We start from the raw sequence: 72,089 nt of genomic DNA on the forward strand, positions 1-72,089 counted from the left end.
CTGGTGAATTGTCCAGAATGGCATAAAGAAAACGAAAGGTTGCTACCTTAGTTTTGTGGTAGGCAGACCTCTTCTGCAGCCCAGCTTGTCGGCCATTTTACCAAACCCCAAAGCCTCTCAGAGATGTACCCCCAGTTTGCATCCCCGTGCTACGCGCTCCATAGTATAGCATAGTCAACTGCGCTCTAGCATGTAACTACGTTAGATGAGATTACTTGCTCATACTAAGCCTCCTTCTAAATAAGCCAGGCTTCAGAAAATGAGAAACCACAAAAATACCTGAAGCAATTTATTTTTTATCGACGTGATGCTACCAACTACAAGTGCCAGTTTAAATTAAAACTCACTCCCAATGATCAAAAGATGCACAGCTAGCCCACTGCTTGCAAAGCTCCTCTCACATGTGATGTTTTGAAAATAGGAGTAGATGAAATCCAAGAGATTTCTTACAGCCTTCTGGCTGTATTTAAGGCTTCAGGGAACGGACCTTCATCACTGTTTCAAACTGCAGAGTAAACAACAGTCCTTGTTACTGAGAGAAATTACCGAGAGTTTTAAAAGATCGGGTGAAGGAATTAGATATAGAACTCTCTACCCTTCTGCAATTATTCAATATATTATAGCTTATATTTAGTCAGAAAAGAGCTCATGATGAACATACTTACAGCAAAGAGAAGTATAGAGCAGAAGAAGCAACAAAGTGGATTACTGATTTCTTTGCTTTTTGCATAATCAGTCTTGGTTATTTGCAAAACATTCCCTGGGGATGTCACTTAAAATACTTCTCTAACAGTGAACGTGATGATATTTTGGGGCTCTTTTCACAGAAATGCATCAGAAAGAATGGCTAATTCTATACAGAAGGGAGGGAAATTAAGCTGCGGTTACTGATAAACCGCTTTGCTTACATTTTTCTTCATTTTCTCCTGGCAGCACTCAGGGAATAAGGGCTGGCTTCCATTCCTGGACTACTGAACTCATTTTGGAGAAACAGGGTGTCCTGGACTGTACGTAACTCAGACTAACGTGAAAAATGATCTGGGCCAGTTGGGTTTCTTCTGCTGCAGCTGTTTTTGCATGCATCCTAAGGAAGAGCTTGGCCCCAGCTCTAAAAGGGTCTGTGTTCAGTGGAAATCTTGTTCCCTTTTCCAGCTCCACAAAGCTCAGCAGGACTCTGCAGAGTGGCTCAGCAGCCACCTGGCCATACCGAGAAACTTAACTGGAAGTTACCTGCAGCAAGTCAGCCTTGCTTCTAATTTCAGGGTGTAAACTGGGAGTAATCCAAACAAGGTGAACCACAGTAGATATACATACACTGATAAAAGCATCATTTTCAGAGGGTGATCCCTGCAGGCTCAGCGCTTTTGGCTTGACCCCTTCAAGATAGTCTGGCCACATCCTGCCCCACTTGGCACGTGTCTCCTCTGGGCCCCCTGTGATGCTCCTGCAGTTCCAGGACACCAGAATTATTTTGTGTGTAAACCTGCGGGGAGATAATTTGGTTCAAAGAGCCCAAAATAATATGAGGGCTGTGCTGTAGGATAGTGCATTTCAGCATGAAATTGAAAGTATGTGTTATTTGCCCTGGTTCGCATCCTCAGGGCATATGGAGGTGTCTGGGCTGTAAATCCTGGATACTGTTGGAGGGCTACGTGGGGCAAACAGAAATCAACCTGGGGGCATATCGTTCACACTGCCTTTTGCGAGCAAAACCTGGAGTAACTCCAGAAATGCACTGGGCTTCACTTCAGCCAGAACTAGTTGATAGGCTTCAAAAGAGAGACTAGGAGTGAACAAATGCTGTGGTACCATGGATGCTTTGGATGACCGTGTGGATGATCGGCACACAGGGACCTGGGACTGCTCTTGGGAGCTAAGCTGTTTGGCAGTGTACATTTGCGACCCATGCCCAGACCCATGGTAAACCAGATTAGATTCAAAACCTCCTGCCCCATGTATTTTGCCTATTTGCAGTGCTCTATAACCGGTAGCTGTCTTGGCAGAATCCAAAGAAACAGTTAAAATTCTGCACGTTTAAATGCTCTCTGGGCAAGACTCTCCTCCCAGATCAGTATACGCCAGCACTCAACATTGACTTTTTGCCTTTCCTACATGTGAAGATCTTTCATGGTTGACAGTACCAAAAAGCAGATATCAAAGCTCAGTGGTGCCTTGCGGATCCGAGAAAAGTACTTTGCCCCCTCACAGCAATTTACACAAGGTGCAAGGTATACTACATGGCATGGAAATGAAGCTGTCATTTTTGTAAGATTCCTTGTAATATTTCAAACCTCAAGAGCGAACGCTGAGCAACATGTTCATGTGACTGGAACCCCTTCGTGCATACAGTCTCTTGCTTTCACACATTTTGGGGCTCATTGGGTATTCCTCTTATCAGTGAATCTGGTATTTGAACATTAAACTTTACAGAAATGGCAGGTCTAAGTGCTCTTTCATTTCCCTAATTTTGAATTTTTTCCCCAGGCCTACTTGTTCCTCAGTGTTTTTCACACTGCTGTGCTGAAAACAAACACAAACTAGATAAGACTTTCTCTGTCTACTAAAAATTAAGTCTAACCTAACTGGAAGGCAGAAAAAAAAAAAAAAACCAGCATAAATACGCTTGCAGTCATACTTTAGGGCAAACTTCAAAGTAACTCCATGCAGGGTTCCTGGAGGTAGTTTGCTTGGGTACGACACATAGAGGCAGCAATTCTGTGCACAGCTGCACACATGAACATAAAAAAAAGTTAGGCTACTTCAGTAATTTATCTACAACTTTGATGTAGCTCTCGTATTGCTAACGATATGTGTGCCATGTCATTTGGGAACTGTATTTTACACTACTAGGCCAATATTCATTGGTATGTCTTCTGGCCCTTGGAAGAGGCATTTCCATGAGAGGCAAGCAAAGCAGAAAGGGACATTCATCTGAGTTCTTTGAAATGCTAATATCTCTGAACATGTCTTCTGACCTGTACTCACCTACTGAGAACCTGCTCCATAAATAATCTCTCTCACTCTGTAAAAATTCCTTCATTATCCAATTTGAGAGAAAAAAAAAATCTCAGGTAAAAATTCCTGTTCATTGCTCTCCCCAGTTTTTCCATAATAAGCCTCTGGAGAAAAAAAAAAGGGGGGAAAAAAGATTCCTTCCCAGACAACTCTCTTTTTCCAGGCACTCACATCACTGTAAACATATTGACCTTAATAGGAGAAGAATTAGCCCCGCTGGCTCTGCTCCCAAGGCCTTACAATCAAAAGACGAGTCGCTGTACAGATATTGCTTCTACTGTATCCTCAATGGACAGTTAAACACATCCTTGAAGGAGGAGTGAAAGAGAAGACTTAAAACATAAAGAAAGGGTAGAAGTGAGAAAAAGTATTCAGGAAATTCAGATGCAAGAATGGAGACAGCCATTTAAAGTAAGCATAACGTGAACAGGCACAAATGATGCCCAGGGCAATGATAGGCAATGGGAAGGGCTAATATTTTAGGACTTGAACTTGTTTTGGGGTGGTTTTACCAGAATCGTAAGCACAAGCTCAGTTACCATCAGCACGATGCCTTTCCCTTGTTGTTTGACTGTGCAAAACAGTTGCTGAGGTCTCTGTTGTAGGTCTATCTGAGCTCCTGCACTGACCTCTAATTAACTTCACATTTATTAGGCTTGGGAGGGATCTTCCCTGCAATGCAATTTGACAAAAGACGAATGGAAGGACAACATAACATCCTTTTCTAGTGATGGTTCTGCAATGTCAGGACTTACTGGTAAAATGTTAAATTCCAAACCCATCACTGTCCTCTCTCTTCCTCTGTCCTGCTCCAGTGGCAGAGGAATATGAAATCCTAAGTCTTCCCATAGGATCTGAGACTCAAGGGCCGTGGGTTCCCAAACTCCATGAGAAGCAGAGCGTGCAGGCATGTCTGGGGGAGGACTCCTTGGCAGATAGATGCATTTTGTCACACCAATAGAGGCAGAAATTGCTTTAATTTCATATGCACTTAACTATGCCAAACTGCCACAGCGGAGAGACCAGGTAATGCAGAAATCTGGACACCTTTTGTGTGTTAGAGCAAAAATCGGCAGATAAACAATTAAGCAAATGCATTGTATCAAGCTTGAGGTCTTGATGCTGCAAGAGAGAATTTGGTGAATGTAGTAAAAATACAAATTAGGCAAACTGGGATTTTTTGACTGTTGTAGTTGAACAGGTGATTGTTTACAAGACTGAGCAATAAAGATCTCAAAAATGCTTCAAACAAATCTTGACTAACAGAAGTTAGGGGAAAACTACTGTACTTATTTGTTGAGCAGAGATTTACCGTCTACAACAGCTAAATCTCTTCTGTCTTGAGGTGGCGGTAATCAAACTTCAAAGAAGAGATCAGGCAAGCAATGAAAAGGGATAGGAATTTCCTGGAGACACACAGTTAGATTTTTTGATTCTCATAAAGTTTTTATTCCTTTTCTTCTTTTTTTAAGTTGTTATTAAAGCAAAGCCTCCTTCTTTTGTGGCCTGTAGTAAACATAGTCCTGTCTGCACTGTCTCGTTTCCATTAAGCCGACTATGTATTGGATATACAGGAGTAATTTTGTTTTCCTGAATTTTAGCATTTAATATCTCTTCCTTCCAACAAACACTCATACATAAAACTTTCAACCAGTGCTGGGATTGGCAGTGAACTTCAAAGAGAGCAGCATCTGCCCCTTCCTTAGGCAGCGTTATCTTTAACCTTTGTCCTCTCACCTCCTTCCAAAATGGTGATGAGAAAGTACAATTCTGCCTGATGTACAGTACGATGTAAATGTTGTAAATAACTAAGTGTGAATAATGCAACTGAAGCCCCACTGTTGCCTTCTGCAAAGATTTGTGATGTTGGCAACTCTTCCAGTTAGGCAGAAACCAACTTAAACTTGCTCTGATTGGTAGGATTTGTGTATCACAAAATCACTTTCCCATCCATCCTCTTAGCGGGGTCCCTGAAGAGCTACCAATATGCTGTGGTCTAGAAAGAAAGAGAAGAAAGAGTAGGGAAGAGCAACCCCATCCTCCATCAGGAATTACTCCAAATGTCTGCAAGTGTAGTGGGAAGGAGGGGAGGTTGAAATATCAAGCAGAGGTAAACAACCATAGGTACAAAAAAGAAAACCAGGAGGGAAAACTGGAGTGACAGTCAATGGTCACAATACGTCAGCAAGAACTATCAGTTTTCCTCTGCTGAGAATTACGTGTTTTGCTGGGAAGGTAATACACACAGACATAATTAAAAAGAGCTGGATGAGATCTCCAGCAGTCAGGCATATCATCCACCCTGCCACACCAAGCAGCCTATGACTCAGACCTGTGACACAATTTAGTCTCCAAGTCCCATTCAGTAATATTAAAAACAATTTTGAGAACTATACCCTCACAACAAAATTTCCTTTCCTTTCCCAGCAGCAGATGCTCACCTGGAACTTACTGATACTTTCCTATTCTTCCCCTCCTCGGGTTTAATTTCGCAAGCTCTCTGCTTTCTCTTCATTATGCACTTACTTTCCAGCAGGTTTCATTTGGGGGAACAATGCCTGCACCATTCTCCTCAGAGAACAAATAATATGATATATTTCTGCCTATGATACGAGACCCAATTGCATTTTTGCTTCCTTAGCTGTCCAAGGGAACTCATTGAAGAGTGAGACAAAGACCTCGCTCTCCAACCAAATAAACTAGGTCAAGTTTAGCACAGACCAGTAACTAAAGTGTCGTATTCTGGCTCTGCTGCTCAGGCAGACAGTAAGGATATACCCAATAAAACAAACATAAACCATTAACATGGAGTTGTGAACTCTAATAGGCTCTGGCTTATTGCCTTTGCAGGAGCACACTGTGCCAGTGAAGTACAGAAATTACGCATTCAGGCAAATGGTCCGGGGGATGGTGGCAGAGTGCGATCTTTCAGACCTTTGGAGCTATTTAGCTGCTCTCAAAACACACACACAACAACCCTGATAATTACACTCACTGCAAAACCTAGGCATGGCGCACTGGAAACCTTTTAGGGGCTCTTTATCATTTCCTGCTTTTGCCAGAATAAGGCTAATTTACTCCTATTTCAGTGGGCTCGGGCAGAGTGAGAGAAGAGAGACTGGATTGTCAGCATTATTGAAAAGATTCATGATTAGTCACACGCACTTGAAGACAAGTTACTTGCCAGACACTACACCAGTCATTAAAAGACCTGCAAGCTGGCAGCCCTCCAGCAGCTGTGAAACAGCTCCAGGGCTGGCAGGCCCGAGAGGACCTCCGAAACCCCGCGCTCTCCTGGAGTGGCAAAGGCCAGTTCAAGCATGCCTGGGTGCGATTGGCACTCCAGGAGTTCAGCAAATCGGTCTCATGTTCTACAGTGGAAAAAAAAAAAGAAAATATTCGGGACCCCAGCTGGTGCTAACATCAAGGTAATGCTTTTTGAGGCTAGTCTGAAATTGTTGCCTTTGCATGGCTCCCATTTCTCTGCAAGGCTCACGCTTGGGTGGCCAGAAGATTCTTTCAGTGATCTGGGAACCTGAAGTGTTTCTTAACCTGCTTCAGCTTTGATCCGGTTCCTGCAGGAGACATCGAGGTGTGCTGGAAATGCCCTGCGAGCTCAGGCCCACAAGAGCTGGTTCCCCACTTGCAGTTTCATTTTCAGGCTCTTGACTTTGTCGTTGTTTTTATGTGAGGAGAAAGGGGAAACAACATCTCATTCCTCCCCCTCACACACTTGAGTGTGCATCTCTCTGGGTTTGCCCCTTCTCGTTCAGCCCAAGCCAAACTGCCCCAATTTTTCCAGCTCTCCCAGCACTTGATGAATGCTAAATTCCCACCTACTCTCCAGCAGCATCAGAAGAACCAGACGTTCACGTGTACCTTGCAGATTATTTCAAAACAGGGGATGTAAGAAGCAGCATTAGCAACCCATGTTTAGTTCACTTAACCCAGGCACTTCGTGGGGTGCACAGGGGTGAGGTTTGGTGAGATGGCTAAGCCAGTCCAGCAGCTCCGTGGCTTCCAACTGCACAGTCCTCTTCCTCCCCCTCCCTCTCATGTCACCATCACCCAGTTCAGCTCTCCCTATCCCCCTCCTAGCTCCAGCTTTTACGTTCATTTGATCCCTCAAATATTCAAAAAGCTAACCAACCCCACCAGCTCCTGCAGCAGTCCATGCAGGGAGAGAGGGGTGGCTCCAGGGGGCATGTCCACCACAGCAGAGGGAGATGGTCCCCTCGGCACCTCAGGGAAGCCCCTGCAGCCTGGTGGAGCAGCACAGACTTGTGCCAACACGTGCCTTATTCTAAGCTGAGGGCTGAGCCAGAAAAGACATCTAAAGGACTTATGTCCCAAACAAAGAGTAGCATGTGTGAGTGTGTATGGGGAACAATTACTTCTAACAATCTGAAGCAAAGTAGAGTTTCCATCGGAAAAAGTTCTTCTTAGTTAATCACGCTTGCTTTTCCCTATCCCTTTCTTGTAAACAAGCTTTTAAATAGAAAACTAGTGCACGGTGTGCTCCTATTGTGCTAGATTTGTATGTTGCATGTGAAGGGGGGATTCATCTTCATACTGAAGAAGTTAAACAGCAGTGTATGAATAGCAGTCCCCACAGACAAAAAATCCTCTTCTTCACCCATCAGTACCAAGTTTAAACCTTAAGTGGTTGCACTCAAGCTTTTTTCCTGTCTGCAGCAGCACTGTGTTGTAATATTTGCACTGCACAAACACCTCTGAGGAATCCTCACAGCATGGTGGGGATGGCAGGGCTGTTCTTGTCCCCTCCATCATTCTGCAGAGCTCAGCCCCAAGCCATTCCCCAGCAAAAGGTGAGGGAGGACCATTACCATTACTGAATCCTAGATGTCACCTCTCCCCGCTTTCCTGGCCGCATGGTAGCTCTGAAGGATTTCTTGTCAATTTTCATGTGATGGAGACTAAGTGTTATGAGTTCCAGCTTGAGTTTTTATGTACTCAGTGCTCGGTACATCCTCCGGGCCTGTGCAAGTTTAGGAGCCATGCTAGTCACACCTCATTTCTTCCAGCCATCTGCCACCATCCTCACTAGAAACAACCTGAGAGTGCTTCTAGGTCCAGCAAAAGGTTGCCTCTGCTTCCTGGAGACCTGGTGCACACCAGAAGTCACATCATAACTTTCTCCAGTGGTCCTCATTTCCAGTCCTCAGAATATAATTCCTTGTCCTTCCCTTCATCCTTACCTCCCAGAAATACTAATCATGGGACTGCCTCTGAAGTGACTCGGTGAAAAAATTTGAACTCAAAGGAAAAATAATCTATTTCCCTGTGTATTCATCTGTCTACCTATCTATTTATCTGCCTATCATCTCTTTGTAGGCAAATTAATTTTTTAGCCCCATCCTTCCACCGACACAGCTTACTGCCTATGATTGTTCTGGCACAACTGAGGAGGTGGTGAGCAATAGGGCTGGTGGGACACAGGAGCACTGGAACATTTTAAGGTGGATTAAACCACTGAGGTCGATATACTGTGTAAAGACCTTATCCCAGCCCAGCTGCATGACTCTCCTGGCAGTGTCTGCTACCCCATTTCTTGCCCTGTAATTGCACATTTTGACTTTCCATGACAAACCTGACTAAGATCTTCCTACACCTGCCCACTCCCAGCTGCTTGCTGCTGCATCCTTCCCAGCTGCCTCCCCAGCGTGCAGATTCAACTGTGCATGTGGCTACTATCTAAAAATGGATGGGTGTTGTTTCCTTTTTCTTCCTTTTCGGAAGGAAAGGAAGTGATTTGGGTCATTATAAGGAAATGCACTGAGCTGAGAAGTAGTAAAATTGGAACTGAGGGATAGGGTTTGGGGAGGCAGGACTGTGAGGCAGGACAGAAACATATGATTAAGATACAACATGGAAAAACACCTGGAGAGGCTTGGCCTTCTATATTCATGCAGAAACACAAAAGAAATAAGGAAAATCCTGATCTAAAGTATAACAATTTTTTTTCCATTACTGGAGGTTCCTTTGAGATATTTATTCCATTTGCTGACTCAAACCAAAGTTGTGAAGGTTTTGGATTGAGCACATATTCCTTGTAAAATGTTACCATATTTCAGGAAGTTCAAATTAGCTTCTTCTGTCTCTTGTTCCTAATCCATTCAAAACCCCCACAGGTGGTACACGTGAGATACAGCAGCCTGGACCCCGTCAGCTGAAAGCAGTCTGATTCACCTCCCGTACTTACACACAGCACTACCCTGGCCTTCCACCGCTCCAAGAAACAGCTTTTAAAAATAAAATAGTCTATACACTGGGGAAAAATAAGATTTAATACAGAAGCTTTCTCTGGCCAGAACCTACATTTGAAAGATTATATCCTCTTCCTTCAAGCATGCTATGCAACAGAATTCCCAGCTGCGGGGCTCAGGAGTGCGGTTGCGGGAGTCAGGGTGGTGGGTAGGACCCGTTCACATTTGCGGGAGCATATTCATGCACATGTCCAGCGAGTGCATATTCAGACATATTTTAGACAGCTGTTAATGTTGGTGCGACTTGAACAACATTTTAAAAGGCAGTTTCCCCCCCTCCTCACCACAGACGCATCCCACGCACTTACAGTGATAAAGTTTCTCACCATTTCCCTAAACAAGTGACCTTTATCATCCTTAAAAATCCCCTCTTCTACTCCATCCCCCTTTGCTGTCAGCACAGATGCCGGCCACCTGCCTGATCCCACACTGCCACTCTGGACTCCCCCCATTCAGCAAGGATGCTTTCATTCTCTCTAGAGGGTCTTACTGGCCAAAGCTGAACCTCTTGGTCACAGGTTCATGGCCAGGGCTTTCAGGAGACCTCTGGAAACACCACAAAGCCTGCCACAGAGCTGCCACGTCCTGCAGAGCAGAGAGGGAGCCTCCAGCCCGTGTCGGGCGAGCGCTGGTACGTTTTCAGGAAGCGGAGGTCAGGCAACGAGTGCGAGAGCATAGGATGTGTGAGCCGCGGCAGAAAGTTAGCGACGAATACCAAAGAATCCCAAAATTATGAGTTGCAACCCACAAGCGGTTCCGGGGGAGTTTCCATTCGGGGCTGTGACTCAGCAGACAATACTGTCACAGACAATAGCGTATCGGTCTCAAGTCACCACTAAAACCAACTTTGACAATTGGCCTCTTCTCAGATGAGTGATTGCCTTGCCCCCATGGTTTTTCATAACTACCATTTTGCTCTCACATAAAATGTTGACAAGGCAAGAAACCAGAAAACTCTAGGCTCTGGCAGAGTTGGTTTCAAAGTTAAAGCACAAAACCCATGGTAAAACACCTCGGCTTCTTCTGGAGCTGGACACATGAATTGTTGAGAAAACATCTGCTCAGGAGCAACCTGGCCTGGAAACTGGCTGCAAGGTAGATTAGCTCAGCATGCTGGAGCCGTGCAAGGTTCACCATGAGATGGCAGCCTTCCCCACTGCCTTTGCACACCCCGCATGCTGCAAAGAAGATGTGCCAACCCCAGCTTCAGCACAGAGCAGTTCTGTCTTCCCGGCAGAGATGGGCTGCCAAGAATTTAACAAAGGGCTCCCTCAAAAAAAAAAAGAAAAAAAAAAGAAAAATCGGCCTTGCTCTGCAATACATACAGTGATCCCTTGGTGAAATCCTTTTCCTTCCTTCAAATAAAACCCAAATTTAGTAATTACACATTTTCAGTGCATGTTGTCCCCACACAAATCTACCAGCTGCAGACTGTCCCCACAACTGAACTTGGCAGTCCTCAGCTACACCAAGCTCAGGATCAGCAGGGCACATCGCCGTCTCCCTGGTGCTGCTTTGCACTTGGTAAAAGCCCCTGCGCGCTGCCAGCCACGCCACGGCCATAGGGGCTTCTTCGTGGGTTGGGGGACAGCAGGAGGTGGGGTGGACAGGCACTATGACACTCAATGTTCCCATGGCTCCAGCGCCTTCTGGAAGCACATTCAACACGATGTCGATGGAAAGTGTTGGCATGAAGGGGTAGGAGTAGAGGGCTATTGGCCCCCTAGCAATCCAGCAAACTCAGCTTGTGTTGAGGAGCCCATCAGGACTTACACTGTGGAGGAACTTGTGTCACCCCTTCCTTTCAGGACACAGAGAGACCGGGCAGATCTCTACCTCATGCTGGTCACACCTGTATGTTATATCACAGAGAGGATCCAGACAGATTTGGAAATATCAGAATATCTTCCTACTTTCCTGGTAGTTGTGCAAGTAGGAGGTAACCCAGGGGACAGAGCTACCACAAACTTTTGGGGAAATAAAGGAAAAAAGCCAGCCACTGAGCTGTTACCTTAAATAAGTGGGGTCACCCCACATGTAGGGTTGTGTCAATTTAAGCCTGTTTCAGTAAATTTTGGTTTGAAAGCGCACTAATGTGAATCTGGAGAATCAGCATTGCCTTGAATGAGTTAGACAAACTCTCATGTGTCAGATGCTGACTTCAGTCACACCACTGAGAATCTGGGCTCACGCCTCTGCAGGCAGTAGTGTGATTTCAGTGATCAAAATCTGCCCCGCTCACCTCAAGGTGTTTTTCTGGTATTACTGACAGCAGCGTCTGACCTCTTGCAACTTCAGTCTTCACTGGGTTTACACGTGAACAGAGGTCGGCCGCTGAGCGCATCGCTGGCGACAGGAGGAGACAGAAGGATAAATGAGCAGGACTTGCCTCTAATATCAGCTTCACTTACACCCCTGTACGGCTATGTCAGCAGGGGTGTAGATGTGGCACAGCCTGCTCCCCTCTCCAGGATCTCCAACCTTCATTTTCAGAGCTAGATCCAGAGCAACTTCATTGCCTTCAACAAAGCAATTCCCAACTGGCCCTCGCATAAAGAGGGGCTGAATCTGTCCTTCTGGTTTTTCATTAACACCACACTTGATGGCTTTCTAATTGTGCTAGTGAGTCCCACTATGCCTTTCACAGCTTTGTTCAGGCTATAAATACAGCGGGCGACTTTAAAATCACGGGCAGCGGCCAAGCTTGTATACTGAAAACATTCAAATATAGATGACTTTTCACCTTTACTTGCCAGAGGCCAAATTCTTTCAAACAATGATAAACCTTATTTAACCAGGAAGTCTTCAAAATTCTGGAGTGGGCCTAAAGGTCATGAGGTCTGAGATGACCTTGAAAAGTGACTTTTATCTCGGTGGACATCCTGGTGACTCAAGGCTTAAACAAATACGTTCTGATATCTAATTCTCCCAAGAGCAGGTCTCTGGTGCCAAAGGTTATACACTTAGTGAAGTATTCTGTGCAGACATGCAGAGCTGGGAGCCATTGCATGTATTTCTTCATAATTAACAGGGATTACTCCTAATTAATAAATACAGGTCTTTAGTAGGAGGAGGATTTGGAACTTCAAGGATACACAGGCTTTCTGCAAAACGCATGGCACTTGGTGTGATGATTGCACAGGATCAGAAGATGCAAAGCCAGAGGCAGAAGGATGATCACAAATCTTTAGGTCCGAGCATAGAGATTTTGCTATTTTGGAGGAAAGCAAACAAATAACATGGATACAATTGCACCAAAGGCACTTATGCACGGAACAGAAGCTGGCAAGCTGCATGAAGCTGCAGCTATTCCTGTTCACGCTCATGGAAATAACACATAGGCCAAGCAAACAAGGTGGTAGAGGCAGAAGACAAACAAGGGAGCAGGGTGAGAAGAGGCCTGTGTTAGGGCTGGAGCTCCGAAACCACCTAAAAGGTGTGGAAAAGAGAGAAGGGGCAGCAGAGTTAGGAGGTTGCAAGCCTCCAGCATCTCAAAGCACTGCATGAGTAACAAGCTAAGCATGCAGGGCTGGGTGGAGCGCTGCTGGGCCATCACCCAGGCAGGGCAGCCCTGCTGCAATTCCATTCATCTGAGGGCACTTACTCCAGGGATTAATTGCGGCAAGAACCACAAAGGTGCTTTTGAGGCGCCTGAGTATTGCTGGGCAATCCAAAAAGGCTCTGTCTGACCCTGTAGGTACTCTGGCATTCAGAAGTGTCTACCCCTTTCTGACATGTGGAAGTGGTGTCCTTTTGCTTGTGACTAGAGCATCTTGCTCCATTTGCTTTGGCATCGCATTCTGAAACTCTGTGATACCTAACTGTGTATCTTCTCCTATATTCCTTGGCTTGTGTTGAGCCTGGCCAGATATGAGACCCCTGCAGTGCACCCAGCAGCTACTGTGTTCCATATGCGTAGGTTGTGGGTATCTATAAAACCCCTGGGATTTCTCACCAGCATGGATTATAAATATGTGCAGGTAACAAGCTGGCAAGTTAACTTCAAGGCTCCTTCTCTGCAACAATTTCTTTGCTTTCCTGCTCTTCCTTGCCTGCTTTCTTTCCTTCTGTTCAGGTCTCTTTGGCTCTAACTCTGGTCTTATCCTTATTATCTGTAGACATGTATGCAAGTCATATATGTGTACATTTGCATTTCTACTCCATAATAAACACCACTTCTATTGCAGCCAGAGTAGGAATTTAGAAGGTGCTTTGCTTAATCTTTCCTGTGTATGTTGCAAACAAAAGGACACATACCAGGAACCACAGACTGGTCTTCAAGAGCCTGATCATTACTACAGAAAGTAATGGAAAGACTTGCCTTAAGGCAGCTGTTCTGTTGCTGTAGATCAGTCCCACGTCATGAGTTCGATGCTGAGGGTGCCTGTGAAGTGAATGGGGGGAAAAGGCAATTGCTAGCAAGTTGCATGGGCAACCACTTTATCTCACTAATAGGATATGCCACATAGAAAGCTGGGTCTTAAATCCTGTCTCTGTCAAGGACTTGAGTGCTTTATTCTTGTCTGAAAAGGGACATTTCCTTCCACTTAGAAACCACAGCTCTAAATCTTTTTCCTGGAGTTGGTCATTTAAAACCTCTCCCAAAGAACATCTGAAAAAGAAGGTGGGGTTCACACCCACATCATCCTCCTGTCCATTAGCTCAACATTGAGAGCATAACTAAATCCCTCTCTTCCCCAGACAGTGGCCCATTCCCCCCAGACCAGCCCTGTCTGCTGCGGGACTGACTAGGAGAGGAGAGCCAGCACTCACCAAGCTGCCACCACCACTTGCTGTGCCGAGCCCACAACACTTCAGTAAATCCTGCTAATCCCACTGTCAAGCTGGGGTGGAAGTCAAACAACACAGGACGAGAGGACGAGCAAGGCAGACCCTGAGGTGATACCACTGCTGTCAAGACGGAGCCCTTTCTGAGTATAAGCAGGCAGAGCTGTGCTGGAGATAGGTTGGTCCCATTTGATTAAATAATGGCTGAAATCAGAGACAAAATCCAAACTGCCTGTTACAGCCTGCTTCAGTGCCCTCCTTTGTTGCTGCTCTTCTCCTTTTGACCATATCATTAGTCTTCCTCTCAGGAGGCAGCTCCTTTTGCTCTACACAGTCTCAGACTCAGATGTGGATGGCTCTGCCCCACCTCCTGCAGCTCCACTTCATGTCCCTTACCTCAGGTCCCTTCCCCAAGGCCTCTTGCTCCTCTTTCTGAACAAGGTGATCTTGAAAGGCTGAAGTGCTCCTGTAAACAGAAGTAGATCTTGAGGCATTTGGGGAACTTTACTGTTGAGCACAAAGGTCCCCAGGGGTGGCAGGTGCCACCAGGGTTCAGTGGCAGCACACCTGGGCGTTTGAGAGTCATAGCTTTGGATGCAGCACCTAAATCGTCCTGTGGCTCCATCCACAAACCTTAAAGCCTAACCCCCCAGACAGCAGAAACCTGGTTTGGAGGGATATTAGCAGTTGTGTCAGCTGTATGTTTCCAGGGGAATTGTGTGCTTTGTTGGTCCTCTGAAAAACGGGGACATCCGAAGTAAAAATTTCTCAACAAAGTACTGTCACTGACCTGGTGAAACAAAACCTGGCTATATTATTCTGTATAATCAGACAATACCACTCTGATACAGATTGATAACCTTATTCAAGGCACGCAAACGTCAGTGTGTTACTCATCTAGAAAAAGGGTATCACAGTTTGGTTGCAAGGCTGGGCTCGTTATTTTTTTGCTATACATCAGCAATTTACATAGCAAAGGCTTCACTCCATTTGACAGCAGAGCTCATTCAAAACAGGTCAGTGTAAGATACTTTATTTATAGGGCAACCAGCTTGCCTTGTAATTCTGTATCACTCATGTGTCATGCCAAATTTATACCTGTAAATTTCTCTAAATTCTCCTGGCATTTCTATGAATTTTATACCCTATCAGTTCACCCGTGTGTTTACATACCCTTTCCACACTTAGATTGGTTTTTAACTCCAAAGAATCGCTGAGTCAAAAAGTTCTCTGAATGATGGCTAATCAAAGTCTAAGCAGGCTTTGCACTTGGTAGAAAATGGCAATAGTTCACTTTCAACTGAGGTTTCTTTTCCTTTGGGCACACATGCACACAGACACATCCTAGTATTAACTGTGTCGGATAAATCTGGGAGTAGCTAGGCTAAGCAAGATAAATATGATGGTGTGGATAGGTGAACTTTCAGTGGTAAGGTCCAGAGCTAAACAATTGTTTACAATATTCATTGTATCCAGCCCTAAATCCCACTGCTGGTTTTATTTGTGTGCATCAGGTTTTCAGGATTCCTGAGGTATGGGAAGTAAATAGGAAACTTGGTTGTGTGTAATGGCAAGTGGAGCCTCCAGCTCTCAATGGCTTTATCTAACCTGTGCTTGGTGCTGTTGCGGAAGCACCCAGGCCACCAGGCGTGCTGGAGGGGAGAGGTACTGGTGTCACCTGAGCCCTGCTCCGACAGGATAGGAGGACATGGTCAGAGAGCATATGTGGAGGTAGAGGTTTGCGAGCTCTCCTGAGTTTGCGGCTACAAACCTGGCCTGTGAGAGGTGCTTCTAGCTGTATCTACATTGTTTTATAGAGCATAGCTGGGACTCAGCTGACACTGTGAAATTGTCTTTTGAGGGCCTGATACATATTTACACGCCTCTCCTCAAGGTAACACTAATAAAAATAATAACAAATAATAATGAAACGAGACTATTCTTTTGGGAAGGAAAAGAAATGTATTAACCAAAACACTGAATAGATTTATTGCCAGAATAAAAATTACAGTAAATGTTTTTTAAATCAATTCCGAGGTGAAACATTTCCTCCTCATCATGAAAGGTTATCGATGCGCTTAGAAAGGATGCGTATATATAAAGATTGTCCACCTCTCACGTTCTAACAGTTCTTTACTAAAGGACACCACAATTCTTCACTCATTTATATCTGTCTGGCTACACTAACTCTACAATATGTGTTTGCATTCTTGGATGTGTGATGGAAATAATCACACATACAAGGTGGAAATATGGTGACGGGAAGTCTGGGGGGAAAAAAAGATTGCTAAGGTTGCCTAGTCTTTCTCATTAAGACTTCCCCTCCACTCCCCGCCAAATTCATTTCAGCTTTAGAGCTGGACTTACAAACATCCAGTGTCTGCCTCAAACTGACTGAAACCTTATCTAGAGGGTGAATCAGCTTGTGATTCATATTGGAGCTAGGAGAAGAAAGGCAGAGGTTGTTGAATGCCATCCCCTCAGAAGCCCTTCTGGCATATTCATATGGCTATTCTGCCCTTAGCTTCTTTGCTGGATTGCCCCAAAAAGAAGCACCACTTAATTCCGGCAATATTTGAGAAATGGGTGCTTATCACAAGGAACTGGCTAGATATCGGGCTCATTTGATACACCCAGCCAAACTAATCCACTATGAGTTGGCCATAGTGTCTGTTTGGGAGTAGCCTGTTTGAACTCGATGGTCTTAAAGGTCTTTTCCAACCTAAATGATTCTATGATTCTATGACCTACAGGGAAATAGTCTGTTTCTCCCCTGAAACATTGTGTTAGGTTTGAAATGAAATCACTCAGAATGAAAGTACTCCACTGATTGCTATGGCAAAGATATTGTACGTCATAAATTCTGCCCTCTTACTCACCACAGGCAGATTGTCCTTTGGTGGCCATAATGCAAACCTGGGCTGAAGATGTGGAGTATCCCTCCATGGCCAGTACGACACTCTCTGTGTGCAGCTTCCTGTGGAGCCATGGAGATCACAGACTTCTAATAAGTTTTTGCGAGTGTTAAATGTTCTTATACAAGTGAAAGACAAGCAAATGACTCACAGAATGAAGAGAAATTCAGATTATTTTCCCCACGGAAAACTCCATATATTTTTTGTCTCTAACTGGAATGAAAGTTAATGTGTTAACATTATTTGAGGAATCCCAAGTTCCCCCAAAATTGTTTCTTAAATGAAATACAAAAATTTCAGTGTTATCAATGTTTCAATGTTATCAGCTAAAAGAAAGTGTTTGGCTATTTCCAAATCCAAATATTTCTGTATGTCAATGCATTTCACTGATGGTCGATTCAACTTCAGTTACACCCAGTGCCTTGGCAAGGTCTTGGTAGTCCACTGACTTTTGTTGTTCTTTTTCCCCACTGGATTGAACTTCCTAGACAAACTATACTTCCTATAATGTGTCTGCAAGGGCTCCCTTGATACCAGCTACAGCTCTCAGAATGCATATGCAGTTTAATGGAACATTTCTAAAAGAACCAGAGGTTGATTTTCCTGAAGGAGACATACAGAAAAAGAAGAGAGTCATGGAAAATTAAGATTTTGTAGAAACTGCAATTTCAGTGCAAGTTTTCCAGGTGAGCAGAGCAAAACCAGCTATTTGTAATATTGACAGTAGGCTGAAAAGCTAAGTAAACAGACCTGGACTGCCACATGCCTTGCTCCTTCCACCCACCATGGCTTCGTCTGCATTTTTATCTGTGGCAGCATTTGCCAGCCCTAGACCTAGGCTGTGACTCTCCTAAGAGGAAAGCAGGCAGGTGTCTAAATTACAGGGGAAAAGGAGGAGGAGGAGAGAAATGAACTTCCTGCAGGCCTCAGTTTCCATAGCTCTGCTTCTTATGCAGACAGAGGCAGAAATGCCAGTACATGAGCTAGGAGTAACTGAAGCAAATAAAGAAAAGACTGCTCTGAGCTCTTGCTTTAATCTATTCTCTCAGACAAAGGTTAAATTACCATTTGAATGCCTATGTAGAAGAGCTAATAATGTTGCTTTTATGTTCCAAGGATCCTCTCTCTTGATAATACAGTCTTTTCAACTCCAATTAAGGAAAGCTCTGGTTCCAATATATGCTGAAGATCCCTGTTTTTGCCATCCAAGAGCCAGTTGCCCTGTTGCTCCCTCATCGATTTCCTGCAGTGTTTCAGGTGGTGCTTCAGAAACAGCTGACTGTGAGGATATGCTCCTGTAGTTAGAGAGAACGGAGCTATACTTTGAGGTATTTATGAAATTATGCCAAGTGGCTTGTGATATCCAGCTTCTGGACCCCAGGGAGAAATCCGAACCCTTGGCTGAGAGCTCAACAAAAACCATGGTGCTGTATAACTGTCCAAGAAAGCATTTTTGAACTACATTTGAAAATACACTCTCCCTCCTGATTAGGATACTGTGTTTTCATTGCCATTTAGAATGGATTTAGCTATCTAAGGAGGTTATCCTGCAGACTTTCCAGGCTTTCCCATTGTAAGTTATATGTACACTAAGGAGGAAATCAAAACAAATGCATATTTGTCTTCAGCACTGACAATGGTGTCAAGTGGAAGCCAAACACAGCCAAAGCAGCAAAAGGAATAACAAAACTACTTACAAAGAACTGAGCCAGTATATATAATTTTTAAACGGGCTGCTAATTGTTCAGCACAAAAATCCCCAGCTCTGCACGTTGCAGTGGGAAAGCGTTTGCAGAGCGGTGTATCAGGTCCATCCTATGGTTGGTGTTTGCTCCTGACTTTTCCCATCCTCACAAGCCACTGCTGACACTCCTCTGGCTCAGAAGATCCGCTGGAGCTGTATTACCTCCTTCTGCAGTTGATCTTAATGCTGCTTTGGATGAGCCGGGAAGAACGTGTCCAGGGCCCCAGGTGGGGAGAAACCCACCCCCGTTTCTCCCAAATGCCTTAGTCAGCTTCTGAGAGGTCTCTCTATTCATGAGTATTGAATAGGCTGAGCACATCTGGGAGGACATTTATGGCAGCTCTGCGTCAGGCCTGTGCTTCTCTGGTCCGGGAACCTGCCCCTAAAGGGAACCTGCATCCAGAGACAGTTATTTCCCAAACCAGCAATGCAGAAATGCTTTTAGACCCTTTTATATATTCCTTCTGTGAAGGTCTTCTTCACTGCTAGCTCAGGGTATTTATGTATTCCATATTCCCACTTATGAACCCTTTATGAAGATAAGGGCAACCAAGAATGAGACTCTAGGGACAGATCTGCTGGAGATGACGCTGGAGAAAGTAACAGATCCTCAATCATAGCCCAGGTGCTGATGGCATGACCCCTTTCCCAGGGCTCAGGCCTCCTTAGAGAGGCCAGGGTGGAGCTCTGTTCTGACTTTAGTACACTAATTAATGGCTGGAGTTGATGTGACTTGTGGAAAAGGAGCAGGGTCTGAATCTACTTACAGTCTCTGTTCAGCTCTGTGTCCACCCTCTATAATTTGGGACGCTCCTCCTATGAACACTACTGCACTCATCTCAAAGTCCTGAATAGTTCCACACCTACACACTGCACAAACAGATCAGGAGAAGAGGACTGCAGGGCTCCCAGTTACACAAGATGCCTGTCTAACCCTTCCATGAATCCCGCAAAGCTCTTGGCTTTTGGGATATGTGGCAATAAGTTTTGCAAGATAGTTCTGTGAAAGGTCAAAGACCTCTGTCCTGCAACAGAGTATGTGAAACTATGCCTCCTCATAAACGTTGTCATTATTACATTGCAGTAGCATTGCAAACACTATGGCCTTGCACACACTAGGAGGAACTGCAATGTTCCATTTTATGGCTCAGCTCCAGCTTTGGTAGCATTGCTGGGAACCATCAAGTCAGCAGGCTCCTGCGTAGTAAGCATGTGGCTACCTGGAGGCAAACCCGAGAAAGGCACAGGCAAAAGAAAAGCTCCTGCTGGAGTATCTCAACACCTTTCTCGGCCTAAACCCAACTGGCAGCCCAGAGCTAGAGGTTCCTCTGCTGTTTCCCCAGGGATGCTGACCCAGTGAGGCACACTCTGGACATCCTCCCCACAGGCTGACCAGGTTGGAGTCCATGTAAGACTCTGTGACAGTTGCTCAGAACATCACTGAAGGAAAAGCATCACTAACCTTATGCCTTTCTTATATGCTTTAGTTATCTGGCTAAAAATCTCACTGTGAATGTGGCCAAGCAAAAATAAATTAAACTCTCCATTCCTCCTTTTCAAAGAAAGACTTAAACTATCAAGCTACAGGAGAGCTTTGAACATGCTATGCGTGAAGGAATGGATGACTGAGGAAGGGAGCAAGAATCTCCAGCCTTACATTTAATACTCTCCCTTCGCTTGAAGGCTCTCCGATGTCTAGTAAGATACTTCAGCCATTGATGGAAATGGTTGCTGTCCTCTTCCTTTCCTGGCTTGATTCATTAATAAAGGAAAGCATAGAAACCCGGGGGTTTATATCTTTAGGAGGTGGCTCACATGGCTAATCTAGGTATCAGGCGTTACAGAATTTAGCATGGCAGCACCCCAGTCAACCTTTGCATCTGGCTCCCCTCCATATGCATGTGAGCCTCTGTTATCTGACAGCCCAGAGGAAAGGAAAGAGGTGCCTTCCCACATAGCAACTTATTTTTCTGAAGACATTGTAGGATATTCTGAGCAGAAATTTTAAACGTATTATCACAGTAATGGCCAAAAAGTGAAGTTCTTTTTAGTTTTGCACTGCAGTAAAGTACAACAGTGATTAGCCATATAGCAAAATGAGCATCAGAATTTAGCTCTAAACTCTCAGAATGATACAAATAGTTGCAGACCCTTTAACTGTTTTCAGACCCTTTAATTTATTCTTTGGTTTTCCTGCTAAATTAATCTATGCATCTGTCAACTCATAATGCAAAAACTCACAGGACTTCATGGCCAATTAAACTCTTCTGGCAGAGGAAGAGCTCCTAAAATTGAAGTAAATTGCATTAAAAGCTATAATAAAGCCTTTCCACATTGTCACAATGGGGCAAAAAACCTTCAGCTTGTATTATTTGGATCAAGTCACTTGCAAAAACCTCATTGTATTCAGTCAAAGATCTTAGGTATCTTAATGGTGTCTTTGCTTTCTGTGATGGGTTGTGAAAGGAAACCAAGTAGTTCTGTGAGAATAGATATCAATGATGCCTCATATTCCACAGATCTGTGTTTTGTGGTTTATGGCAATCTCCAGCTAAGGCTGTCACTGTGCTTGGGGCACCCATATGGTCTCTCTTCTTTTGCTGACAACATATGAATTCACTTGCCAGGCTTCCTCTACTTGGGACATTCATAGGAGGTATTTGTGGAGTTTTGCACCTCCACCTGGGTACTTATGTTCTTGAAACAGTAATGTAATCTCTCCCACATTCATCTTTCTTTGCTGTCTAGGGTTCAACTTGGCCAAGCATAGAAAAGTGATTAGTGAGGGATGATCAGACAGACTGATCACACCATATGATCCCATCATTCTCATTTCACTAGGAAACCAGGCTAAAAAATGAACATTTATCTAGAAACCAATAATGCTTTGGTGTGACTTCATAGACTGCATCTTTCCTAATAACTTTAAAAATTTCTCTGGAAATACATTTGAAGAAATACATGATGTTATATATCTGACTCTTAGGAGTCACACTTGCCTGGACAGATGTAAGCTGATCCACCCAGGATCACAAAGAACATTTTCTTTTCACAATATGTTAGCAGCAACTGGGTTTTTTCCCTTTTTTTTTTCCCCTGGAACAATGAACAGGAGTTATCTGTTACATTCAAGTGAACATGGCCCCACAACATTTCCTGCATCAATTCCCTATGGAGAAGGCAGGATGTTTAGGAATCACGATGCTGAGGACAAAGGTTGGTCAAAATACCCCACCAGCCCACTGCAGGAGTGGAATAATGGCTTCAGTGGTATTTTCCATCAGAGAAAACCAAAAATAAATGTAGTTCAACTTTGTTGAGTGGTGAGCCAACAAAAATCACCTTCGCCTCTGACAGAAGCCTGTCTCAAGTCCAGGACATGTCCAGACAAGGGTGTATTTCTCACTTCCCTGATCTCCAATACAAGACTAATAAATTTTCAAAAAATCTGTGCCACAGTCAGTTAACATACATATTGCTCAGTGACAACGCAGACTGTTTGATCTTTGCTCTAAGGGTAAAGCACCATTTCAGGGTTGCTTGGCAGCTCTGTTTTCCTTCCCTTAGAAAAAGAGATGGATTCATTTAGAATCGCGGGCCACGGAGAAGGGAGCTCAGGTGTGGCAGAAATGGCAGGTGGCTAGAGCTGACTTGACAGCAATTAAATGTACAAATCTTTGATTAGGCTCACGGGAATGGAGTCATTAGCTACAGCGAATGGACCAGCTTGCTTTCCACTGCCTCATTAGCCATAATACTGATATTACTTTAAAAAGCCTGGAAAAAAGCCCTCCCACACAGAATTAGGAAAGTTGAGTTTCAGGGGAAAAAAATAAGCTAGTGTAAGCATTTTCTAGCCGAACAAACAGAGCCTGAATTTTCTGCATGGTCACTGACAAAAAAAGCCCATGTTTGCTGTACTGTGAGATAGCCCTGTACCCAGTGCTGCAAGCAACGCATTCACAGAGATCAACAAGTTGCTTTTGGCCACTGAAATTTAGTAACAGCCTCATCAGGCAGCACCCTGCTGTGCTCCAGTTCCGAATACCAGTGCCTTTAACAACATCCTACCCTGCAAGGGAAGACCTTCGGTCAGTCGCACAGTGGAATTATCAGGCTGGATATAAGTTGCATATAAATCTCCAAACTAGCAGGCTTAGCCCAGGGGAAGATTTGGCTTGGGCTTTACTTGTCTTCCTGCAACATGACTGGTTGAAGAAGGGCTGCAATAACAACATGCTGCCATAAATTAACATCCTTCCACCCCCGACTCTACCCTTGCTATTTCACGGAAAGTTCATAATGAAATAATTTGTACCCACTCGCCATTTCTCTTCCACTCTTCCCCCCGTACTCTCTATCCCACGAACTTAATTTCTCAGGCGTGCTAAACCAAAGAGTCCTCTGAACAAAGAGAATCAGAAGAAGCGCTTCCCCCCAGGGCCCTCACGTAGGGGTTCAGGCCAACAAATTGACCCCACAAAAGCAGTTCAAGACATAGCGAGGGCAGTGGCTTCTCGCCTCTCACTTTACTCAAGCAATAGGCAGCACAGCTGAAATGCGGACAGAGAGAAATCATGTTTGCAAGTCAGTGGCAAGACTGCTGGGCCAGGGCTTCGCCCTTTACAGCAAGAGCAGGATCAGAAAAAAGGATGCCATGCTTCCTCGGGATTAATGTGGTCCTCTCATGATATGGGGCACTCATTACACCATCCCTCACTCACTTGTGAAGTCTATGTTCAGGCACCTCTGGATCCCATAGGTCTGCTCTCCTGTTCCAGTGGTTGGACAATATTGCCAGTTCCATGACTTGCTCCTTCCAAGGTTTCACAGGGACAGGATGCTACAAGAGAACTCTGTGCCACAGGTGACTTACCCATACAGGCAATGGGTGGAAAATTTCAGTTTTCACACTGGCACAGTTTGAAAATAATTATACAGCCTCCCTGTAGTAATAACCACATACTTCACCTTCTTTAGGTGCATTTGTTCTTCACCTGCCTTTTGAGATGCAAGAGCTACGTATAGAAGAAGAACTGAGCTGAAAGGGGTGCTTCCTCTGAAGAAGGAGGTTTATGTAGTCAAAGAAGTCTAAAATATGTGGTACAAATCCTCTGCTGGAGTTACTTTTAGAGAGACAGGTAACTATTGAAACAGAACAGCCAGCCTAATCTCACTGTCTCTGTGACTGCCAAGGTCGGGTGAAACACATCCCATGTTAGCTGACCAGCTCACACTTAAGCTGAAAGACTCCCATCAGGATGGCCTTTCCCAAGACCATGCCACCAGAGGATTGACTGGATCTTCCTGGTCTGAGATGGCATCTAAACAGCTCACAGATTCAACAAATACAGAGCAATCTCATCAGCCATGTAGCACTGTTTTTCTTTCCAAAATGGTGATGTTAGAAATACAAGGCGGGATTCGGTCAACAATATCCCTGGGGCGTCTTTGTTTTATTTCAATGAGCAGTGAACTTCCATGTTGAAACAAAATATGCTATGAAAAAAAAGAAGTGGTCTTTGGGGGAGGGGAAATCCTGGGAAAGAAGGAATGAAGAAGAATAAAGATAAATTTAAGAGGAAGGAGAAAATCAGAAAAAGCTGCTAAACAGCTTCTAAATTATTCTACGGTAGAAAATACAAGCTGCATTGCTTTTGCTCTTTCAGAGTCTTCCTCCTCTGCATTTTAATGACAGTTGAGTGTCTAGCCTGATGGGCATTTTTATAAATCTTCCTTGATTCCTCCCTGCTTATGTATGCACCCAATTTCCTTTGCAGACCTGGCCTTGAGTGATTTCACTCTAGAATCAGACCTCTGAGGATCCTGCATTGCACCACAGGTCACTTTTTACATGGGAATTAAAGCCTCAGCAAGCTCTGACAGATGCAGAGGAGAAGACCAACCTAAGTTGCTCCTCCTCCTCCTCTGTGCCCCTCTCTCAGCGCTTGCTTCTCCCCAGAGCAGTCAACAGCAGGAGGCTGACTCCACTTCAGCAGTGGCAGTTCATCGCTTGATTTCTTAATGGAGCTGCTGAGGCACAGGCACAGGTCCTCTTCTGCTGCCTCTGCTGTGGGGCTGGTAACTTCCAGCCAAGGAATGGAAAAGACATTGGTGGGCTGCAATAGCTGAAATTGCCACACAGAGTTTCTCTGGAGGTCATTTGTCAGAGTGGTAAGTGATTTAAAAGCCTTGGAAAAGTTCACCCTCCACGACTTAATATGGCTTTTCCATCTCTAACTTCTATGGCTCTGAAGAAAGTATAAAGGGTGTAAACAGTGCAGCAGAAACCCTTTCCAGTCATCTTTTTTTTTTTTCCTACTTCCCATTCACAGCAAATATTTTGGTAAAAAGACCCACTAAAACAGAAGAAGAAGATTAAGCAATATCCAGAGCCGTGAAACTTGCAGTCCTCCACCATCCTGCTGCCCAGCCAAAAGCTATGGCACAGCCAGGATGGAAACAGGAGGAAAATGTATTTTTCACCATCTGTTTTGATTCTGCTGTAGGGCTTAGATGACCTGTTGGTAAAAATGCCTGCGTCCTGTCTCCACAACAGATATATCAGTTGTAAATTATCTGTCCAGCTTTGCCATTGTGAGTAGGGCCCGCTGGGAATTAATGGCACTGTATTATTGTTGTCGTTGGCGGGTAGCCTCCAAAAAAAAACTAGCTTGCCCGCCGCTGTCCGCTGGGCCTCAGACGCTGGCATTGGGAATATTTCTATCTGGGGCAGTTCTGTGTTTTGGGAAGAGGTCGGAGGGGCGGGGGTGCCGAGCTCTCCGGTGGGTGCCCCATGCGGGCGTAGGCAGGAGCGCCTGCCCGTCCCTCTGCCAACTCGCCACCTCGCCGCTCGGCGTCCCATCACACGCGGTGGGGGCCGGGGGTCGGAGGGGGGAAGTGAGGCAATTTGTAGCCATGTTACATTTCCGACTTCAAAACTCTGTTTTTACAACTATTGCCCTCGCCTGCCCCAGGAGCTCTGGCCTCCACAGCGGGCTGTGTTGTTTCATTTCTGTCAGCAGTGGGTCTTTTCTCTTTGCTCCTGCAGGAAGGCTTTTGTTTCATGTCTTTCCTCCCCTGCCGCACGCTGTGCCGGCCAGGCAGCCTGCCACGTGCTCGAAAGCCTCCTTTCTGCTCCTCTCCCCTCCGCCGCCGCAGCCTCCCGCTCTGCTCGCCGTGCAAACACTCATTAGGTGCTTCGGGCGCAGATGCTCGGGGCCCGCTCCTGTGTTTGACCACAGAGCGCTGTGTGATAAGAGGGTGGACACCTGGACGATGGCCAGTCCAAGCATTACGGCCCTCTCTCTTACGCTGTTTACTTTTGTGACAGTTTCTCCTTTCGATTCTCATGTCTGCAATGTTGATCTAGGAGGGTGGCCATCTGGATTCCTGCCTCCACCGCTCGCCACGGCTTGGTCTCCACCTCCTCACTTCTCCTCCAACCGATTTTAACAAGTTTGCCTCTAGCTGCCCCCCGTGGCAGGGCTCGCCACAGCCAGGGGACCCAGCTTTCATTTCTTGCTTTGCTTTTTGCCCTCCTCGGGTTAGGCTGACTACAACGAGCACACGGGGGTCACTTCGGCTCTGTGCCACAGCAGCTGTTACAGCCAAATCAAGACTAACCCTCTGCTGATAATGAGCTGAGACCCATCTAAGCCTCAGTCCAAAAATGGGGCACAGCCTATCGTAAGGGATGGGAAGGGAATGCACACACTCACTTTATTATTAGGATTTCCATTCACCAGGAGACCCTGACGGGGGCTTTCCTGTGGCTTTTCCCCTCAGAGCCACTGCCTCTGTCTCACAAAGGTTTGAGCAGAACACTAAAGTGTCTGACCTCATCTGGGACCCCAGGGTGTGGGGTATTTTCAGAAATCATTGCAGCAAGTTAAAAAATCAGAGAAAAGTCTGCATGACCTTTTTTTTTTTAATTTTTTTTTTTTTTTTGCCAAAAATTTGTCTTAGAAGAAAGAAGCAGCCTTTCAGCCCACCAGCTCCAGCTATTCTCCTCAGTCCTCAGCTGGCCTCTCCACGGGTTTTGCTGCCAGGGTCCTGGGCTCCTGGGAAGCACTGGTGGTGTCTGCAGCACGGCATGGATACGATGCAGATACCCGCGCTGACTGGGACCAAGCGAGAGCTGCAACCCACAAAAGTATAGCTCTATCAGTGTGGCTCAGTGCCCAGCCTAATTAGACCTGCCAAGAAAGGCTAATTAGCTAGGCTCAGTGCCACACTGATGTGACTATATTGCTTTCAAGAACCAGCAAGTATCATGTGCAGCTCGCTTTAGCACGGAGATCCAATGTGAAGCTGAACAGACACAGTATACATTCACAGGGCTTCCCTCTCCAGTGCGAGCATGCTGCAGTTTAAGAGCCAATTGCACACGCCAGTGTTCATTTGGGTGGTAAGGGGGTTTACAGCGGGACCTGCGTGAATTAAGCTTCCCGACATCCGCGGTGAAAAGAAGCGCGGTAGATCTTCCCCTTTGCCGGAGAGGAAAACCAGAGCATACAAAACGTGAGCCGCTTGCTGGAGTTCACAGAGGGAATCCGCAGCCAGGCTCGTCTCGCAGCTCAGCCTGCCCGCCTCGCCCTTCCCTGCCCACAAAACCGCCCTGCCCGCCTGCCCAGCGGCGCTTGGCTGCCTTCCCCTCCTCTGTGCCACAGCCTTGGCCGCTCCTGCAAGGCTCACAGAGGATGGCTCCCGAACGTGCCTTGGACCCTTCTCAGGCCTTTCCGAGGACCCCTTCCCCGCCTTGACAAACAGTCACGCGTTGTATTTTTCCCCTGACCTCCGCTGCCACGTAAAATGCCATCCGCAGCCTCACACTCTTTGGGGGGACCCTGGCCACCCGCGGGAGGACACCGGTTCCACCGTGTCTGCGGTTCCCCAGAGCCGTAGGAGGGTGGAGAAATTTGCTCTTAAAGTGCGTAAGAAGGCAGTGAATCATAGGAGCAGCAAGCTCTTGTTTACCAACATCTCGCTCCGTAAAGATTTCTTTAACACAGTAATTTGTGAGATAGCCAAAGTCTGGCTTCCAGTTGAGACAAGCTCGGCACTGTGCTCATCTCGGGGAAAGGTTCCTCTTGGTTGATGTGGTGGGGACACTGTCCACAGACCATGATGGCCCCAGCTCCTCCCATGGATCTTGTGTGGGACACACACACACACACACAGAGTAACACACACTGAGGGACTCTTGCTACTAGAGGAAAGGTTCCAGAAATTGTCCGTTTCCTTTCCAGGTTTGGCTGACAGTCTGGCAGGGGTAAAATAAACGAGAAGGAGCTCAAGAAGGTAGTGATATTCCTACCATTAGACCATCGTGTTGAAGTACAGCAAGAGGAAATCATGGGTTACACACACGCTGAAATACCATGGCATGTATTACAGTGCTGCATAATCCATGCAAGCATAGCAACTCGTTACCCTAACTGAAGGCTACGGTGTAATTAGCTTAATTACAATGCCACCGGCTGAATTCACTTGAGAACTATGCCATTCTCTGTGCCCTACAGGGTAATGCATAATCCCAAATACTTCATCTATTGAAAGTGAGCTCTGAGATACATTTGGGCTGCAGCACAGTCCCACAGCCAGGCTTTTGCTTAATGGTATTTTTCGCCAGCCGGCCAGAGGATCTGGCTACAGTTGGTGCCCACCAATGCGTTTACTCACTTTATCAATTGTGGGAAGAGATTGTGACACTTTCTTTTAGGGATGGAGCTGCATTTCACTCTACCACCTGCAGAAGCCACAGACTGCAGGGACTTCTGAAGGACTGCCCCAACAGATATTAATGTGAAAGTGTTAACTTTATAGCTGCTGATCAGACCAACTAAAACAACTAAGCTCAATATACAATTGTTTCCCACATGCCCACGCACATCTGCACACTGTATAGCCTGCGCCCCAAATGCAACCACCCTGCTTTTCGGGGGCCAAAGCCACATGCTCACTAAGACAACACGCTCCGTTGGGTGCAGAGCTAAAGTCTGGAGCGGGTCGGAGACGCAGCCCAGGTGCTGGTGGCTGCAGGGCCACAAGGACCAGCAGTTGCCCGCATGCAGGGCACAGCCCCGTCCTTCCCAAAGGGGTTACGGCACAAGCGGCCTGAGCAGAGCAGCAGTGCTCAGGTGGCCCACAGCTGGGCTGTGCAAAAGGAGCCCAGCCCCTAGCTGCTATCCTGCTGTAAAACAATAACTATCCAGGGTGGCTTCAAGACCTGATCAGCCATAATCCCATACTTACAGTGCTATTTGGACCTTCATCAAGTGCTAGTTTTCATCTTCAGCTCTGCTCCCTCAACACCTTTCCCCACACACATGCACTGTCCTGTGAAAATTCAACTCACTTCCCAGAAAAAATTAATTCCCAAGACTTTTTCCTAAAGAGCAGTAGGAATAACTGGCTTTTGAATTCAGCACAGCAAGCCTACAATTACAAAAAATGTTTTGGGTTGACAGGAAATGAAACTGTATTTTCTTGGTAAAACAATAAAACCCCAAAATTCCACTTTGGATCAAGCAAAGTGTTTGGTTCGACCTGAAACAAAACACTTCATTTTTGTGTTTAAACTTTTCACCCCTTTTTATTTATTGCAGGCAGGAAAACCTCAAAACAAAAACAAATGTTTCGAACTGAAAAGTTGAGCTGTTTCACTTTGAAATCATCACACTGCATTGACTGCAATTTCTCAGAATCACCCTCTTTGTCTTTGGCTGAAACTGCTAGATTTCGGGTTTAATTCACAAAAAGTTTTGCACAACACAAAACAGCTTCCCAAGGATTTCACCTGGCCCCACTTACCCATTGTTTGAAATCGCACGCCTGAAAAAATTTGAAATAATTATGTTATTTTGCCAACAATATTCTTAATACCAATGCCCTCTCAAAACCAGATCCTTCCCAAGAACATATTGCTCTTCTCTTCATAATACCTCGTGCAGGGGGTGAAAGAGAGAAGGGGTGTTGCCTTTGGTTCGCTCCTTATGTGGCCTGAAGGCAGGACCAAAGAGCAAATGTCAACCTCTAATGCACTGCAGGCTGCAGCCGGGATCCCGCGGCTGGGCTGCACGCAGTGCCACTTCGCGCTGGGCATGTGGCAAGTGGGATCCAGCTGCGCAGTGCCGGGAACTGGGTGCGTCTGGGAATGATCTCCAGACTTAGGTCCAAGAAACAAGGAGCTACTCACCCAGCCCGCTTTTGTCTTCCACTGCTCATCAGCCAGTGGGAAAGTTTAACTGTATATTGGGTTTATTGGGCTTAAATCTGTCTCCAGGTTTTGTCTATTAGAAATAGACAGAAAACAGCCTCTTGAGATGTTTTATTATTTCCATTTCTAATTTCATATGAAAAAGCAGAACAGGGAATAGATTTGGCCTTTGACCCTAAAAGAGTTTGGGGCAAAGATCCCATCTGTTCTACATTTTAGCTGGACCTATTCACCATTTCTGGTAACATCTGGATGCGTTAATGCTTTAAACAGTGGAAACAGCCTTCAACACGAATCTCCGCCTCTAAACAAAGTTGTGGTTTCCTTATCCTTATACCTCTGCAGAATCACCCAGTTCATAAAACACACATTAAACTGCCTAGTCATAAGCCGATATGCAACAGAATGAGAGGTTAAAAAGGAGTAGTAGAAGTGAAAGAGTTAAAAAAATGCTACAGTCTCTCCCAGTGTTTCCTTGGGTGGAGCGTGTAAAGGTTAACGATTTCTAAATATTCAGGAGTAATAAATGATCTAAGTAGTTTTCTGGCGGTACCTCATGTTCCCAGAGAAACAAATGCTTCAAGGATATGCACCATTTCAGAAGAATGTGACAGAGAGAAGGAGAGATTTATTTTAAAAACTTGAGATATCTGTCTCATCACTGATAACAAAGGTGCAGGCTCTTTCCATCCAGAAATACCACCAGCTAAACCATGAAGAACACAGTGCCTTAGGATTTGTGTCTCACCACTGAAGGGCTCAAAATTAGGTTATATGAAGTTTTTCTGTTTCCTCCACATATATCTTCAAAATTCTTCATTCCCCCATAGACCCTTTCTCCTTCAAGTTGTTTTGGCAGCACACCGGGTGTTATTTCATTCAACAAAAAAGATACCAGCTGAAAGGATCAAACAGGAGGAAAAAATCTTGCAGACGTTTGAAGTGTGGTCACTCCTGTCCCCAGTTACGGGACTGGGTAGGGGGGGAACTTTTGTGGGAAGTCAACTGTCTTTGCAGCTACTCCACTGCCAAGCCTGGATGAAACCAGTCAATCACTGAAGAAGCTACTGAGGGAATGAAACACAGAAGACATCCCCAGACTGAGCTGTAGCAAATATTTTTTCTTGCTTCCTTGAGAAGACGACTCTTATCTCTTGTACATGATTTACCTCAGGAGTAGAGAAAGGGCCAAGGAGCGTGGGAGGTCAGGTTAAGACTTGGGATGGAGAGCAGCACTGGCTGTCCTTCTTCCCCTCCTTCTGGATGTGAGGCTGAAAAGGGGGAAGGAAAAGGGATGTAGCCTGTGGCCAAGATAAGCATCAGTAACATGATTTGTAGGTGATGATACAGCAGCAGTAGGAAGCAGGACACATGGGTAGAGCAGCTCCTGAGAGAAAGGGCAGAGCAAGGTTTACCTCCCAAGAAATAGGAGCAGGAACAATGTGAGGGAGGGTTGCAATAGGAAGCTCAGGACCTGGCTGAGATTATAGGAGAGGTGCAAGTGAGTATATGCATTTATTTATTTTAATCTGGCTGAAACGTGGCCATTTGACTACTGGAAAACCCACAGCCAGAGAGCTGATGGTTTGGCATCTTCACAACACATACCCTTGTTGAGTGAGCAGGAGCTGGTGACCACGCTTGCATTACACGCAGGGATGCTATCTGATAACAAGCCCTTCTCAACCATAAGCAAGCAAGACCGGGTTTCTTACACGGGATGGGGCTGCAAGGAGGAAAGGCTTCAGAAGATTCAGGGAAACCTGGATTAAGTCACTGTTGTTAGTAATGCAAATACTGGAGAGCCCAAGCTAGATTAGTATCCATGGGGAAGGACCCATCCTACCCGCTACACATCAAATCTTAGCTTCCTATCTGCCAGTTCCAGGCTTTCACTCACCTCTAAGTGCACTTACACTGTATACTACAGCACATGAAGGATTGACCTAGTTGGGTGTTAAGTACTGTGACACTGATCTGCTTCAGTACATACTGCACCATGGGTGTAACAGCTCCCCTGACTCCGCAGACATCCCTTTAGGTCACGCTGAGTTCACCCAGCTGCTGCTGGCAAACTCTTGGCTGAGGATTTAGTGAAATACTGTGGGATCAGCCCCTCTTCTGACCAAACCCTTACTTGTCACTGGTGTGGCAGTAGGAACAGTGAGGGACACCAGCCAGATAGCTCCCAGCTGCAGCTCCAGGGTCTTCTCGTGGCAAGAGAAGCAACAACTGCTGTCAGAAGGGTTTGTTGGGACAACAGATCTACCTACGACCTCACAGACCCCTCAGAAAACATGACTAAAGACAACCCCTTGTACAGCACAGCCTTTTAGCAGAAACTGGGTGATTGGCACCAAAATGAGTGCGGTGGGATGAACCCTTACCTGTGCGATCCAAAACGCAGATTGGGCTGCTAGAACAAGCCCATAGCCGAGTGCGCTGCGCACACCTCTCTTGGGTAACAGCTGGGCTGAGGTCCAAGGAATCTGTATAAAACATGCTCAGGACTGCTCAGCCAATTAATCTTTTGTAACTTGTGGGGGGAAAAAATGGCATGTGATCATGTAATTAATGGTTGGCTCCTAAGGTGTGTGAGCTAGTTAAGGTCCAGGCCTATGGTTGCCCAGCAACTATGTTTGCAGCATTTTCTAGCACTGAAATACTTGACTTTACGGCCTGAATAAATGTTCTTTCAGGCCATTTTGTGCTTCAGTATTCCTCAACCAAAAAGGAAGGAAGCAGACAGAACAGGCAGACGGCACCCTAGAGCACCCTCTGTCCACGTTGGTGAGGACAGATGGGACCTCTTGCTCTCCTGTCCAGACCCCTGCTGCGAGGGCAGATAGGAAGTGATAGCAGGTTGTTGCGACCTCCAACAACTCGTGCTGTTGGAGAAATGATGTCTGTTCAGTCTGTTTTGCAGACTGTAGCTGATAGCAGAAGAATGGTAGTACCAAGAGTTTGGGGGTCTCTTCCCAACACTGCAGCAGAGCCTGCTCCAGAGCAGCAACCTTCTGCCTGAGTCTGTCCAGGCTTGGTTCCTTCTTTCCCATCCCTTTCAGCCTGTCACTGTCACAGGCTTGCTTCTCCTCCCTGCTGGTTTCTCTCAGTACTCTGCCAACTTGCTCTTTGTCTCCCTTCTCCACCCCAGGTCTCTTTGGCTCTCCCCTCCACACATCCCTCTTCTTCAACGCCTAAGTGTCAGCAAATGGAGAGGAGCACAGTGAGCACCAAAAGAAAGCAAGAAACACCCAGGGAGACCCACGATGACCCCAGCATACCCTGTGCCCATGATTGCAGGGAAATGTGTGTTCAGCCCCTGCTTCCATGGGGGGACGCAGTCTGAGCGGTCAGAGTCCTTTGCTGCCAGCAGTATACAAACCATTTTTCAAAGGCTCATAACTTGGCCAAATTTGGGCAGATTTTCCTGGACGCAGCGAACGATATATTCCTGCTTCAGAGGCTTCCTCCTGCCAAATTTCAAACCTTTTCCTCTTTTCTTGGGGGAATGCAAGCACTTCAGAAAGAATAAGTTCACCAGGATATAATACAGAGACAGAGTTTTCCCTTAAACTCTCAGAAGTGCTTGGAACAGTCTGGCAATATCTCAGACAGACACTCAGCGTGGAAAATATCAACTTAAACTGTAAAAGCCCAATGATGTTACAAAATCAAATAAAAACGTGCATTATAATGGGCAATGTGAAGGTAGTTGGGCACTGATATCAAGGTGTCAACGCTCAAGATATTACCAACTTCATTCATATTAAACTAAAAGGCATTACGTGGAATTGAAACTGGCAATTGTAAACTGTCTAAAATGTGATGGAGCTTGATGGATAGATCTGTTAATATATTGACAAAGAGCAGGTAACTTCTCCCCAGATTTCACTTTCATTCTCTATGTAATTTACTGAAGTTCTAATCAGAGAGAAACACTTTTCTCACCAAAACCCCTGAACAGCCAAAGCGACCAGTCCCCCCCAGTCCCTGTGCTGGACGACAGGGATGTACCACCACTGGTTCCCAGGAACGGGCACATGCCAGAGGATGAGTTTCTGGTGTAATTTTTCTAGTGTAGTTCGCTGACAGGCCCTAGCAGCCTCCCAAGAAGTTTACCTAACACCACCCCACCATGACACTGTGCTACAAACTGTCCCGAAAGGAGTCACCAGAGAAAGTGCTCGCAGTACCAGTGCCAGCCACCTTTAGGCTCCCCTTCCAGGATCTGTCTTGAATTTAGGATTTTTAATAGGTGAGAGGAAGATACTGAAACCTAGTTTGGATGTGCTGAGTTTTAGGCTACAGTTTAAATGCCCTTCAATTTTTTTTCTCAACCCCAGTTAACACCACAGGCCAATAGCCCTCTACTGTATTATTTAAGCCATTCATGGAATACAGAACAAAAGGCTATCAAATCCATCTGACTATTTGTTTATAGTGTGATCATTATTATAGCATACAAATATGTGAAAGACAACGTGTTCGGTAATCATAACAACGTAACAGTGAATTGTCCATGAACTGCGCAGCTAACATTTTACACCTACAGAGACTTGTATGAACTGAATTCCAATACTTTTCAGCAAAATCATTGCAAAGCTTTCAGAGACTTTGAACTGGAAACTCATTGTAAGAAATGAATGTCGGGATTTTTTTTTTTTTCTCTTCCTCTATATTGTTGTTGGTGCTTCCTCAGCTTGGACAAAGTACGATCTGTACTTATTTTTGTTGTTGAGATGTACTCATTGAGGTTGTCTGTCAGACTGCTCATTTGAAAGAACATTCCCATGTTTAAAAAAAAAAAAAAAGAAACAGATAATTCATAATTACTCCATTCAACTCCAGCCTTCTACTATCTAAATTGGAAATTTCATACAGCCTGATTTAATGGAAACTCAACATTTTGGGTTACAGAATGGAAAATTTTACAGTCAACAAGCTGAATATGACCTTGCAAAATTTCACTCAGTCTGAAGCTATCAACCATCACTTCTCCAGTTAAGAATCTAATCGGATTTTACAAACGTTATCAAATTACACAGGATTCACTGCTGGATATAGCCAAGAAATACAACATGAGGCCTTTAAAGAAAACCGGCTTTCTATGTGTTCAGAGGTTTGGGGGAGAGGCTTTTAAGACGGGATGGGAGGACTTTAAAAACAGGTTTTCAATTTGAAATCCTCTTCACCTTCTCACAAATGTAATGAAAATGTGTTTTAGCAGTTATGGTATATCTGCATCTTCTACCACTGAGTACACCAAAACGTTAAAGAAGTTCTAATATGTACATTCGAACATCTTGCTGATTACAAACTGAAATGTCATCATTCACTTGGAGTGGGCAGTCATTTATTTTGAGATGCTTTCATTCCCATAGGACAGTCTGCTGGAAATACCTGAGATCATCTCTTGCTTATGTTCATATGCCTTAGTTAACTCTATTGGCTTTCAAAAATTGTCATCCTAAAGAATCCATGAATACAGAAAGGCTGAAATTTGCTGTGTATATGAATCTAAGTCCCACAAATCTTACCCATAGCCAGCCAAATCCTAAGCTGCCTCCTCTAGAGTCCCTTCGTAGTTAATGAAGAGGAAATTCAATCCCTTCAGAGGGAAATTGCTTCCAGTTGTATTTAATACCTATCTTGGGATAAAGGAAGTGCTCTCTGGAGTTGCAACTCTCTCTCGCTCCTTCCACTAATAATGGAAGAGATGCCTAAATTTTCAAACATCCAAAGTCACTTGGGATAAGTTCTGTTCTTAAACAAGTGCATACTCTGGCTTCAGCGTGGTTACTCATACGGGTGAAACTACATTCAAGCTCAAGCATCTGCTTGATTTGGACCAAAACTTATGATGAGGAATATAGACATAACTTTTATATGAGAGGCACAAATATCTACCTATCCTTTCTGGGAAAAGGTATTAAGACCCCACTCCTTTATTTCCTCTACTGGCTCCAGTACGGAGATATGTTATCCATGAAAGTGCAGGTCTTCCTGTACAGCAGGAAGAGCAAGTTCCAATCAACATGGGATGCAAATGGGATGCAAATTATGCATGAGCCATATTTTATCAATGTCAAACATTTTTCCATGAAAATAAGGCAACATATACACCCTTGCTGCTGCAGAGTGGTTTGCAGCTCAATGTTCAGTGCAGATGAGCATGTACAGAACAGAACTTTGCTAGAATTACTAAGTGCCGCTCGTCTCCAAACTTCTTTGAAGAGTATTATCCTTTGATCATTTTTCAGCTGCATCTTATATTTTGTGAGTCTGTGAGAGATAGTATTCTGAACCTACTTATATAACTTGCTGGATTTTTGTAATTTATACTCCTTTGCCAAGGAAGATTACCCTCTCAGTGAGCAAGCAATGGTCAATTGATTTCAAGAGCAAATCCTGTTGGCACTTAAGACAGAAATGATTAGACCCCTTGTTATCAAAGTCCCAAGGTCAAGTCATCAAATATGACTGATTACATTTTCTAATGGTTTTTCTATGCTCATTAAAGTGCATTCAAATATTCAGAATCACCTCTGATCATGACATTCAAAACCTGCTCTGATGGCTCCTGACAAGCAGAAATGTATTCTCTAATCTTTAACCACATAAACAATAGATAACTGCTTGTAATTGGGTTCAAATTGATTTCAGGTGGCTTCAGAGAAAAGCAATTTCTACAACAGATTAACCTTTTAATTAATGTTTATTAAGGATATTACCAGGTGCAGGAATCCTCCTAAAGCAGAAAATTACACTTCATTGACATTCATTTATGATAAAATAGCTGATCCATTCCCAGGTCATTATTCATGTATTTATCATCATTTCTTGCTCTTCATGAAAATGCCATAAACTCTAATTAACTATTGTAACACTTTATGTTTTAAATACATTGTTCTATATTGAATAGGGGGATGGGCATATGAAGATCAAGATGTCCTTTGGCACAGGTTTTTAGAGAAGGAGCCAGCACTCTACCAAATGTCACCATGGGCAGGATATTTAGCTGTAGCATCAGCCTTCTCTACAGGTATCTCTAAAGATACCTCATTCATGAAGGGAACACAAATGCATGGAGAAGTCTGTCAGAGTTCACACACCATAAAGGACTTCATCCACAAAGGAAAGATAGGCTGCTCTCTTGAGAGGAACGTAACCTGGGCTACAGAGAAGTTTATTTTGCCATATTTGTGGTCCTTTAATGCTTCAGTGATTGAGTGTCTGAACCGAGATCGTAAGGAAAGTGATCTCCCAGATACCTTTGGAAATTTCCAACTCTAACTGAGGTTTGAGGTGATTTACCTGAGGCTGATGGTGATGCCACCTCTGGATAAATCTCTAAGACTAAATAAAAAAAAGGCCAGTTATTTTCTGGATACATCTATAATAGTAAATTTAAAAAGGGTCAGCTATTGGTCATACTGTTCAGCTGCTAGCTCTTCCCCTGGCTTTGCTTTGGACAGTTTCAGCTAGCTCCCCCCAAGACACATCTGCCATGGAGAGGGCTGACCCTGGCTAATGTGCATGTAGACCAGCGTGTGCCATTTGGCTTTGGGGCCAGGACCAGTCCCTGATCCTCTTTCATGTAACAGTGTAGATACCAACTCTGTGGCTATTGTTAATTCGCTGCTGCCCAAGAAGAAATTCCCGCAGCCTCAGGCCGTTCTTCTGACGAACAAATTGACAAACCTTGTGTTCTCAGGGGGTTGCTTTATTCTGTTTTGTTGTAATTGTGGAAGGAGTCACTCCCAAGCATTGTACATTACTTCTCTACCCATGGCTTCAGTTCAGCGTGCTATATATATAATACACAGTTCAGGCACAAAGGAAAAAATTGTCTTGAAAAGTTCTCATTTTTCCACAGTATGCTTCCCATTCTGTAAAATTATGTCAGTTAAAAAGCCTTTTTGGTAACAATGCAATAAATAAATAGGCATAGAAGTCCTTTAGTTCTCTTTAATGCTAAAGCTTGTCATTTTCTGTGGAAAGCTTTGTTCAGCTACTGGTAGCGTACGATTTCCTTCCAGCATCCTTTCTCACCCTCCCAGTTCCAAATGAAAGACATCAAAACACTACTTCAACTGATAAAATGAACTTCCTTAAAAAAAATAAAAGAAGGTTGATACTGGGTTGGGGAGAACTCCTGGGCAGACACGGGCAGGGACTCTTGTCCAGAAATGGGAGAACTTGGTCAGCCTATGGCTAGAGCATCTCTTCCAGAAGGCGGGACTCTGCCACCAGGAAAGTCAAGCTGCCTTTGGAATGTCAGAAGTCACACAAGAAGATGCTTGCAGCAGATGACAATATTCTCCACATTTCTTTGTGACTGATAACTACCTGGACACTCTCCCAACCAGTATTACCTTTTCTCTGTTACCTCATACAGTGGTACCCCATAAACTTCACTGAAGATGCATTGCTGGATGGATATCTAACATACAGACAGGCTAATCACAAACCAGTACAGTCCACAGAACCTTTGAGGGATCTCCTACAAGTGTCTTAAAAGTTCAGGCAAAGGAGATCCTATTTAAGAAGTTGTCTGAAATTTATATATACATGTTTATACATTCCTACATTTCAGTACTTGGGTTTATCTATTTATTAGAAAGCTTTTCACACAGAAAAAAGCTGTAAGGGGGTTTGGTAACATTTCTGTAGTTGTTTTATGTGTGTAGGTTTCTTGATGCTATGAAATTCTATCAACTTCCTAAGGAGTCCTACTTTCAACCAGTTTAAAATTAAATTTCTCCTACTGTTTCCATTCAGTTTCTTTGATTCCTTAAGGTCTGACAATTTTTTTTAGAACTATCCCGGAACTATGGAGTTCATTTTCACCCAGTGAAACACAAAGGACAGTTATTTTTCTCTTTGCTAAACTTATCTGGATTACAAAAAGAGAAAAGTGAACTCCTCTGCAAGACTTACACAAGAGCACTTAAACAGCACAAAGGAAAAAACGTCTATGAAGCTATATTACTAGGCTCTGCTTAACAATATGCTGCTTCTTGATTAATATCATTCAACTGTAATGCATGAATAAATTGTAATTTAGATGATTGCACATATGCACCATCATATCAGAACCAAAATGAGACACTTAGACAATCATAGCTTTCTCTCTTTTTTTTTACTCCACATCTTTCCCCCCTCTAACAAGGGGATTTGTATGTCACACACTTATTCTAAGGTTGTCTGTAAAGGCAGGGCTGGTTATAAGGCAGAACACTGACAAAACGGGGGAAAAGGACTGTAAGGTGCAGATGCAACAAGTTTTGTGGACAACCAAAGGCATGTTACAACCTGTTAAGCAAAAAGAGAAAGGAAAAGTAAGCTGCTGTTGTTAAGGCACCACCCTGGGACACACAAGAGCTGGATTTAAGTTCCTTCTGTGCAAGAAAATTCCTCTGAGTCATCAGACACGTGCTTTCTGCAGTGGTTTGTGAGATACCAGCCCCAGGGAGAACTGAAATAACACATCTAGGCTTTGAGGATTGAACTATGTGCATACCTTCGCAGGGTCCAAATATATTGCACAGTGTCCTGGAAACAAGCTTGTGGCTCAGTTGTCCATCCTCCACTGCTCTCATCCCCAAGAATCAGAAGCTGTTTGGAGACCAGAGCTTCGCAGTGCTGCAGGTACCACAACAGGGCTCGGTGCAGGGCTGAGCCACGAACAGGCACCAGAGATATATGTTCATGGACCCTATAGTTGCTGAGCCAATTTGGCAAAGTGAGGATTTATTTAAGAAAAACCAGGCTTCCAACCTGATCAAGCCCAGCTCCTGGGTATCTGAGGCACCACCTCTGACAACCTTTTCCTCAAGCGATCAAACTTCATCTGAGGCGGGCTGCCCACCTTGAGCTTACCCTGGGTTCTGACACTAACTGTTAGGCAGGACTATCCCTTGTCTTTCTTTTGCCTTATGCCACTGTCCCATTAGCCAACCCTCTCTGTTTCTCCTCGGTGCCATGTGGCCATCTATTGATTTTCCCACACTCCTTGCCACTGTGAGGGAAAAAAAAAAGGTGCTTATATATTTAAATGAATGTCTCTTCGTTGAGGGAGGAGAAGTGACATAAAACAACAGCAAAGACTTGATACTTAATGGAAACTTCCAAAGTCATTATGTTTTTCAAGCATAGGATCTGTAGTGCTCAGATAACAACATTATTTGTATGGAAAAAAATCAGAAGCCTAAATTGATGATCTTTATACATTTATTTTGGAACAGCAATTAACTGGTTGGTCATCAAATTGTTGAGGAGGCAGCAGGAAGCATGGAGATTATGGGTAGGTTGTAATGTAACAGGTAGCATCGGGATGGTCCTTGGCTTGGCCATACTGAAGATATTTCAGCTGAAGAAGTTGTTGACATAGGACATCAGCTTGGGAAGAATCACTTTAATTTAGTTAAATGTCATTGAAGTTTTTGTGATTGTTAAAGCAAATGCACCCGTTGTGTGTATATTGTATCTTGTGGTCTGCCAGGCACTCTGCTTTAGACATGGTATCATTACAGGAGAACCACAAAAATGCTTTAGATTCTTTGGAAAACTGAAGGGGCGAAAAAACCTCAAGAGATCCAAGAAGAGAAAAAGAGAGAGAGAGAGAATAGAAGGTTTGTTATCCATCCTGTTCTTGGAAACCGAACCAACAGGGATAAGAAAACAAGGGCACATATTTATAAAGCACAATAAAAGGCCTCTGTGCAGTCATGTCTGCATGGAGCAGATGAGCGGTGGAGTTCTGGGAAGAGTTACATAAGGCGTCTTGTGTACACGTGCCTGCGAACACAGAAACACGCATTTGCACACATATCCAGAGTGCGTGCCCAGATGATGCCCCTCTTCACATACAAAATCTCTCAGTCTCAGTCAAGAAACTCCACAAACACTTCAGACGCAACACATGAGAAGTCTTGTTTTCTGTAGTGCCAAACCACCCAAGTCATAAGCAGCCTAAGAGCAGGACTGTGAGTAACTTTTCTCAGAAACAAGGCTATTTAGCCTGGCCTCATCTCAACAAATCCAAGAGCAATTATACACAGATATTTAAGTGGGTGTTGTGGACTTGACAGGCTGGATAAAAGGGAGCTTACATGCACAGCTATTCAAGAGTAGTGTAAATTAGAGAATCTGCTAGCAAGATGCTTTCAGATGGATTTGTTTTGTGTGTCCATAACAACTTGCCATGTGTCTCATCTGCAGTTCGCACAGCTTCCAAAATCTCAGTGCAAGCCTTGTGTCCAAGTAATAACAAGACTGCATCTTCTTTGTTGTGAATGTCAACAATTAAAATTATCTGGACACCCCAAAGCTCTTACACTCTCTTCCTCTCTCATATCCCTGCTGTCCAGTCTCTAATTATTCTGTTGTGCTGACTACATAACATAATATTTCCTTCATCTGAAACCTCAACTTTATACCTTTTCTCTACATAATGAATGCTGTCTGGATGTATACCATCCCAAAAGTGCCCTGCTACCCATCCATTTTCATCTTCCTCCCTTGTACAAGCTTCCACATCTTTAACTATCTCCTTGCCAGACATAATAGTCTGTCCTAAAACAGTTCTTGATTTTCCTGACAGCTTTTACAAAATTAACCTCTTTTTTCCCCTGAGTTTTCAGAAACAGGTAATCAGTGATGTATGATGAGATGATGCTAAAGAATCTTGTTTTTTCCTCCCTCTCTGGGTCACCCGTAAGTTTTCTACTCTGCCCTCTTGTCTTTAGACGGCTTTAACAGCAGACTTCCTCTGCCTTTCCTCCTTCCTCTGCTGAATCTGTCGGATTCAGCTCCATCTCCTCTCTCTGCTAACATCTCCCTGGGAACAAAAGTCAAGTCTCCATCCACACCAAACTCCCTCCACGTGCATAACATCCCTTGCAGGTTGCAGAAGGAAATGAGAAGGACGTGAGCTGCGTCTTGGTTAATCTCTCTCAGCGCTCCAGAGACCGCTGACATCTGCTCTGCCTAATGAGGTAGCTATGAGTCTTAGTTCCCTCCGACTAGCAGCATTCCCCAGCATGATTCCCCCTTCCTCCAGGAGTTAATTAATTTGTACAATCATTAGCTAGGCTTAGAGTTAGAGGGCTACTTATATTGCCAGTTGGCTACCATCTCTTAGCTGTATAATGCCACCGTACAGTCTTGCAGGCCCTACAAGTGCTTCTGTGTTGTAGCACTTGGCACCTTTCACAGCCCAGAAACGTACCTTTGGGCCAGAAGTATGAAGGTGTTTTTAAAGGGCCTCCTCTGAGCAGCTAGGGCTGATTATAAGAGGCCAGTATCAGATTCTCGGAAAAAGAGAGTGAACTTTCAAAGCACCGCCAGACCATAGTTGGAGATTTGAGCTAAGTGTTTAGCTCCTGGAGATAAATGGGCACTTATTGTGTCTTACCTGGATAGTTTTCTATAAGAACTGCAAATTCTCACCTCAGAGTGTCTCAGCTCCCTCCCCCTAGACAGAACTCACCTGGCCAGTTGTAGATATCTGAAAAAAAACAGGCTTTCTTCATAGTCAGCAGAGGACAATATGCACTTACAGGGTGCAAAATATATGGTATTTATTAACATGAGACAAATTTTGTCTTACAACAGCCTATTTATTTATTTATTTCTCTCAGTGAGCCACAAGAGGAATGACAAAATGACCAACTCAGACACAAAATATACTCTAGGCTTCCTGTAAGTCAGGGCAAGGTAAAACCCGCCACAATGACAGGCTGAATATCTGTCCTGCCATTTCAGAGTGCTCAGGTTGCTTTTCACTGTGCACATGGCATGATGGGCTGACACACGGGAAGGGATTTGGCTGGGAAAGGACCACAGCCCAAGGCTGATGCTGGGCAACATGCCAGCCAAGCTGGGCACCTCTGAGCTCAGAGACCAAGAATGTCTCTACTGATCTGTGATCCCATATAACTAACGCACACCTTTCTCTAACTCTCAAGGTCCCTCTTTTCTCCATCCCTATATCCTTCCTCTCTCTACACCTCCGCTTCTGGATTCCCTCTTCTATAGGTAGGTCACTGTGGAAACCCTGAGAAGGTGGTGTCTGCAAGGAATTGCAGGAAGGAGGAGGTAAAGAAGATGCTGGCACAGGAGAATGCTGGGCGGTAGACTGACACTGTTGCAGCAAAGGAGTTGCAAGGCCCTCCACGTACTTAGTTATTATACAGGCCATGAGTTATTGCCGTGGCTACTTTCCCAGGCTCTTGCTGTGGGTGGTCTTGCCCCATGGGGTGGGTAGCAGATCAAGGCGTCCCCCAGCCAGCTGTGCTGGGTGCATGGGGTCACAGGGCAGGAGGGAAAGCCCAGTGCACTGCATAAGTATGCTGGACTGTGTCCTCCTTGCCTGGGTGCTGGGGCAGGAGCCGTTGGGGTTAACATCCCCTCCCCAGAGGGCAGTTCACACAAATTCTGGTTAATGCCAGATTTTTACTTTGTATATGAAGCCAAAAAAAATCAGACTCCCTGTGCTGCAGACTGCTGCAGGCACTTTCTATCTTCCAGTGTTACCTTCTCTGAAGGATATTCTAAGATAAGAAAATAGATGAAGTATCACCAGCCAGACCATTTCTGCACAAGGAGTGCACTGTGTGGGCCTGACACCCAGATGCTCAGGTCCCGTACACTTACCAACTGCTAACCGTGGCCAACACAAATCCCATGTGCTGTTTGGACTTTGTTTTTTTACTCACAGGCTGAGGAGAGGATTTCAATCGCTTGCCTGGGGCTTGACTTTAAGGAGCAGCTGCGGGAAAAATGAAGCGACTGCACCATAAAAAACCCACAGTATTTCCATATTACGTACCCATGAGCTACAGAGCCGCAAAATACCCCACTCAGCCTCCTGTGGTTGCCAGTGGCTTACCCAGGCAGCGAAGGGTGGAAGTGAGGATCCTTGCCAGGCTCCCCAAGGAAGCTGGGGAGAGCAAGGACCAGCTCTGAGTGTGTGATAGGACTTTAGAAAATGCCCCAGCAAATGTACTGGGAGTTCAGGCCTGCACATAAATGTCAACGGTGCTAGCATTGCGTATGTCCATTCTTAACAGGAATTTGCTAATTAAGGCTGAATAACCTAAGGAAAAAGGCTATTCGCAGACAGAGTCCAAGAATGACCAGCCTCAGAAAACAGCTGCAAGTGGTTTTGCAATATGATTTTATCTGGGCAGAATGAGTTCATAATTGGAAACTGCCCCAATCTTTCAGTCAGCTGAATCCTTACTTCACTTGACCAGATCTCTATCACTTAAGACATTCCTTCAGCCTAGGGGGTGCAAAACCCCCTGCAGGTCTCTTTCCTGGGTGAAGGGACACGAGTGTGAGAGGTGTGAAAGACAGAAGGTTTTCATCCAAGTCTCAGCTATCCATCCCTTTGAAAAATGAAAGCTGATACTCTGGCCCAGCTAGCACCCTGGAGTCAGGCTGTAGATGTTGTTCCATAAAGCTCAGTGGCCTATCCTGTGCCAACAGCACGAAACCAAACCACAGGATATGGGTACGGCACTTGAGAATGCTAACCTAGGGGAAACAACTCATTGAAAAATCAAACATAGCAAGGGGCCTTTAGAAATAGCAGCTTTTGCCTTGATCACTTCTCTAATATACATCACAGGCATTTCAACCAATAGATTCTTCTTCTATATGTCCTGCACCCCAACAAGTTGAGCAGAGCTGGGAGCATTTGGCCAGACAGGAATGATTAACCAGGTGACTTCAGCTGCAAGGGCTGACATCTGACAGTAGCAAAAACAGATGTGGAAGAAAGAGCCCAGTGTTCTCAATCTAAAATACTGGCTCTGTTCTTCCTGGGGCTAGCAGTTAAAAAAATCAGAAGCAAAAGTACGCATGCTAAAGCTAATTTCACGGCTCAGAAGGGTCAGATAGCAAGACTTCAATTCTAGGCAAAGGTCTCCCCCTGAAGATTTCTGGTAGGCAGAGGCTTGTCATTCAATTTCCAGCTCCACTGGCTTCCTTTCTCCATCAATTTCCCTGACACCATAAATGTCTGAGGACTGTGCTCATATCTGAGCGCACTGAAGGGCTACAAGGCTGACGGTAAACCGAGCAGCTGCAAACATGCAAATTCCTTCCTTTGAGGAACAGAGGAAAGAGATCGGGCTAAAATTTTGACTTCCTGAAGGCCAGTAGCCCTATCTTTCCTAATCCAGCTTCCCAGCTCAGACGCTTGCAATAAATGCCACAGATTTTTTGCTCTTCTCTCACTCCGGTGATTAGGGATTGACAACTGGAACCATTTCTCTGTAATAAAACATTTATGAACAGGCCAGAATAACAGGCCAGAATGAGTGCTCTTTGTCTCTAAATGATTAAGTTTCAGACAACATTGGCTTCAAGATGAAAATGAATGTGCCAACTTCACAGATTTCATATAGGCAGTCAAGTTATTGCAAAGAATATTTAGATGTGCTTTCAAATTACAACTGAAATCAGGTTTTAGTGTCACATATGTGTTTTGGGACTAGCTGAATATCAGTATTTACAATAAGCAAGGGAATTAGCCTCCAGATTAGAGGAATTACTATTCAGTATTCATTCTTACGCTATAAATCTTACTCAACCAGGAAAGAGAAATTATTTCAATTCAGCAGATTAACATGAAAAGCCAGATATTAAATTTGCTCAAATCCAATAGGTTTTAATGAACTTCTACTAGTCTTCTAGTTAAACCAAAGGATATCTACTTTTTACTTTTTCTTTTCTTTGAATTCTCTGCCATGTTTGACTCTTGCTCCTGCTGAATACCTCTGCCATCTCGTACTGGTTGTTTTGCACTTGACTACAACTGGGACAGAAAATCTCAAGTTTTCCCCAGCAGCAAAAATAACATGTTAAAAAACAACAGTGTGGATGAGCTCTAATTCTGATGCTGGTTCAAGTTACTAGGCCAGTCATTTGATCCCTAAAAGTGGGAACAAGAAAACTTCTGTTCCTCACATATTCCTTGATTCAAAGAGCACTAGGAATTGTTATATCAGATGTATTTCTAAAGCATATTCTAGCCTGTGGTCAAGTGTGACATGTTTTGTATTAGACAGAGAAATTGATAAAATGAGTGGTATATTTTATACGGAAGATGAAGGTAAATCATATTCTTTTTATTTAAAGATCACACTCTGCTTCCTTCTCTCTTCCTCTTTCTCTTTCAAAAATGCAGCCATTTTTATTTTTGCATGCTACAGCCCCAATACAAATGGAGAATACGTAACACATCAACATTTTGTGAGACTAATGACTGGAACATGGACCCGGGAATCTTGGCCAGTATTTAACTGAACGTGAGCTTTTAGCATAACATGGTGCATAAGGGATCTACTTTTATCTTTGGGTGTATAAGCTGGGGAAGGTTATGCAGAAGTAGGGAAGCGATATTAGGAGTTTTTTCTAGTGCTAGAGAGACAATTACAAATTCTATTCAGTTTTGGTACACATATTTCAAAAAGGATGATGAAACTAGAGAAAGGAACACTCATGAGCTAATGTTCTGGATAACAGTGATGGTGAGAGTCATCTCACCTAATTTCAGCCACCAAAAAGCTAGGTACCTAGTCCAAAATAGAAATGCAATCCATGGAGGCAGATAGGTGTCTCCAGAGAATGATTCATCTCATTCTAAGAGAAGTGTCTAAAACGAGTTGGATGAGTCTTCCGAATTAATCATCTTTCCTCATTGACTGCAGGACGACTGTAGAAAACTACCTTCGACTAGATGCTTCTCATGCTTAGGTAGCAGAAGATACATCTCATCCCAAGTGACTACACTTTCCTCCCATGCATTTAATTTAACCAAAAGGAGTCTGCAGTTGGTTTGATTATACATACCACCTTGAGGAGATACAAGGGTTTGGAAGAATCTTAATGAAGGGCATGGTGTGTTCTCCCTCATGTGAAAACCCCAGACTGAAGATGTGCTCTAACACAACAGCAAAATCTCAAGGTGGTGCAGGATACATCAGTGAAATCGCATGCCTCAGATTATGGAGGTCAGACCAGATGACTGAAGTAGTCCATCCTAGCTTTTAGCTCTGTCTCATATCTATGAACAATGGTATTCTGTTTATAAGATGATACCCCTCAGAGCAATGGATATAGGCAAAGCATGAAATAAACTAGTGGACACTTTGTCAGAGAAAAATCCATACATCTCTAATAAAACTTAGTTTTGGGGGTTTTCCCTGACACAAATATAAGTGTTCACAGCTTTGTGAAGGTTATTTTAAAATAGCTTTGCTTTACTGCACCATTCTAGTCCTATGTCCCACAGAAGCTAGCTACATTCCCAATGAGGAAAGCAGGCTCACCTAGGTTTACAGGTGTTTTTAGATTAGCTTTTCTGGTCTGAAAGTCAACACCATTTGGTGCCTTTAAGGATAACCTGTCACTGCTGAAGCAAGTTAATTATATGAGGGCAGCTAATCATTATTCACAAATAATTTTGGGGTTGTAAATCCACAGATGTCATGTTCCTCAATGAAAGTGTATTTTTAGCTGTGGAGCACGTTGGCCTTTCCTGTTTCTGTTTGCTTTAAAATTAACATTAATCATCTTTTGGCTCTATGCATGCAGTATCCCCCCAACCAGGTAATTACAGTACATTTCCAGAATAAAGACAAAAAAAAAGTCAAGTTTAAAATTCCTTGCTTCCAACCTTCAGTGTTTGGTCACTCATTTCTTTTGGTATTGCGTCTAGTACTCATTAGTCACATTGAAAGTCAAGGATGTGTGTGCCTAGAAATGTGTCATTTTCCCCAGCACATCAATCAGTTAGTACAAGCTATTACCTCTCCCTACACACCTGGCCTCTCATAAAAATGATGAAACATAGGTTGCATGCAAAATGCTCTGTGAGGCAGGAAAACCATCCCAGAACTCTTCCATGGGCTAACATCTTTTGCAGCAGCAGGTTTCCCTGTACGTTGGTGAGAAAGGATACATTTAGCTGTAATATTACAAGAAAATTATGTGGAGAAAAGCAATAATATTTCAAATTATTACCACTTAGAAACCATCAAAATAGTTACAAACAGACACAAACCAACCTACACATCTTGTTGCTTTCTCAAATTTTAGAGAAAGAGCTGGAACCTCAGTGGTAGAAGGCTTAGTTTACTTGAAAGATGCCATATCCTGTGGCTGTGGGAATCTCTGTGGAGCCACAAACTATGGCTGGTAAGTATGAGATAAATTATAAATGTTTTAGCAAAACAGACAAACAACACTACACCCTGCCCCCCCTCCAAAAAAAAAAAAAAAAATTGACAAAAACCAGAAGCAAAAACCCAACAAAAAAGAAACTGGCTACATCTTCATGGAAAATCTTGCTTCCCTTCCCAGCCAACCGCTGCAGGTGAAGGATACTCTTCACTCATTGTTCATTCTATTCACTGCAATTTGTGTTTTTTCCCCATTTTTAATCAGTAAATACAGTGCAAATTGATGTTAAGCAAAAGTTTCCAGCTCTGGATCTTCTGCAGCACATTTTTGTAGATGGAGTTCGTGTGTGGAACAATGTTGTTTTTGTTGACATTTATAGGAAGAACATTTCCTACTCCAGATAGGAGTTTTTGACAGTTGACAGGTGACAGTTTTTGTAGGGTCAGCCCAAAAGTGAGCAGGAGGACGGCCTACGTAGTGAAGCCTATATTCTTCCAGTATTTCTAGCACAGATTTAACATGTCTGCCTTACCTCCTTGCCTGTTGCACCATTCTGTGTATTTCTTGGACTCTGCAGGTTACTCAGCAAGCTTTTCCTTCACTCTGACGTGTATCTAATGGCACAGGGCAAGAACCTGAGCAGCGTAGGCTAGTTTTGATCATAACTACCTCCTGCCTCTGCCATTGGGCTAATGCCTGTTCACCCTACATCACTTTTATGTCTCTGAAGTCATCCTGTGGCCCACAGTTTCTATCCCAAAAAGTGCCCCACGCCCAGCATAAGCAGAGGCAGCACAACCTTCTTTTTTGAGAATAAAACTTGGCTTTGTGGTGTTTAGCTGTAAGAAGCTCTACATCAGGTGTTCTCAGACTGGCTGCTGTACCAGGCTCCTCACTGCCACCACCACAGCCACGTGTGCGCAGAGGCACTGAGCCTTGCAAGCGAATGGCAAGTCAACTCCAATAAAGTGCAAATTCACCTTCAGGTCTCTGTCTTTAAACAGCCGACCATCCTAGATGGACTTTGTTTCTCAGACCTTCTGCCACGTTCTTTCCTCACATGGATTTGTGAAAACTCTGGATGCCACAAGGTAATTTTTTGTCATAGCAAATCAGCATATCAGAAGACAAAGAAGTTCATAGCTTCACCCACTCAGTGGGATGCGTGACTCAGGTAGTGATAACTGGTGAATCATCTAAAAGTCACCTGGAGTGCTTCTTACATGAGCACTCAGAGGGGAAACCTTTTGATAATTGAGAGGTGGTTCTTCACTTTCTGTGTCAATACTGAAAGTCAGCTAATGACACTACGTGGCGTAGAAGGAAGGGGGAGGTTGGCTGCTCAGTTTTCAGGTTTGTTACTCAACTAAGATGACAGTCATTACAGATCCAGAAGTTGTCAAATTATTACTTCTCTGAAGAATAACATTTTTGACATGACCTTTTAGCTCAGATTTATTAATAATGATTGCCTCCATACTACTTGAAAATTCATCTGGTAGGAGACAATGTAGATTCTTGACCAGATTAGAAGTGATACATGCAATATGTCCTTAACACCAAGCTAAAAGAACAGAAATTTATGAGTATTATTAAGAAAATTGAGTATTATACCAGACACAGGTAGGAAAAATAAGTGAATCTGAAATCTATTTCTAAAATTACTAAAATCTAAGATTTCCTCTTCACTGGCTCCTGCAATGGATTGGTCACTTTCTCCAGCACTCAAGAACATGACAGGTATCTCATGGACCAAACTGACTTGTCCCTTTCTTAGGAGCGCTAGCCATTTGGTTCATAATAATCCTTTTTGTTACTGGGTCTAGAGAAAATGTAACAAAACTTTTAAATAATTCAAACTATCTGGAAGCATATTTGCATAATCCTTCTATTAAACTGTTCTTGCAGATCTGCAAAGTAAATATCTTGCTTTACCACTGTCATCCTTCAACATGGAGCTACCAGGTTCCTTAATCCCACATGTTTAGCTCTGCCTTTTCCTTGCCACTTACATAATCGTCTTTTGAAAATTGCTTACCAGCCACTTTTCACATTATCTGGAAGAGAATGCCTATTTGTCATTTCCGAAGGTGACTGGAATATCTACCCTCAAATATAGTGTTTTGCCTCATCTTTCCTGGATTGCCCTCCAGTTCATCTCCACCTAAATAACTCATTCCTGATGATCCCGTACCTTGCCTGCATCTCATTACAATGTATGTCATTCATTTCAGATCTAAATTTATCCCTCCTGCCCACAGACATAGTATTATCTGACTGCAAATTACTGAAATCAGAAATGCTGAGTCCTAAGTCTGAGGTTATGGAAAATTTAGTACATGTTAAGAATAATCCCATATAATTAAAAGCTTTCTCTGCTATTTTTGTCACGTTGCTCATTTAAAGTATCAGTTACACACTTCACTGGTCAGTGTCAAAAAATATTAGATTTTGGCAGTTTCGGAAAGCAGGGTGGGCCACAAATTGTCCCACTAAGTAAATCATACTGGATGGCTCACAGTAATGAGATACAGAGTTTGTTTCTTGGTCACTCACCTCAAATACACTCTGGTTGCCAGTTCTTGAAATCCATCGCAACTAATGATGCTCTGTGTACATCCAAAGGTAAATGATTTGGTCACCTTACTCTGCTCCTATTAATTCTTATAGGCTTTATCAGTGTGACCAAGGCTTGAATGATCATATAAATGAAAACTCAGCATCGCTCCTATAAGCGATAGAGGTATTTTGACAGAGGTGAAGCTTTTAGAAGCTCTGTAGGGTAGAATGTGATTGAAGGGAGACTGGAGGGTGTTGTAGTAGATGGTCCATTACTCCTTCCTCTTATGGTCCATTACTCCTTTCTCTTGTAACCCAGTGCTGACAGAGAAATTATTGTCACCTTAGTTCCCTTTTCCCACTCTTTCTTCCTCCCTGTCTTTCTCTGTCAGTAAATCCATCTCTGGGTTGAAGACTTCTGTGGTTGCACTAACTCCCAGTACTTGCCTGAGATGAGCTTTGGGCCCATGCCTTAACAAGTGTAGTAAGGCAGGCCTGTAATTTTTCTATTTACATAAAAGAATTTGAACAGACAAAACTGCACATGCCAGGAAGCGAAACTTTTGCAAGTGCAAGTATGATTTAATTAAAGCTGTGAAGGGGCCTGAAGGAGAAAAATAACATATTATTAGCAGCTTAAATCCGGAGCTGGCCATAGGTCTGTATGACAAGCCAGCTGCACTTTTGGTGTGAAAAGGAAGCTGGCCAATGGCCCTTACCCAACTCAGCTACAGTCTTCCAAAACACACCCTTTCTCATGCCTCCCCTCCTTGTGACACACCTAGCATTAAAAAAGCTTCCAGTAATATTGTGCCTCTGGCCTATGTAAAATGAAAGAAATTCAAGTCTAAACTTGCCTGCTCTTGCTTTCGGAGGTAATAAACGCACCCTGCTGTGCTAATAGGAATTCTGCTTTACAACCACAAGGAGAAAGTCTACCACTTCTGAGCAATAAGCATTTTTCCCCTTTAGCTGCCTAATTACTCTTTTTTTCTGATCATTACCAGGGACAGAACCTACCAGCTACTTTCATGGTGTACCATGATGACAAGCTTTTGTCCTTACCACAGATATTCAAAAGGCTGTAAGAACATCTTGGACCCTGTTGCAAAGTTAAAGACACAAGCTGGAGCCAGAGTACTCTGTACCAACACTACTAGAAAGTTATGGGATGTTAACCAAGTTGCCGTAATGTCAAAAGAGACAGCTGATGAGAATCTACTCAACCTTTTCCATATTCTCTGAATCAAGCAAATAACACAGTCCAGATCTAGCACTTAAAAAAGAACAAAATTTGCAACCATGATTGGAAAGAAAGTTGGAACTGCAATGGTCACCAACAACTTTCATCAAAGAACAACTCCAGTTGTCATCTTCTCAGCCTCTCTGCTCCAAACTCATCTACCTTCATTCTTCTCTTTGAGTTCTTTCAATATAATTGAAGAATATTACTGAAGAGAATGATATTTACAATAGCCTAACTTGACAGTTAGGCAATTATCTATTTTTTTTTTTTCTCACTAATCATCTGGAATGAAAGAAGATGGGGAGGACAAAAAAAGGAAGAGGCCTTTTAGAAAAGGGTGCATTGAAAAGATTCATTCAGACCACACAATGCTGTTTTCTTGTGTGTGTGCGCTTTATTGCAGACTAGAAACAGAACTGGAAAGTTCTGCAAAATACATCTTGGTTAGGATGTGTTCTATGTGTACTTGTATAAATTAATCCGCTTCATACATTCATGGGTAATAATGTGTCCTTTATACACATTACATAAAGGAATTCTCCCGAGAGAAGATTTCTGAAGAATCAGGTGGCCACAGAAGTTCGCAGCTCAGGTGGACCACAAATCTGTCACTAATAGATGCAAGATTGAAAGGAGGGCTGCCTTTGTGAACAGGAGTCAGCTCATGTGAACATTGTGAACAGGAGTCAGCTCATGTCAGCTCACTCCTGATGTCTCCAAAGAGACCATAGACGAAATACAAAGGGTAAGAAAATTAAGAGTTACCAGGGGAAGGAAATGCTGAGAAAAGAATAGAAAAATCACAAATATCAGGGAAAAAAAGAGAGAAACAGACAAAGGGTGATGCAGAGCAAAAAATCCTTTGTTTCTAAATGAGTGCAAATTTTCCCACCAAATAGTTTCCTGTTTACTTGTTGCTATGAGATTCAGTTAATGGGAAATACAATAAATGTCAGTCCCCCAGATGATGGAAAATAGGTTTTGTCAAACAAGATCATTAGACACACAGAAAAATAGGTATGGAAGGAACTTTAGGGTTCATATCCTCACTGAAGCATTGTTTGGTTGGTGAAGGTAATTCAGTACATAGCATAGACCATAATGTGTTTGACTTAGCGCAACACGCTCGTTGAAGATCAGCACGGCACAATAGCTGGCTCTAACTTTAAAGCTGGCCTTGTTTTGAGTGGGGGTTAGATCAGACGAGCTCCAGAGATCTCTTCCAAGCTAAATTATTCTATGGTAATATGAATAGAGTGATGATAAATGGGCAAAGGATTAGTGGAGGGAAAATCTCAAGAAGTCATGAATGGAGATGAATGCTGAATAAAGGTTCCTACAGGGGTGGATGACAGGTAAAATGTTCTGCAACATTTTGACAATGACCTAAGATCTAATACAGAACTACTGTTGGCAAAATTTGTAGATGATACTGATGGGAGAAAGGGCAGATAATGATGCAGACAGAACTGTCAGGAACATCCATGTGGCTTATTTTTTAAGACACTCTAGTACAGTCAAGAACAAAATTATACATGTAGCAACAATGATTGCAGGCTGGACTGGCAGAATTGGCGACCATAACGTGGACAGCAGTAAGGTTGGGAAGGACCTCAAAGTCAAAATGTGCAAGCACTGCTGCAAAACTGCCTTTGTGATTTTGTGACCAGAGGTGGAGCTAGAAAACCTGGAAGGAAGGGGAGGAGAAGGATGGGACAACAATTAGAAGTAAGGAGTCAGGAAAGTAATCCCTGGGATAGAAAAGAGCTACAAAAATTGTTCAAGGGCTGGACAAAGTGCCTTACAGTATGAGTCTTAACAAGATCAATCTTTTTACCTTCTCAAAAAGAAGACTCAGATGTGATTTGACTGGTGTGTAAGCACATTCACGAGAAGACAATATCAGATAGAGAAGAACTCTTAAGCAGAGAAAGGCAGAATGAGAACCAGTGCCTGCAAACTGAAACGAGGCAGATTGAACCTATGAGACACAACTTACCTTCTATCGTTCTTTCTTTTTCAACAGGAAAAGTAGAGGTGAAAAAATGATGACGACTAGCAAGAGCAGTGATTTCTTCTCTCTTTCCTGGATATCCTTCTGTGTGACACCAGTAGAAGTTAACAGGTTGAAAATAGTAGAAGTTAACAGATTCAAAATAAAATACATGGATAAACTGTAATGGCCCGTGATTTATGGCTAAGATTCCTGGCCTTGCAAATTAATTTACATTTACCCTTATGCTCTGCTTTTTTGCTTATTTCTGGTCTTTTTTAGAGTTGTTTGTTCCCATCAAACAACTTACTTGTCAAATCCTTCATGATGTTGGGACTGAACTCTTAAGAATAGAGATGGTCTTGTTATTGAAAAAGAGGGTGAATGCTACTTAGGGCACAAAACAGTGACTTAGGAGGCCCTTGCTTTGCCTCTGTTTTCCTTTGTGACTATGGATAGATCACTTGGGTCCAAATTCTCAGAGGTATTCAGGTGGCTTAATGCCCTCTGAAGCCAAGGACTAGTTTAATGGGAGCCAAGAGTGTCTATAGCTTTAAAGACTTGGGTCTGAAATCTCTCTGTACAGCAACATACCTCCACTTCAGACACTTGCCAAGGAAACAGCACTGTAATACTGTTGCAGCATCTCCAGTGAGTAGAGTATCCTATAACATGCTTCATATGTTACACAGGTCACTTGGTCATAGTTTGGTACAAATATATGTGTCCTACATGATTAAAATCATAACCTGCCTCTAGCAATTTCCTCTGTCTTCTCTGGTTTTTTGAAATTTAAAAAAAAAAAAAAAAATGTTTTCTCTGAAGGTAAAACTGCAGCATTTAATTAGGGCTGTAATTTTGCCCTGGCATTTCTTACGAGGTGTCACCGGGTGTTCAGGTCAAAAGTCATGGAAACATCAACATATGAACCATAGTTTTATCTCTACTGTTTTGAACCCCAAATAATCTCTATTTTTTCACTGTAGTATAAATTGGCAGGGTTGATTATATTCTTTCAACACCATCAGATAGGATCATTTTCATACCAGAGCCAGATTTTGAAAACCAGCTTTATTCCAAACTCAAGGGAAACATCAATGAGATACTTGGGCTGGAGATTCAGAGCACTGGTGTTGTTAGGTGTCTGGTGTCTGACTTCTATGTCAGGTATGCAGCATCTCTGACACCTCTGTGGTTCAGCTGGAAAAAACCCACTCTTCAGAATCTGGTTAAAAACACATTGTGGAGTTTGCTAGAATTGAAGATGAGTTATGTGTTTTGCCTTGACAAAATTTCAGGAGGACTTTTTGACCTACTTTGCTAGCATGTTTTTCAATTAATATGGATCAGAAATCCTGGACAGATTTTCAAAGTGCGTTAAAATCATGGGATATGTGGAAAGTTAACAAAAATGCTAGCTTATTTTTTGTAGCTCAGGATGCCTCAGTAATGATTTATTTTAAACAGATGTCCCAAGCACATGTTAAATTAGATCAAATATATGTAAGTATGTGATATCTGAATTACAAATTATTGACACAACAATCAAGTGGCAAGAATTTCTCACTGTGAGTTTGGAGAGGTCACATTATTCATGAGTGGTAAAACCACCGATGACTCATAAAAATGATCCCAGATAAGTACTGAGTTATGGGGCAGTAGATGAAAATTTCAAAGTCCTTGCTCATGTTAGCAACCTGTTACTTCTCCAAGTATTCCCAGTGGTTTCAGCATGAGTCAGAGCTTGTCAAACTAATCGCTCCTGCACAAAAGCGTGCTCTCAGGTGTATAGATAGGAAAACAGTCCATTGATACATTTCCTCTCCCACTTTACCTGCGTACACACCTTTGAATTTCGTATGTTGCACATCCTTTCATTCTCACAACAGAAACATGCAATGATCTCTAATACAACTCCAGGATGAAACAAATTCACCTTTCCCAAACTATCCATTCATTTACCCTAAGAAAAAGCCCTCCACGTCATCTTCTGAGGAAAGAATCACACTGTGATACTCTTTTAAGATGATCAGTTTGACCATCTCAGTTCTTCTTATAGAACTCCTGTCAGTTTCTCTGGAATTTGATTATGTCATTGACATATGAGAGTGGAATCCTTTAAATCAAGATAGATAGATAGATAGATAGATAAAAAAAAATCTTTCCTGACCTCAGCATGAGAATAGATATGTTTTCTTAAGAGTTTTCCTCATAATTATTTCTCTTCTAATGAAGTGGATTGTCCCATTCAAGAATCAGGCTCATCCTCCTTCCAGGCACTCGACCAATTCATTCATGCAACATCTGTGTCTTCTGATATTTCCTGAATCATGAAGGTTATTTGAGGTTCTCTCCAATTTCAGATGGTATTCACAAGCCAAGTTTGCCCTGAGGGTTTCCTTTCAGGCGTAGTTACCAAATATGTTCATGGTCTAACACTTCTATAGGATTTCCTACTGGCCTTGCCACTAAGCCAAAAATTTACTTCCCGGAAATAGTAACCGGAATAACTCTTTTTGTTGTGTTGCAAATTCCTGTATTCTACACATGTTTTGTTTCTTTTGGATTTCCAAACCTCCTTAGAGTTTCCCTTTCCTGGCCAATAAAATGGTAACTGCTATTCATTTCAGTGAGTTGGTCATTTTCTCACAGGCATCTCTATGTAGGGATGAGGGGAACATTCTAGTAAAGGAGGCTTAAGGTTTAATCCAGGCAAAAACCCATATTCCAAGAAAGGAAATAAGCCTTTATGAGAGGTTTAGACATCTAAATAGATGAATACCATCATCTGCATCATATAAGGAGAAGGCTACAGGGAATGGAAGAAAAAGGATCGATCAGCAAAGCAAGCTGTTTCTCAGCAGACAGAGAGTGCAGGGAAAGGATAGGAATCGCCAAGTTTCGAGCTGATCTAGGCCAGAAAAGGAAATTAAAACATACTGCAAAAAACATCAGATGGCTCTTCATTTGTGAGGAGACAGAGGTGCTGAAGGTAATCTGGATGTGACTCTAGAACTACACCGATCACTACCGTTCCTATCAGGAAGACCATCACTATTGTACATTGGGCAAAGAAAAGAGTTTGGCTCAGTTAACATTAAAGCAAAAGCAGACAAGGGGTAGTACTGCTTTCTACAAAAAGTGAAGAAAACTTCTCAAGGGAAAACATCTTACATTTGCTGCAGGAAAAGAACAACTGATCTATAAGTGGAGAGAGGCTGGCTATGCATACATTGAAAATGTCACTTGGCAATAAAGTCTCTAACCATCAAAAAAATAAGGCTGCAGAACATTCCCTCTTTCAAAATACCAGGGTAAAGAAACTCCCTGTTTTTAAGACAGAGGTGAAAGGGGTTCTCTTTGATATGACTGCCCAGGGCACCGAACACAACAGCCCAGCAAATTCCTTCAAGTTTTATACCGTGAAATAAAAGCAAAAGTGAGGAACAAATAAAGCAGAAGTGTTAGTTGAGATGCACACCACATCCATGGTTTTCAAAAGCAGCAATTTGCACATCTTCTGCACAGACTACAAACTCAAAAGAGCATACACACATGTTGCAGAGCTTAATCCAAAAATTATTTCCTCTTTACTCAAAAAGGAAATTGCTCTGATTGCTAGGGTAACTCTAGCTCACCAAGCACCAGTGTGTGTTAATAGATACCGTCCCAGTCCTTCTGGCATGATACAACTCATTCAACCATTTCCTACATTTGGTTTTGCCAACCCCAACCAGCAGTTCAACGGTGTCCGTGAACTTGTTCACGTTGCACTGTTACAGCTTTAGTGCCCCGTTGAGCTCATGCTATGCTTAGCTGTATGTCAGAAATTTTATATGGCAGCTACTATAGAATTGCATCAGGTGGAAAGAACAGAACTGAAATGTGTGTGTAACATGCTTTGCAGAAAAGGCCTCCATCAAAAACTTGAATATCGTTGAATATCATTACTTGTTTGGAAAAAATTCCCCAAACCTGAGATACTGCAAACTCCAGGATTTCATCATAAATTCAAATATATTTCTAGCTCTGCACTCAATAACACAGGCTGTATGGAATCCTAAGTTGCCTAATAGAAAAATCAGAGACAGGCATCACAATTTGCATTGCATTAGTTCCACCTCAAGAAAAAAACAGGAGAAAGGTAATGAAATGGAACAGCTCTCATATTAAGCAGCTAGCTATTAAAGCTAGAAGAGGAGTAGAAAATAAGCCGAGATGAGAGAAATTCATTAAATCAAAACTACTCATTCAGCGGCTTAGTATCTGAGCAGATTAATGTTATTGAAATGGTGGTGATTTTTGATCATGGGGATGAAGATGGCAAAAGTTTTTAAGATTTTTTTTTTTATTCCAGCATTCATGTTAAAGAATGAAAATTATGTGTCCATATAGCCTTACCCTGGAGCTGCTCAGTTTAAACACTGCCACCTCTGTGGTCCCAGACAAGTTACTGCCCCTCCACTTCCAAAGACAGCTGTGTGTTCCTCTGCTTGGTGCTACAAAACCTCTGGACTCCCCTAATCTTCAGCGGAAGATTGAAATAAGGTAGGGTAACATGACATTAAATAAAATAACATAATGTACTGAGTCAGACCAAGGATATAAGTGGTCCCATATCTTGTCTTGTAAGATACCCAACAACAGACCTTTAATGAAGTGCATAAAGAAAGTGTGTACCACGCGATGACCTATGTATTAGGTGCTCTGCTCAGCTAAGAAGAAAGCTTACAGATTGTATTGGGTGCCTTTGGCAAGAGGAGGGAGGCAGTGCTGCAGGGGTCACCTCTATGGGAGGAGGTCAGGTGCTGCCCTACGCCAGCCACAGCCAGCTCTAGCCGACTCCACAACAGTCCGCCAAAGGGACTGCAGCCCCTGGAGGACCCACGCCAGAGCAGGTACTCCCTGAGCAGACTGTGGCCCATGGACGACCCACACCAGAGCACAGGAAAAGAGTAAGAAGGAAGGAGGAGCAGAAGAAAAGAGTAAGGAACAAGGAGCAGCACAAAGAAACCGCTACAGGCTGACCCTAACGTCCTGTGCCGCCCATTGCCTTGCCAAAAGGACTGAGAGTAACCTGTGGTGATAACAAGGGTAAGAGACTAGGAAGGGGAGAGGAAAGGTGCTTTCCCTAAGTGCTTGAATGTTTGTCATCTTTGTTTCTGTCCTAGTTTCAGCTGGGATAGAATTAATTTTCTTCCTAGTAGTTCGTATAGTGCTGTGGTTTGGATTTAGTATGAGAGTAACGTTGATAACACACTGATGCTTTGGTAGTCGCTAAGTGGTGTTTACACTAGTCAAGGACTTTTTAGCTTCCCATGCTCTGCCAGGTGCACGGGAAGCTGGGAGGGAGCATGGCCAAGACAGCTGACCCAACTGGCCAATCGGGTATTCCATACCATATAATGTCATGCTCAGCATATAAGGCTGGGGGAAAAAGAAGGAAGTGGGGGACGTTTGGAGTGATGGCGTTTGTCTTCCCAAGTCACCGTTACGCATGATGGAGCCCTGCTTTCCTGGAGATGGCTGAACACCTGCCTGCCGATGGGAAGCAGTGAATTAATTCCTTGTTTTGCTTTGCTTGCGCGCACGGCTTTTGCTTTACCTATTAAACGGTTTTTATCTCAACCCACGAGTTTTCTCACTTTTACCCTTCCGGTTCTCTCCCCCATCCCACCAGGAGAGAGTGAGCAAGCGGCTGCGTGGTGCTTAGTTGCTGGCTGGGGTTAAACCACCTAGTAGTTCGTATAGTGCTGTGGTTTGGATTTAGTATGAGAGTAACGTTGATAACACACTGATGCTTTGGTAGTCGCTAAGTGGTGTTTACACTAGTCAAGGACTTTTTAGCTTCCCATGCTCTGCCAGGTGCACGGGAAGCTGGGAGGGAGCATGGCCAAGACAGCTGACCCAACTGGCCAATCGGGTATTCCATACCATATAATGTCATGCTCAGCATATAAGGCTGGGGGAAAAAGAAGGAAGTGGGGGACGTTTGGAGTGATGGCGTTTGTCTTCCCAAGTCACCGTTACGCATGATGGAGCCCTGCTTTCCTGGAGATGGCTGAACACCTGCCTGCCGATGGGAAGCAGTGAATTAATTCCTTGTTTTGCTTTGCTTGCGCGCACGGCTTTTGCTTTACCTATTAAACGGTTTTTATCTCAACCCACGAGTTTTCTCACTTTTACCCTTCCGGTTCTCTCCCCCATCCCACCAGGAGAGAGTGAGCAAGCGGCTGCGTGGTGCTTAGTTGCTGGCTGGGGTTAAACCATGACAGTTTCTCAATACCTGAATCAGTGTCTTTATTTAGACCCACGAGTTTTCTTGCTTCTCTTCTTCCTATTTTCTTCCCCCATCCCACTTGGAGGGGACTGAGGGAGCAGCTGGATGTGTGCTTAGCTGCCAGCCAGGGTCACCCACCACACATTCAGCAGCAGTAAGTTTTAATGAGGAAACATATTGTTTCAAAGGTCTAAGTGTGATTTTATTGATTACTCTATAGCAGTTGAGTCTTTTGTCTCTTCTGCTCTTCCAAAGTTTCATTTCAGATACCAAAGGGTTATGCTGGGTCATAGAATTATAGAATCATAGAATAGTTTATCATAGAAGAGTCTGACAGACGTGCTCTGAATGATATTGTTTTGATAATAGGTCTCTACCACACAACCAGTATCTAAAGATAAATACATTAGTAGCTGATATGATCAAGTATTGCTGTGATGGTTGGATGAGTACCTAAAGTGAATGCATTGTATGGGACAGATCCACTTATGGACTAAATGGCATAACTCCATTGGTACCTTCCAATTTATCTACCAGTGGAAGCACAGTTCACAAGCTCTGTACTCTCAGGCTCACCATACGAAGCTCTGCTATTATAATAAAACTAATCACATTAATGTCTCCTCATTTGGATCTTGCTGAAGAGAAGCACACATTTAGATATAACACCAGTAATGAAAGGTAGATGGGGGAAAAAGGCGTTGTGTCTGTTCGGAGTAGATCATGCATGTGCTCACTCAGCTCTGTGATGATCATTGAAAAAGAGTGGTTCATTTTGGTAAAGTTAAGAATTTTTGGTCATAACCCCAGGGGCTGACTCTTTAGATCTTACTAGCACTGAACCGAAGTTGTGGGACCAAAAGTGACTTACTGGACAAGATTCTCAGCTGCTGGAAATTGGCATAGATCCACTGAAATTAAATGGAGCTATGCCAATTTATACCATCTGGAGACACAGCCCAGCATGAATAAATGTTAAACAAGCTGGTTTTAAACTAGGAAAATAATTCCATTTCTGACTTGCCTTCCAACACATCCTTAATAAATTGCCTAAATGAGTTACACAATAATTAAAAGGAAAATACCTACCCAAGGAAAACTTTCTGCACCTGTCCTTTCAAATGTTTTGAGGACTTCATTCTTGTAAAAGAGATCTTCATTTATTTTGTCAGACCGTTGTGAACATCCTCAGAAAATTCACAAGCTCAGGAATGTCTCCCCTCCTTGTCCTCCATTGGGAAGGCCACTAACCAGAGTAGGACTGATACAGATTAATCTGGAATAAATACCAAAAGTGTGAGGGTTACTCCTTGGGCCCCAACTCACTGAACGTGGTGTTCAGCTGTGCATCATTGTCACACTCCGCATGCAGATGCGCCTGGGACATGCTCCTTTGTGGGTAACATTAAGTTAAGTTATCTCAAGGGAACAAGAGGGAATTTCAGAAGACTATAAAAGGAGATAAATTACAAGGGTACACAAATATACAGTATAATCACATCATTTCACTCTCTCCAGGGAAAGCATCTAGGTTTAAGTTGCTTACCAGTGGAATTTTACAGCTCCTGTGAATGTAAATTTTCTCCAGTTCCAGTGACAAGAAGATATTGAAAAAGGTACCCTTCAAGGAAGATAAAACTGAAGTAAAAGCTGTGAACTACATGAAAGATAGATAGGCTTATTCAAAGGGTATGTCCTCCATAGCAAACGCTGACTGAAAATTAACCACGCTCTGGGGAAGAAAAGGAGAAAAAAAAAATCTCGAGGATACAAGCCTCAACCAAATATTGCTCGTGGACAAAATATAATTTTAGATAACCACAGAAACACTCTGAAAATTGTCAGAAGGAAACCAAGGTGATGACTGGAACTGGTTGACTAATCTGTCTCAAACCTTGTCATTTGTCATATCAGGTAACTAACTATTCGTGAGCAATATTTTCTCCTAGCAGATGACTTATTCTTTTTATTATGTGTTAGCGCCAAGCCTCAGCGCAGCTCACAACAGAATATTTCTGGATACTTTGAAGAGTTTTCCCTAGTGAGTCTCAGTACCAAAGGCACAGGACCACCAACCACACTAAGGCACTGGGCTGGCAAACTGTCTAGGATGTCCAGAGATAGAGCAGCCTGACACTTGTCCTCTCAAGTGAACAAAAAGCAGGTTATCTTTTTCTTTTAATGCGTACTTGAAAATGTGGAAAAATGTGCAATTAGTTCTGCAGCGTGGTGAATTATTAGTATTAATGTTATTCTTATTTATGCTTAGAGAGCCTATTTTGCTTAGTATTGTTATATGATGAATGACAAACAGATGATGACCTTGAGTGATAACCAGTGATAACCTTGGGCATCACTATAAGATGTATTTAATACTTGACCTTACCATACCATGACATGTGAATACATCTGTGGTAACTAGGACAGCACAGGTAGTAACTAGGAACATAATAAGGGCACTTGCTTTTACGAATTTGCCATCTTTGTAGATGTAGAAATTTTATTTCTCTAGAAATGTAAAGAAATAAGATAATACTCTCATATATGCAAAAAAACTGACTACTCTGAAATCAGAAATGTCAAAATTTACATCTTTCTGACTCTTGTGGTCATTTCAGACTGATTTTAATGTGTAAAGCAATGTCAAATTAGAGGATAGTATTTGTTTTCAAATGTTTGGCATACATTTTTATCCATTTCTTCCAAGTTCCATTGGTGAGTGGAAACAGTGCAGATTTCCAGTGGTGTAAAAGCAACCCACAGCTACTGGCACAGCCACACAATCCAACACAGTCAAATTACTGGGGCTTACTGCAGTATCACCTGTTAGGTAAGCAGAAGCAATGGTGTCATTGCCCAAGCCTAGCATCTTCTCTGAGGTTATATGCTTGAAACCAAATGGAGGCATCTAAAATTTACTGGCCTTTCCAGAGGCCTCAATTTTCCCAGTTCCAAAATGCAGGCATTGCTAAACCACTTCCCTCTAAAATGCTCTGAAACATAAAGAACTGTATCAAGGCTTCTGAGACTGTATTAATGAATTGCAATAAATTATCCACTCCCTCCTCACTGTCTAGTGTTTAGTACAAGATCTGAGATAAGGTTGAAACATTTGAAGGTTTGAGAGGGAACAGATTCATAGAGATATCACTCAAATGCCTTTTCCTCAGTGCTACCGAGTGATAAAGACATATCCTATGATGAACTTGGTGCATGCCAAGGTAGATGTTATACGACTGCTCATTCAGATGTTTAAAAATAAACTAGCACTATTGCAAAATCGATGTGCCATTATTTACAGCAACAAGCTGCAGCACTATTTGTTTCAGCAAACGCCACCCAAGGGAACTTTCAGTAAAGAGATGAAAAATTTTATAGCTTTTCTTTTTATCTTTGCTTAATTGTGTCTCCGTTTTACACTGCACTCTTTATTCTCTGCCCTTTTGACATAGCCAGCTGCCTTTCAGAGCTCTGTGAAGAAGCAGGCTGGCTTCACGCTGTAACAGGCACCAGCTCCCAAAGCCTGGTCTATTGATGAGTCACATTGCTCGTGTGTGCCTGTAAGCACATCGCACAAGTTCCTACGCCGTTTCCTTTCAAACTGCTGGGGAGGAGGCGGGGGGGAAGTGTGCCTGAAGCATACACTACAAAAACAATGTTGATAGTGAAGTCTCCTGCCCCACCGTAGAGCACAATAACCAGTGACACAGTGGAACGTCTGCTTCAGAGGCAGTGCAGGTTCATCCTGTTATCGGCCCGGCAGCCCAGGGAAGTGACGTCAGGCGCACGGGGCTCTTGTTTGAAGGCAGGGAAACACACTGAGAGGTTTCAGCACTTCTACCGAGGCAGGAAGTCTCCTTTTTAAAGGTTGGGTTGTGCTCACGTCAGTCCCTCGAGCCATGTCTTTCCCCAGCTGGCCATCCCCAGCTCAGCCCAGGACAGGGCTACCACCCTTGGTTCGGAGAACGCAGCGCCTTCGGTGAGGCTCAGCGCCGCCACGGCCAGGCTGGCTTGGAAGGACACCAGCCGAGCTGTCAGGAAGAAATATTCTCACAGCCCTTGCTCTGCAAACTCTTCTTTGAGCAGAAATTCCCCATGAACTCACTAGGGCTAAGTGGAGAACGTGCATGCAGATCAGCTTCTCTGTTACCACACTTCAAAATCGCAGCTACCCAAAGCAATACTTGTAATTGCACTGTAGCGGTGTACACTGTAGCATCTAGCCTCAAAACCAAAAACTGCATGTGCCAGACGCTACTGATGCACTCTTCTGCATGAACATACATCCTAAGGACTTCTGTTTTCTCTGTCACTTGGCACTATCCAAATATCATAACAGCATTATAAAATGGTCACTACTGAACATTCCCCTTCAAATCAGCATCGTGTGTGGAAACACACATCAGAGCACTCTTGGCACTTACCAAATTTGCCCGCATGTGCTTAAGGAGGCTTTCCCTCTCCTGTTTCCAAATGCCATTCCACCACTCTTGCAAGGGTCAGACCTCACTTACAACCTGGAGTTACTTCATCCCAAACACACGCATACCCTTACTGATACACGCAGCCCCATGGCTGCTCAGGCAAGGCGCAGAACAACCTCTCAGGAGGCCAAGCCCTCTCCTGCTCTTTCAGGTTTGCCAATGTTTCTCTAAATAGTACTGATACTTCTGCCCTTTTCAGAGCACATGTCTTTGCTCATCTAAAAGAGAGTTGAATTTAATAGCTTAGGTTAGGACAACGTGAACTTTTAGCGACTAGTAGCGGCAGTCCCTGTAGCTGCCCTGGACAGCTTGGTTCAGTTAAGCCCTCTGTGAAGTCTCACTCATAGGTGCCACAAGTGAGAAAACATACTTCATATAATCCATCTCTCTGTACTGCTGGAAACCAGGCAGCCTGGCAATTGTTAGTTTAAGGGGTGTCAGCCTGCCGGCCAAAACCAGGTTTTAATGAAGTTTCCCTTTTGACTGTGAGATTAATAGAGGGTCCAAAGTATTTCTGGAAGCCTTAACACGTTTTCTCTTACTACACAATCCAAGAGAGAAAAACATAGAGAGTCTCTCCACCCTCCTCACCCTTTAAGACTGATGCCAGCAGTGAGGTATCTATCTGAGCTACAGTGAGGGGCCAAACTGCAACCTTGAGTTAAGAGCAGCAAGGACTCTTGAAAGCACAGGATTATTTTTGGTGTGAAATTCAAAGACTGATCAAAACCCCAACAGGAGATGTTTACCCTTAAAACTTCTACCTTACCAGCAAGGCACTGTGAGATGTAAGTCAGGGCATGAGTAACATCTTGAAAGCCTCAGGTTCCCCTCTGGGCCACAAGAACAAGTGAGGTAGAAAGTGTCCGTGGTGGCATGCACAGCAAGGGTGGTCCTGAAGTAGCCACACATTGCACTCTGCAAAACCCTCGCTACCAGAAGATGTGGAAATGCCTACACATCTTGTGGCCTGGTAACTCTGGAAAAGCAAAGAAAGGTACTTCATCATGCTCACAAAGAGTGTGCGGAGAGTGGTGACATAGATTACCCCTGGGGCCAGAGCAGGTGGATTGAATACCTGTAACCCATCCAAGGAGGAGGTCATGGTGGCACCAGCAAGCATATAACTACATCAGTGCTTTCCGGTTTGCTGCTTCTTAGGATGAAATCATCCTGCAAAACACCTACTGCACTCCAAGTGGTTGGTCCACCAGCAGCCCTGTCCATTGAATTATAGAATAACGTTGTTATGGCATTTAAAAGAGACTTTTTTTTCCCCACATAACCCAAAAGCTGGAGTTTAAAATTCCTATTGTATGAACATTAATATGAAAAGAATGCTGTCTCCTATTATGGACTTGTGTTATAAAACTGGAATGCTGTCCCCGCCCCGTCTGGCTCGCGATCATCCGGACTTTGCCAAAAACCATCCTGTACTACAGAGTGTGTGTGTCTCACGACGGGAACTGCCTCCTGACTCACAAAGACAAGAGGCCGCGAATGTGTAAAGCTGGCAGAGGGTTTTTTTTAATCTGTCGGTAACGATCAGGCGACTTGCTTAATTGTTCTGAATTCTGATCTCTACTCTATGTGCAGCCTCCCAACCAGCAAACCACAGCTGTGCGCCTCTGCTTGTGAACTGCACCCATTGTCCCTCCCGGGAGCCTGAGAGGAGCTCCAGCTAATACGCCTTTGTCTGCCCTTCTTGCTGCTCTTGGCTTTTAAGAAATGACCTAAAAACGTAATGCCCAAAGTTCAGAGCCTTGGAAAGCTGTCGGGAGCCTTCCTCTTTGGTGCTTTGTGCCTTAGCAGCACACCTTGAAAGGGCAGTGTATGTGAAGGGACTTTCAGGCTTTCTTTGCACGCAGCAAGGCTTGTCTCTAAAATTCCTTTTTCAGAGCAGCAACTGCAAAAGGAGATTTCAAAGGCCGAATCCTCACTCCAGCAGTGCCCACGGTTGGAACTGAATTAGTCTGGATATAGACTGCTCGTAACCCACTGGAGTTTGTTTACTGCATTAGGGATTGGTTTCCTCTGGCCACGGTCTGAAAAATCAAGATGTATCGGTTTTTAAATGTCTGTGCATGTCTCTGCTTTACCAGCTTGTTTCTTGCTTGAGATTTTTCTTTCCCCACCATTTCAAACCCCAAAGTTATCAAATTAGCTCAGGAAATGCCTCTTGGGAGGGCTTTTTCCTCCCCTGCCCACAGGGCTACATCACATGCCTCATAACTCTGGGCAAGAGCTGGTAAAATTGCTAGGGTATTTTTGAGGGAACTTGTTCAATTACACAGAGCACATTCTAAACCATACGGCCAAGTCCTCCTCCGCACAGGGATGATGTAAGCACATCCAGGAAACCTGGGATGCCAAAAATCTCAAACTCTGGAGGAAATATTTGCAGGTCGACATGGCTGCAAATTGGTCAGGGTTTAGCAGCCTGGGGAGTGTTCCACTCGCAGCTTCAATTCGAGCCTGGAGAAGACCAACACAAACAAAGACATGGTTGCACTGGTCAGATCTCAGAACAGAGCCTTGCTGGGATGGGCTGAAATGCAGCTTCTCAGACCAGGGCTGAAGAAAATAACATTCTTCCCCAGCTTACATGTCAGGAGGGTGCACAAGGAAAACTCACAAGGTTAAGAAGATGAAAATTGCTGGGATTTTGCACTGTCGAAGCTGGATAAAGTGTTTGAGTAGAGGAACGCTGGATATAAATAAAAGTAGGATTGTACTACCCTGACAGCACTGGGACGTGTGCCAATGGCAGATACCAAGGCAATAGATGGTCAGGAAATATGACACACGGACCCACTTGATTACTTGATAGATGCTTTTTAAAGCCTCTTGTCTGCCTTCATCCAAAGTTATTTCCGATGCGGTTCCCAAAAAGAAGGAATCTCTGGCAAAGATAAACAAGACTGAGCTGCCTTCCTCTGCAGGCTAAAGCAAAGATCAGAAAATACAGCACAAGCGGAGAAAATTAAAATGCAGAAAAGGAAATGCCAATCATTTTCCTGACTAGTAAATGCTAGGAGGAGAAATTCAAGGTTCATGGAAGGACCCATGTCTCTATGGAGTCTGTACATTTCTTCCCTCCGCAATTCTCTGAACTCCACAACACTGACAGTTCAGTTTTGCCAATTATGCAACTTCTTAATGCTTTTGTTGCTTTTATGACATGTGTCAGCTGAGCGTGCAATCAAACCAAATAAGACTACAATAATAAAATAACCCACATTAACTAATTATCTTAATAACGACCCTGTTAAGAGTGAGACATCTGATAGGAGAGATAGAAGCAATAATAAAAGGGCACTGTCAACTGCATGAACAGACTTGCGCTGCTTCCCAGTGTGATGCTCCAAGGATATTAACCCCTGGAGTCCTGGGAGAGAAGTCTTGGGAGGCACCAGAGGGTGAGGTTTTCTAGAGACCTTTAAGGAATCCAGACCACAGGATCAAAACGAGGGAAATGTTTCGGGAAGGGAATGAGGTAGGAAAGACATGCCTAAGAGATATTTCCTCTGTTGTCTGTGAGCTGCCGTCTGCAGCAGTACGTTATTGAGCACGTGGGCTGCTGGGGATGAGCTGTACCAGAAAATAAACACAAGATTTATGGAGCAGACTATGTTGTGAACTCAGACTTAATACATGCAAGGCGTGAAGGGTCATCCCAGGAAATCTTCCTTGCTCTTCACCAGGCTCTGCTGACCTCCAGGGCACAGGAATACTGCTGTCCCCACAGCTTGCAACAACACCAGCCTCCCAAAACTGGGGGAAAAGCACACTGATGTAACACCAGCCACCATGTTCTTCAGACCCGGCACGTGAGCTGGATCAAGACAGAGACACTTGGTGTCTCATTTCCTCCTGGGAATCCTTCAGAGGTCTTCCAGGACTATCCCCAAGGGCGGGAGTAACTTTGCCCTACGCACACAGCCAGCACAATCTGTTCCACACTTTGGAGCCTGAAATCATTCCTCAGTGGCTGAAAAGTGACCTGACTGATGAAACAACTGAGCTGTGCTTGTCAGGATGATGGATTAGTGAAACTTGAACATCTCCAATTTTTATTCCAGAAGATATGACCCAAAAGTTGTTTCTGCCTTGAAAGCTAAAATAAGAACATGTCTAGGAAAAGTCATCTTTCTCTCACCACTCTTCCTCATGGTAGTACCTGCATTGCTCTAATGGCCTGAAACCATCAGGAGGTCCACTTAGACAAAAAGCCCTGTTAGTCACTTTAACTGGGCTGGAGGATGATCTACAGAACCAAACAGATCCAAAGGAACCACAACAAATCTATACTCAACCAAAAGACACGAAGTTTCCAAAGGTCAAGTAGGAGTAACTCATGGGTGGGTTCCTGTCTTTCTTCAATGACTTTGGAGGGAACCTAGGGCAATAATCACAAAGGCTAACATTAGCCTGAGAAGGCTAGTCTCCACAGGTTTCATTTGTAGTCAATGGAGGGTGAGAGGCAGCTTTGGCAGGAATTTCGTAGCACCTAATAGCTCTGCACAGCTCCTGCTCAGAGTTGCCCTTCTCCCCAGAATGTTCAAAGACAGAGGTGAGGGAGAACGACATCCCTGGATCAAATATACTCTTTATGAATAGCAGCCTCAGACACTTATTTACATCTGCTACATCAGCCCGTAGGAATACCTGAGGCCCCAAATCCAGCCCACAGTGGGCTGTGCTAGGGATGGACAGCTACGATCACATCAGTGGGAACAGCTGCTGTGCGTGGTTCTGCGTACGCCAGTTTCCTTTGGACAGGTAAGTAACAGATTGTGCATCACGTGTCATATTGCTACACGGCCCAGTGCAATGCAGCTTCTAGGTGTTCAAACGAAATCTTTATTTCTCCAGCTCCTGCCTCTTCCCCAGCTGTCCTGTTGGCTCGCACTGAAGTAGTGTGGTCAGTGTATGCTGTGTGTCAGAGGCAGACTGGCCGCAGCGGGCGGCCAGAGGAGGAAGGTGAAGGGTCTGCCTAGCGCTGCCACTGGCACTGCAACTGCACCCAGCTCTGACCACCCCCGTTTCCTGCCTGGTTTTGGCATGTTTCTCAGGAAACGGTACCCAGGATCTCCTCCTGCTTCAGTCCATTTTCCAGATAACACGTGGGGTAGTGCTTTCAGGGGCAAACATCTGAGTCACTCCTCGTACTCACTGCATGTCTGAATGCTGCAGGTACAAGACTTCAAGTGAAATGAGATTTTCATGCAATGGAGGTTCACCCAAGACTTTGGTAGGACTTCTGTGAAATCACCTGCGCTGTCCCTTCAGCTCAACCCACGTTCTGGGGCTTTCCCACCACCAGAAACATGAGTGAACCACACTTGTGAAACTCCTGAATAGGCAAGAGGCTTCCTTCTCTTCCTACAGAGTGATCTTCATTATGGTAAATGAAACAGGACGGAGGAGCATCGATCTGCCTGCTCAGGACTTTCACAGGCTCTCTCAGCCCCAAGGCGCAGCCCAACGGCCCTCGGGCCTGCTCTGAGGCCGGCAGAGCTGCAAGGCCAACTGCAGCCATGGCCACAGTGCAGGGGGCTGCAAGGAGACCCCTCCCAGGACAGGCAGTGCTAGCATTGAGACCGGTCAAGATTTCGCCCACTAGAACTAACGCTGCCTCTACCTCCTGGGATGCATCCGCGCCCACCAGGCTGTCGGGCAGATTGGGTATGTCACATTTCCATCTCCAATGGCTAAGCAAATGTAGACTTGCATCCCACAGCACCTCAGTTTAAGGAGAGAGCAAAGGTCAGCGTGGGTCTTGTCCTCGAGCACGTGGAGAACCCACGTGGGAGTGGAAGTGTGAAGGGGAAAAGACCACCTCGTAGACAGTGTGAACTGAATGGGTGAGAGGACTGGGACTTTGCTTGCCCAACCAGAATTTCTCAATCTTTCCTGGGTACGGCTGTCACTTCCACCTGAGCGTTGTTTACCATGTTCAGAAAGCACTAGGGAATGGAGGTGTCTAGTACAGAAAAAATGCCAAACACTAAGCAATGAAGCTCCAGAAATTTCTATTTCACTCCAGACTCTCTATTTCAAGACACTTTGGGGATATTCTGTGACCAAAGTCTGTAAAAATATGTATATACAGAGAAGCCGAGGAGTTAGCTTAAAGCCTTAGCCATATGGCCCTTCCCGCTCCTCCTTCACATGCACCCCTTATCATTAGCGGGATACAGCAAAGACTTCACCCCTTGGTGACCAGGCAGGAATAGGTCAGGCATCACAGAGCACCTTCTTCCCAGAAATGTGTCCCCTCCAAAACTTACCCCAGTAAGATGAGGTCTGATTAGCTGGTGGAGCAGACCCAACACCCTCTCCTTCAAACCCCTTGCAATAATTCTGCCAGGTGGCATTGGGAAAGAGGCCATCCTGGGTCTCAGAGGCTACGCATGTGTTGGGAAGTTAACTCAGGCCAGGGCATAGCTCAAACATGAGCATGAAATCATCAGAACAGTTTAATGGTTTCCATGCTCCCTGGTGCAGTTTGCTTGCTTGCCAACTAGCGCTCTCCCAGGCAGTGCCTGGGCACGATTCAGGCACAGGCTAGGGATCCTTCCTAATAGGGAACATGGATGAGACCACCCGGTTTCTGACAGCAAAGAAGTTTAGCCATACAGATAGAATCAGAGTGGCTCTGGGCCGTTTACTAGAATAGCCATAGACAACAGATTCATCTCATTGAAAGGCAAATGCTACTGTCTCAGACTGCCTGCAGACTCAGGCAGCCATGTGCTGGTGACAAGTAACCCACATCTCTACATTTTTTCCGCAGCCATCAGGTGTCAAAATGTCTTTTTAAAAAGACAGCATCTCATGGAGAGTTCTTCTCTTCTCTTCCCCTACCCCAGCTTCTTCCATCCACAGTTTCCCCAGTGAAGGGATAACATTCCAGTGACGCCAACAGCCCCAGACCACATGGACACTAAACAAGGAAAATATTTGCGCTGTTGACAGCTGTCTTTTCATGTTGTTTAATAGCTGGAAATGGAAAGCAGACATGTGAACAATCAGAATGTCTTCGGCAGACCAGCTTTGCTTCCTAGGCTAGCATCTAAGAGCCCTTCTTCTATACCACCCAGCGAGGTGATGGGCATCCTTTAAACCAGAACCGTGTGTATTGTTTATCTTTCTTCTCTTCTAAGGCCCGAAGTCAACAGGAGCTTTTTACACTCTAGTGACTGCGATTTGGAGTCACGAAGTCTATGCGTGCTTAAGTAGTGTTGGACTGCACTGCAAACCGTTCAGCACAGGGGCAAGCACACTTTTCCCCATGTCTCAGAAGTGTGGATTTGTAAAGCCTTTCACAGAAAAGGTCAGTCATGGAGAGAA

This window comes from Fulmarus glacialis, unplaced genomic scaffold, assembly GCF_000690835.1.
Source record: "Fulmarus glacialis isolate BGI_N327 unplaced genomic scaffold, ASM69083v1 scaffold2400, whole genome shotgun sequence".
Classification (NCBI taxonomy): Eukaryota; Metazoa; Chordata; class Aves; order Procellariiformes; family Procellariidae; genus Fulmarus; species Fulmarus glacialis.